Here is a 56,212-nt window from a genome sequence, read left to right as displayed (position 1 = left end):
AAATACGGTGGGCCTTGGCTATGAATGACTCTCCTTGGTTGCAAGTCAAAATTACTCTCCACTGTAACTATATCTGGCCATCAAATGAACTGACACACACACACACACACACACACACACACACACGCACAGATGTGAGTGAGGGGGTCAGGGGTGAAGGTAAAAGTATACACGACTGAAGGCTGGGTACGATGAATGGCGAATGAAAGTTAAAGCCTAAAAAGTCAACCTCTGAACCATTATCATCACTGTTCTCCTTCTCTTCTTCCTTCTCATCATCAAAGTTCTCCTCCTCCCCGTCCTCCTCTTCATCTCCATCAGAATCAACATCATTATCGTTATTGTCGTCCTCCTCCTCCTCATCATCATCATCCTTCACCTATTCCTCCTCCTCTTCAGCATCCTTCAACTCTTCCTCCTCCTCCTAATCATTATCCTTCAACTCTTCCTCCTCCTCCTCCTCATCATCATCATCCTTCAATTCTTCCTCGTCCTCCTCCTCATCTCCTACCTACCCCTCCCCACCCAAACTTCCAGTTCTTCGTTACGAATGTGACAAATGAGTTGCTTGTACTTCCTCTACGGAGAGAGAGAGAGAGAGAGAGAGAGAGAGAGAGAGAGAGAGAGAGAGAGAGAGAGAGAGATCCCTCATCAATAGTACCACTGAAAACGAAAAAACAGTACGACTGAGTATGCGCATTTGGAGACAGTACCACAACCAAGATGGCCAACATTTGTTTACAAGCGCGGCGAGACATGTGACCAGTCTTAGATAACTGATGGGAAACTGTTTTTGCACGCTGGGTGGATGATGATTATGATGATGTCGATAGTACACAGGGATTTTGCATTTCCCCTTCCATCCAAGACACTTCTTCGTGACTAGCATACGAGATGGTAAGAGTATTAAAACAACGTAGAGATGTGACCCCGATAGAGGTTGGCCAAGTGAAAGAATAGGTGGGATTGCAGGGGATGGAGAGGACGGGGAACATGCCAAGGATACACACACACACACACATATTAGGTAAGACGTACACAATCAAACGTACATACTGTTGTTACCCCCCCCCCACACGGATAAGAACACATACATTCACCATCACATCTTCATACTGTCGTTACCACACACACACACACACACAGGAGCCATAACACAGCTCTTCAGGGAAAGAACTTCAAACAGAACTATACAGCCTTAGCTACCTTATATACTGGAACTCAAATAGCATAAGGAAGATTAAATTCCATCAATAAATATGACTGTGGTAAAGGTGGTGATGGTGATATAGTGATGGTGGTGATACAGTGGTGGTGGTAGTGCGATATAGTGTGGTGGTGATGGTACTGGTGATGGTGGCGGTGGTGATAAATGGTGGTAATATATGGTGATGGTAGTGTGTGGTGATAACATTAACGAAGATAAGTTATGCGAATCGAGTAACGCACGTTAACCCCTATCAATGTAACATGTAAAGCAAAAATAATAAAATACAGGACAGTGAATGAGTAAAGATACCTCAATATTTAGCTTATGCCCTGGCTACCACATAATACACAGTAGTTATAGTTGAAATATATAGTGACTGGGTAAGGCAACACATTATGTATATACGTGTATGAACATGCAAAACAGTAATCCAAGACATACGATAAAACTGGCATGTGAATAATAATAATAACAAGTAATAATAATAATAATAATAACAGTGATGACAGGGGCTGAGTAGGAGTCACATGAGGTCCTACAGCATAACTTTTGTCTCCATATCCTGACATTACATAAAACAATAACTTTTCTATACAACAGTCCAGGTGCTAACACATTCTGACTAAACAGTGTTGCTAAGTGACTGAATATAAACAGAAATCGCGTCAACACATCTTTAACACTGTGACAGGTAAATTTAGGAGGGTGAGGGGCGCAGCTGCCCTATCTGCCCACCCCTAAGGCCACCACTGACTAATAATAATAATAATAACAACAAGGTACTCACCCAGGGAACGCAGTAGCCATGGATGGCAGAGGTGGCGGCATAGGTGGTTAGGTAGGGCTGACGGTCCAAGCAACAGGTCACCCTCCAGGTCACTGCGCGGTGGAAGAACGGCTGCGCGAAGACATCTGTTAACGGAGCAGCACCCAAGGACTCACACTCCCCCGCCCCAACGGTCGAGACAAGTCTAGCCACTGCTCTAGGCGCCCCAGCCCACAACAGCAGCCTCCTAAGCTTTCTAAGTCCGAAGGATGAGACCAGGGCGTTGCGAGTTAGAAGCAACAACGGCGCCGGGCTTCTGCTGATGTTAGTTTCGGCTTCCCCGTCGCTACGGGCTCGCCGGAAAGGGTGGTACGTATGGAAGGTGCCCCCCAGCTGCTGCAGGAGGGTCTGGACGGCCGCAGGCAAGCCCAGCGCCGCCGCAGCCGCAGGGCGCCAGGGTGCGGGAGCCCGCGGCAGGAGGGAGTTGGGTCTGGGGGCGGGGGCAACCACCGTCATTGTCAACACACTATTAGGCGCTTCTTAAAACCACTCCCTTGGCAACTTATTTTTCATATTACTGTACAGTTCACCTTATAGTTTCCAATTATTATGGGATCTATAACGCACTTGTCAGCTTACCAGTTTCTTAACACTTCTTACTAAACGACTTATTCTTCATATTGTACATCGAAGTTTCGGATTATTGCATACAACACTGCCGTAACTTAACACCTTTTCCTTAGCGACTTTTTCCATGGACTACCCGGCCTACTGTTGCCTTGTTATGCATTTATTTTCACTTCATTCACTCATGACACATTCTTCACTAATAAATCGAAGTCTGATGTCCTATTATTATTATTATTATTATTTTTTTTGGGGGGAGTGAATCTAACAATTTTCCATTAGGCTAATCGAAATTTGCCAAAATCCTCATTTTTTCCTATACAAAGTTACAAAAGTACTTCCATTTTATGTTTAGTTTGGATTTCTTCAATTTTTTTCAATTTATCATTGTTATCTGTACTTTTTAAATACATATTTTTGTAGTCGACTAATTTCCGTACTCTTTTTCTGTTACTAATGTCTTTTCTGTACTACGACACTTCCACATAATGTTCTATTGTTGTTCGTATGGCTGGTTAACACCTTCCACTGGGCGATTTATTTTTTTATCGTAAAGCCTGTATGAGAAAACATTAGTGCATGATGACACAATAAAAGTTTAATTTCTCCTTAGTTGGCAGTTCTTCGTGATTAGCGATATATTCAAGATTGACAGCTGGTAATCTTAGGCAAAGTTTGAGAGAGAGAGAGAGAGAGAGAGAGAGAGAGAGAGAGAGAGTAAATCCTATCAATGGAATAACCAAAAGAAAATCAAGTTCTTTCACCTTAACCTGGCCCAAGTTTTCGTCCTTTTGCAGGTTGCTTAATTCATTGGCAGAAAGGCAATGGTTTTACATCCTTTCCACAGAACTTCTTCGTGACTAGCATTATACTCAATACATTTTCACTCGACAGTCAAGAGGGTAGGAAGGAAATTTTAGGCCAAGTTAAAGAAGAAAGGTAGTTTTTATTCTTATATTACCCTCACAATACCGTGCACTGTTCAGACAGGAGGAAGCACGGCAGTTCAGAGTCCAAGCACCGTATGTCACCGAGTCCAAGCACAATATTATAGTCACCAGAGTCCAAACACCGTATGATAGTGAGTCCAAACACCACAGTCAGTACCTAATAAGTCCAAGCACAGTATCAATGCATCTAAAAGTTACCAAGATTTCTAGCACAGTAGGAAAGTAGTTGAAGTCTACGCAACGTACCGAGTCCATGCACAGTACCTGAGGAAGACCATACACAGTAGCCTACCATGCATCGTATCATAGTAACTATACGCGAGTCAAGAGCACAGTAACGCCCTAACGTTATGTACAGTATCACAGTAGCTTCACCAAGGAGTTCAAGCACCCAAACACCATCATAGTAGCATGAGTCCAAGCACAATATCAGATGAGTTCAAGCAGCACCTAGAGTCCAAGCACAGTACCTAAAGGATCCAATCACAGTTCTGTTCAAGCCGGTCTTGGATTTGCTGCTCCTCTTCGTAAACCCGTCTCACTTTGTTGCTCCCACTACAGATACGTAATACCTTTTTATCCACAGTTTATTCCTGTTTTTTCAAGGATTAGTGGCTACCTCACGTCCTCCTCACAAAAAATTTAAAACAAAACTTACACTCATACACGGCAAGAGACTAGAAACTTTCAATACCCAACCCCCATCAGCGTTTCACGTGGATTGTTCTGCTACGACGCGATGCCCAGCTATATACGTCTCTGCCTGACCCATGTGCCCAACTGATCGTACAGACACATGGCTACAGTATTTTTCTTTTGCATATACCTTTTTTTTAAATATATCTACCATCTAATCAGACTTCTATAATTTTACATCGTTATTACATTTCTTACATGCGCTTTTCTTTATGTATCTTCCATTAAATATGACTTTTAGAATATTTTTTAAGCTAGTCCTTTAACCTCAATTAACATGGCCCACAACTTCGTACTTTTTCAACTTCGTCAATGTAACTCGTTGGAAAATAAGACAATGCAACGTTCTGCAACCATTCCATTGCACTTCTTCGTTATTAGCATTATATTCAAGTGTTAATCTTTTACATCTCAGCATTCAAGATGGAGTGACGGCAATTTTAAGGCCAAGCTAAGGTGAAAAGACTTTAACTATATTTCTACGCTTATATGTAAAAAGACATTACTTCCTACCTACACAGGGCTGGAGAGAGACGCCCTCAAGTGGTGGGACCGGTATGATCGGGTGGTGGAGCTGCCAACATCTTTCAGTTCCCTGCCTTATCTCCCAAAAGAACTTTCGACTGCAGGAAACTGGCAGCTTCGGTCTGTAGTCCACCTGCGTCCAGATAAGCCTGGGCTGCTGCTACAACTAATGCTATGATTCTATTACTACTGCTGCTGCTACTATTAATTCTTGTTGCTGTGCTGCTGCTACTACTACGATCTCCAGCACCATCACCACTTCTGATGCCGCCACTACTACACAGTTTATATACAAAATATAATTTATGATTTGAAGGTATAGTTAGGAGCAATGTCCAGAGAATGTAGCAGGGAGAACACGGCATAGGCGAAGGTTATGGGCTTGGTGCGACATTGGTGTATGGAACAGGTTAATGTCAATGGGAAGTACTGAACTATTCACGTCATGAAACCAACTGTCTAGCCTGATAGAAGTAGAGAGAAGATAAAGGCCGGAAGAAACACGGAAAATTTCAGGAAGAGAGGTGGGACACTGAAGGAGAGGAGAGCACGGAGGTAAAGACTGAAGACAAAATAGCCCCATTTAGTCACCTCTTCCGACAAGCAGGGATACTGGGGAAATATTTCCCCCCCCCCTTTCCCCAAGGAGATACCATATTTAAATACCACATAATTTACTATGTTCCCACAGCATATAATTCTGTAACTTAAAATTATATAGAAATCTCAAGATTGTCGCTGTAGTTATACGTCTGACAGCGCGTCAGAGTTGGCTCCTGTATGTTTGTTTTGACGGTAGCCAATGATATTTATAAATTTTCTTTTCAGCTCAAAACGCTATATAACATCGCTTACCTTTCCATACACCTTTACCCATACACTAGCCCTACACCACATAACCAGACTAGAATTAATGAACTGACAAACTGGGGTTACGGGAGTCTCTACGATCAGTAAACTGCCGCAAACCCGAGTTCCGGAATCTTTTGACAAAAATTCTAAGTAACTATGACCCAATGGCTTTTGTGTTGCGACCACCTTTTCCTATACATTTACGTCTTAAGCCTGGTGCTGAAGGGTGAAACCTTCTCGTGGTGGTACCATTGTAACCAGGCGGCTTATCTGCTTGGTTATACTGACTTCAGGTTTATCCCTATTCCTAGCTTTGAGGGGGACGGTGGACTGCCTCAGAAGGACTAATTCAACCTGCAGTCCTCTCGGTTCACGTTCCGATGAGCCAAGATAACTACTACTACCACCACCACTACTAGTACTGCTGCTAACTACTACTACTGCATCTGTACCTATAGTAGCGTTTATACAACGTAAAAACCTTTGTTACACATTTAGCTTCTGATAATATTTTCATGACCTCGAAGTCCATCATTTTAGAAAAACTGGGATGCTTTGTTCCTTTGTCTTCTTACCCTTACTAAAATAAAATCGTTCCCTGCTCCTTGTCTACCGTGTGTGTGTGTGTGTGTGTGTGTGTGTGTGTGTGTGTGTGTGTGTGTTGTACAGGTGTAAATGTATATATGTATCTACATACTGCATAGGTATGTATACATGGACTGTACAGGCATGTATGTAATGTACAGGTGTTGAAGTACAGTAAGAATAATGTATGCACATTTTTGGTCTACATGTATGTACAGTACTGTATAGGTGTATATGCATGATGTAAGAGTATGTGTATGTATGCATATGTGCACATACCAAGATTTAAGGGTGCTCCAGAATATATACTGTACACTCTATTCTAAAACAGGAAACCTGAGTAAAGGAATGTAATTATCTAGCAGATCCAATCCCTAGTAAGCATCATCCAGTCCCGATATCTATGCTATCAGTCATCCCAGCCTTCCTTGCCCCACCAGGAGGGTAGGGGTCTGGGGCTAGGCTACTCAGTGCAGATCACAGTACACGGAACTCCTTTTCTGATGTAAACCTACTTGCTACCACACTACCATCCAACATTATTAGGTTATATGGTTACCACTCAGCATACTAAATGGCTTCCTGGGCTACAGGAAACCATGTGGCTTGTCACTCAGTGTAGAATCAACTGAAGGTTTCACTACATCCAATGAGTGGATGATGGACACCCCATGGTCCCACCTACCACAAAGAACTAATTCCTACAACACATTTACTCTCACCTGTCAGATTGGTGTTGCTTTGACTAGTAACCAAGGAGACTCATTCCTACCTCACAACTATGGCACTGAATTTTGCACAAGCCCACTTCCCTCTGATGAAAAACTGACCAAAATCCTCAAACTGCAAGTAAAAAAATATTGCTTTTGTGAAATTTATTACAAATTTGTACATAATTATCATATAAATCATCAGTTTTTAAAGCTACAGTAGACTAAACTAACTCTTTTTAAATTATCGGAAAAAATGAAAATGCTTCTTTTAATAAATTTTATAACTGAATGAAGTTTTTTTTTCTTTTCATTTTTTACCTCTTGACTCCATTATTCCCTTCAATTATTATCTGAAAAACTTACCATGAAAATCAATTACTTTCTCACTGCAATTACTACACATTAGTGAACTGGCTATTTTGTTTCATTTTAAAAAAGTCACTTTGACGTCATTAATCCTTTCAAACTGATAAATACATTTTCTATGCTTGCTATCTTGTGCTGGGGAAGGAAGCCTATATGTGGTGGCACTGATAAAACCAGGCAGCGGAGCTGCCCAATTATACGAACGTCCCTCAATCCCCTCTCTATCTCCTGAGGGGAGAGGATGGTGACTACACGAGGACAGTAACTTCAGCCAGCAGCCCAAAGGGATCACATTTACATATACTTTTTGTACACTAACTTGGCCTGCAACTGCCATATCTCCATCTTCAGTGCTGGGTTGTAACACCTGTTTACAGCCCGATGCCTTAATCCCATAAGGCGTGGCCTGTCACAAACAAATTGCCTCCATGCCGCCCTGACCCCTGCCACATCCTTGCCCTCCCCCCGGTACCACCAACAAGCCTCATTCTTACACCATAAATAAAGCTCACTGAATTTCATGCAACGAATAATCAGTATACAAGCTGTAGAAATGGCCCAGTTGTATTAATAAAATAAAATAATAATAATAATAAAAAATGCCCACTGAAACAACCTAAATCACTTTCTTTAATCATCATCATCATCTAGATCTCCTTTCCCACTCTAGGGCAGAGTGAGATGCAGCAACATCCAGACAGCCCAAGTCTGCCCAATCCAATGGGCCATACTTCCATTCACTCATCATTCAAGCCACTGGAATCCTGGCTCTATCTGATACACCAAAAAGCTTTCACCAGATTCTGTAGCGTCACATAAATGTATCCAATACAGTCAATCCAGATGCTGCCACATTTAAAAGGGATGCCAAATCCCTTATCATGCGCTTCTCCTAAATTTCATCTAGCCAGCTCAATCTCGTCAGTCCCCAAGCCTCACCGACTTCCATGCCTCTCTTCCTCACACACCCATCCACCACATCCCAGCACCTTCTCCTTGGCCTACCTCACCTCCTCCCTTCTTCAAATTCGCTCAGATATACCTTTTTCACCACTCTATTGTTATCCTTTCTCCCCACATGGCCGTACCATCTCAGTACACTCTCTTTGGTTCTGGTGTCCACAGACTTCCTCACTCCACATCTTTCACGAATCACATTATTTCGTATCCTAACCACTCTCTGCACTCCACATACATTCCTCAGCAGTCCCATCTCCACTGCTCTCACTCTTGACTTTACATTTTCATGCCACACCATAGTCTCACACTCCTATGTTAAAGGTGGCACTAACACTCCTTCATGTAAGCCTTGTGCAGCTGCAACACTCAAGCCTCTGTTTAACCGCTACTTTCCTTCCCTGTGTCACTCTACTTGCCACTTCTTTTGCACATTTTCCTCTCTTTTCTATCACTGTACCCAGGTATGTGAACTCTCTCACCAATTCCAGTCTCTCTTTAATTAACAAAAATAATCTTGTACCAGCAAGAATGAAATAAAAAATACCTCATTATCTACAGCTGTTTTTACTCTAACATGGCCCTGATTTCTGTCCTTTTGCAGCTTCTCACAATCTGACAGTACGATAAGACAAAGCTATGGGACTACAGCCTTTGCACAGCACTTCTTCATGATTAGCACCAACTTCTAGCATTAATCTATTATAACAACTCAGTACTGGATGTGTTGAGATGGCAAACTCAGGCCAGGTTAGAGTAAAAGCTCAATAGTAACCAAGGATACTCATTCCTACCTCATAACACATGGTCATCAAATTTCTTGGAATCATGGCTTAGAAATAAAGGTGACAGTGGCCCAGTTCCCTCAGATGACAACAAACCAACTAAAGTTCTTTCTAAAGCTGAGTAAAATGCCTGGAAGTATAAAAGAATAAGACAAAGGTGAATAATGTCAAAGAAAATGACCCTGAAAGTGTTAAATGAAATACACCAAGATGATTTGGCCACGTGGACATGACGAATGAGAGACTGACTTCGAGTGTACATGAGTGAAGTGAAGGGGGACAATACATGAGATGAAGGGATGGAGTGGAGAGAGATGTGAGACTGACTAGAGGAGTATGTGAGAGTGAGACGGAGGGAGAGGCATAGGATGAGATAGAGGGATGGAGTGAAGGTATGAGACTGACTAGAAAAGTGCATGTGAGTTGGAGGGGGAGACCAAGGATGACATGGAGGGATGGAGAGGAGAGAGATATGAGAAGGGGAGGGGGGGGGGTCTGAGTTGGAGGGATGGCAGCCACATGGCAGAAGACAGGGCAACATGGAATTTGTTTGTGGCCACTCCGTAAAGGATTAAGATGTCTGGAAGTAAACAGACAGACAGATGGACAGAGATAGATTGATAGCAGCAGCAATGGTAGTTGGTAGGTGACACCCCAGGCTAATCTGGATGTGAACCTGGTGGACTAAAGGCTTAAACTGCCTGTCTGTAGTGCACCATCCTCCCTTTGGGGATAGGGAAGTAGTTGAAGGCTGTGCGTATAACCAAGCACAAGTCACCTGGTTATACTGACGCCACACAACCAGGCAATGAAGCCGCTCGGTTATATTGGTGCCACCCCATGCGGCCGTCCCTCTCAAGCACCAGTGGCCAGAATTACACAGGGAAAACATCACCATAATCAATCCCATTTTGCCCAATATAAACAGGTGTGTACGAGCTGGGCTATAATGATAATAACATAAACTGCTAACATATACAGTGACCATCAATACTAAATAACATAAAAGCATAACTTCTGACAGCAAGAATGAAACAAACATATCAATTTTAGAGACGTAAAAAAAAGTGGCAAATAATGACAATAATAATCCATCCATCATCTAATCCTGTGTTGCCCCACGAGATGCATAGGAGCCCGGGGCTAGGCATAATAATAATAATAATAATAATAATAATAATAATAATAATAATAATAAAGTTCATACTGTGATCTCTGATGATGGGTGGAGGGGTGGGGGAATCTATAGCTTGCAATATTTTTAAGGTTGCAACAAGATATGGAAGGAAACAAAATTCATCAGCCTGCAAAACCTCTGACAGCAAGACTGAAACAAAAAATGCCTTACCAGCTTGTGAGTGATTTAATGATGTGGATTTTTGAGAAGTAAATAAACGTGTCTCAGAAATAATGACTAAAAAAAAAACACACACACACAAATAAAAATAATTGTGTCTGAATAGTGGCCAACAAAGAAAAAATGATTGAAAGAGAAAATTATCAAGCTACATCAACAATAATAATAATAACATCAAAATAAATAACAATAATAATATAAATAAAAATCCATCCATCATCCAATCTCACGTTGCGCTGTGAGAGGCATAGAAGCCCAGAGCTAGGCAAGTTGATCCAGACGTTTAAGATAAGAGTGACCAGCCTCATTCATCCCTGAGTGGCATTATGTGAGCAATAAACCCCAACCATCCCTTGGATATAAACCTACATAGGCTCAATCGGCCAGGAGTGCCATAATTACCCACTAAAACACCAAGTGCCATAATTTGGTTACAAGGTTACCACCCAGCATAGTGAATGGTTTCCTGGTGTACAGGAAACCATTTGGCTTGTCACTCAGTACAGAGTCACCCATAGGCAGAAGGAAGAAGAAAGAATGAAGGAAAGAGAGACAGAACAGGAAATGTAAAGTCACCCAGAGGCAGAAGAAAGAATGAATGGAGGAAAGAAAGACAGAAGGAGAAGGAAGAAAATGAGGAAAGGGCAGACACACAAAGTAGCATTACTTCAAGTGAGTGGATGGTAACCATCCCCACCTACCACCATTTAACAGTAAAAATAATAAACTCAGCTTGCATAGTGACCACTGACACAGCAATAATGATCAAAAGAGAAAGCTAGGGATATAATTATGGTGATATTTTACAATCTTTCCTAAAAAACAAACCAACAAAATGCTGCAAAGAAACAAATGTCATATTCCATCAGATGACAGCCTCAAAAAAATCTGAAAAAAAGAATTGCAAACATGTATCCTGGCCATGAATGCAACTAATGTGGGAAAAATGCATACTGTGTGAATCTAATACGATAATTACCAGGTACAAACTGTGCTTCTCTCCACCCTATTGCATTGATGTGACTGTGGGATGAATATTCTTGTTGGTATATGAGGCTTGTGATGACAGGAAACTGTAAAATAGACTGATAGATTGACATATGAACTAATTAACAGATAGATCAAAAGCTGAACTACAAAGGCCTATAAACTGGAGAGAGAGAGAGAGAGACAGAGAGAGAGAGGCTGAAAAAAATACTATCACGCAATACTGTGTACTTCAATAGGTAAGAAACAGAAGCCACCATGCATCCAAAACTGATAGACTGATAAAGCAAAGACAGACAAAGACTCAGACTGATAGAACATGTAGACAGCCCCCTATGCCAACCAGAATCCATCCCTTATTTATAAAGCACACCACTACAATTAAAAAAAAAAAAAAAGTTACTCTCTCTTGCACAGAAAATGGAAAATATATCCACATATGCACATTCTTTTATTAACAAAATCCATATATATGCCACTACACTATGTGCAGAAAAATTGTATATAATAACAGGTCCATGTTTTCTTCCACTTATTTTTCTTTTACCTTCCATACGAAAAATGTCTTGATATTAATTGTCTATGCTATGGGTGATTTACTCTCAACTGACAAAGATCCCTAACCCCCTTTCAGCTCAGTTGATAGCCAAGTGTAGTCAGACTGAATGGTGGATCTGATTAGCAACCAAGGAGACTCAACTATACCCTAACCCCCTCTTAGCCAGCTCAGCTGATAGCCATGTCTAGTCAGATTGCAGAATGGATCTGATTTTTAACCAAGGAGACTCCTTTCCTCCCTAATCTCTTTCTAGCCAGCACAATGAACAGCCAAGTGTAGTCAGAGTGAAAGGTGGATCTGACCTACCAAAGAGACTCAGGCATCAAGTAACAAGCAACCTCAACTTATTACAGAACAGGCATCCTATCTGTAAATGACTCGGTTCTGTCAGATGATAAAAAAACTGACTATAATGACTGTTTTAGACCATCCACTCGTATGACTGTTTCAGAGAATGTTTTGGTACCTCTCAGTGTCCCATTTTGAATACACATTACTGTCTGAGATACCTCAATGATTTCAGGGACCATTTCTGAGTTACATTTCAGAGACTGGTTCAGTGATATGTCCAGTTTCAAGCAGCCATTTCAGATGGCTACACAAATGACTGTTTCTTTGACTGTCCAGTTCAGCGACTGTTTTTCAAGGTACATTCTCAAGCAACAGTTTTGACATAGCCACCTGAATAATGTTTTTAGAGACTATCCATTATTACTGTTATTATTTTACTATTTTTCTCCTTCTGTGCTTTTCCTTGCATTATGTTTTTATGTATCTATCGATAGGCAGATGAGAGTAATGTCTTAAACCATAGATAGACAGATAGTTTATATACCTATTCTGTAATGATGCATAGTACTGTACTCTTGTCTTTCATGTACAGTACTTCACAAGAATGGGTCACTTGTTACCAGTTATGAACAATGTAGATTTTGTTCTTCATCTGTTACTGTCATGTTTGTAATTCATATATTTCATGAAAAAGATGACTTATTTTGCCTGTCATTCACTCTGTATTCATTGTATTTCATTCTTTTCACCCATTATTCACTCCTGTGTTTGTATTTCATGCTTTTCACCTATTACTCACTCTGTACTTTTGAATTTCCCAAGAACAGATCACTCATTCACCTGCTATTCATTCTGTAGTCTCAGTATTCATGTAATTTGTAACAACCGGCTACTTATTCACTCAAATATTCACTATACAACTGTTTATGCACCTTCACTGGCAGATATTTTCATCCCTTTCCATTCACTATAGTCCATTCATTTCAACCTATCAAGGACTTTTTTTTGCAGCTTCCCATAGCATGGCAGCAGAACACTACAATGACCCTACATGCTATCCATACCTGTTCAGTTCTCCATCTTCTCTGCTCTCTCAGTCCTTTAGTTCTTTCCATCTCTCCTTGTTTCTTGAATGCTGTTGGAAGTTTTCCGTTTTTTGTGCGTCTCCTCGTTTAGGGAATGCTGTGGATCTCTCTCCATCTGTGGTGCTCTCTCATTCCTTTAGTTCCATACTCTTTTTCTCTTTCTTTTTTTAAGGAAGAATGCTGTTGACAGTTCTCAACTTTCTTCACTATCAGTCCTTATCTCTCTCTATCTTTCTTTCACTTAGGTATTAGGTTTTAAATGAGATAGTTCCCTCCCTTAGCATTTGCTGTAACTGCTCCTGTGATACTAATGTCAGTCGACCATCCGCCAGTTGCAAGCCCAACTGTTCACCCTGTGTTGTTCTTACAATCACAATTCTTGCCTGTTGCTGCACCACTGTTTGCTGGCTCTGTTGCGGCTGTATTTGCTGGCCTTGCTGTGACTGTACTTGCTGCTGTTGTTGCTGCAGTAGCTGAACAAACTGTCGTGTGGTTAATGTCTGCTGCTGCGGGCCCTCTGTTGTCTGTTGCGGTTGCGCAATGTTTTGGTTCTGTTGCACAATTTGCTGCTGAGATACTGGATTCTGTTGTACCTGTTGCTGATTAACTTGTTGTTGTATTTGCTGCTGCTGAACTACTAACTGCTGTTGCTGTTGCTTTTGCTGAAGAATTTGCTGTTGTCCTGTTAACTGTTGCTGTAGTATTGTGGGCTGCTGTGTGACCACCTGTTGTTGCTGTTGTTGTTGCTGTTGTGGTATTTTTTGCTGCTGTTGCACAATTTGTTGTGTTTGTGTCTGCTGTTGAGTCTTCTGTTGCTGAATTATCTGAGGTGTTTGTGTTTGCTGCTGTATCTTCTGCTGCTGGGTTACAAGTTGATGTGTTTGTACCTGCGTCTGTGTCTGCGTTTGTAGCTTTTGTTGCTGCTGCTGAGGCACGACTTGCTGTGTTTGAGTTTGCTGTGTCGACTGTATGTGATGTATGGTTCCTGGTGTGTTTTTGTGGTGAATGACTTGGCCACTGCCTTGTACATAGATTAAACCTTGATGTGTGGTTCCAGCTTGTCCCTGAACCATTTGAACAACCTGCCTGCCTCCTCCGGGCTGGACGATTTGTACCAATTTCTGTGGTGTTCCAGGCTGACCACTTCCTGCAACCGCATGCAGCCTCACTACCTGCTGCTGCTGTTGATTTGGTTGCATGACAGAAGCCTGTGCAACATGAACCACTTGCTGTGCTACCTGCTGAGTTGCTGCTACTTGTTGTTGCTGCGCAGGCTGAGTCACAACGACTGGCTTGTACGTGGCATTGCTTGGGTGAACAAGACCCTGACTTGTTACTTGAGTTGAGGCAAGTTGAGATCCTCCCCCAGCTACTCGCTGCTGAACTAACACTTGACCTTGCGTTCCTTGACCCTGTTGGACCAAAACCTGACCCTGTGTCCCCTGATTCACCACATGAGTCTGTTGGACCAAAACCTGACCTTGCTGCGTTCCTTGTTGACTGGTTACCTGACCTTGCTGAACCAAAACTTGACCCTGTTGGGCTCCTTGATTTGCCACTTGAGTCTGCTGGACTAAGACTTGACTTTGCTGTGTTCCCTGCTGATTTGCTACTTGACCTTGCTGAACCAAAACTTGGCCTTGCGTTCCTTGACTTGTTACCTGACTAACAGAATTGATCGAACTGTTTTTCTGCACCACACCGGCACTGGAACCGATTAAATTTCCTCTCTGCTGAGTTGCTACTCCTGTGGAGGAAGATACAGACACGTTTCTCCCCCCTTGGGGTGAATTTACCAGCTGGCTGTACGTCCTTTGCTGGCCACTGAGCCTGGTCACGTTCGTACTTTGCGTCTGGGAGCTTGAAACTTGTCTCATGCCTTGCTGAACTGGGGTTACTGTTTGAGGAATACTTGCTGTCTGTTGGGGCATATTCACCGTTTGATGAGGTATGCTTGCTCCTTGAGCCATGCCTTGAGATATAACATGCGTTTGAGGATGGACAATTTGCGTTTGTTGCGTCATTTGTGTTTGCTGTGTCACCTGTGTTTGTTGTCCCACACTTGTCGTTTGGGGAGCCTCCTCCAGCAAGGCAGTGGTCCCAGCTACAACCTGGACTCGAGCCGCTGTGTTTGGTGTGATCTGTGCATTTCTCTGTCCCGTTTGGCCTGGTGTCACTGCGCCGGGTGTCAGAGATAAGGTGTAGCCTCCTCTGTCATTTGGCAAAGCTACGATCTTACTTCCCGTTCTCTGCATCAGTTGGGCCAAAGACTCGGACTCAAAATTCAGCTGTACCTGAGTCTGTCCTCCAGGGCCAGCCACAGCAACAGGGGTGGCAGTTACTGTCTGAGTGGCAGGCTGACTGTGGGTGACAGTCACAGCTGACTGGGCCTGGACTGCTACTCCCTGTGACTGCTGTTGCTGTTTAATCGGCTGCTGACGTTGTGTCGTTGCAGTTCCAGCTTGCACAGATACAGACTGGTTAACTGGCACCCCCCCTCCTTGTGCCATAATGACCCTGCTGACCACTGGCGTAGTCTGTGGTCTGGGAGAAGCAATGATGTTTGGCGCAGTCTGTCTGCTTCCTGGATGACTTAATAGATTATGTTTACCGGGAAGGCTGCCAGTACTACCAGGTGTTCTAACAGTGGGAGGAACGACTGATGAAACTACAGATGGGGATGCAGAAACAAGTCTTGTGGATGATGTGAGGCGGTTAGCATCTTGTACACTGCTCCCGGTTGCAACCTGCGATCGAACAGAAGCATTGACCGTCATCGGCTTGGTCTGTTTCCCGACCCCCCTGTACGCCAACGCGAGTGTGTTCGGGGACGACGAAGCACTTACGACGGAGGAAATTGGGGCAACTCTTGGAACACTTGGAGAATTGCTGGTGGCCAAGCTATCAAGTCCAGAGGGCCGGGCGGGGTATGAGGTAGGTCTTGGTGCAGCCGAGCTCGACTGGGCAGTGTTTGTGCCCGTTTTCATCGAGAATTCACCGTCGGGGAGTCCTGGAATGTTTTGTGTAATCATGTGCGCATTGGTGTTCACCGTGTATGTCTGACCGTGATGCTGCAATTTAATCTGCGACACTGGGCCCTTAGTGGTAGGTCTCATGTACTTTGCTAACTGTAATGCCTGCTCGCCAACGACCCTAATGTACACTGGCGACCCCTGGCTGTTTATGGCTGCTACGACAAGGGTGGAGACGCCAGGTTTTAGGGTTGAGTATTGCACTGCCTTCTTGGGGAACATCTGACTGGTGGTTTTTGCAGAAGGCTGTGCATTTTGTCCCTCCTTCTTGGCACTGCTAACTAACTGACTAGCCAAACTGCGCACAGTCGATATGTCAACTTTCTCCTTGTCTAACCGAGAGTCTTTCAGAGCACTGCCAGAACGAACGTGTCCCTCATTATCAATATATCCCATCACTCTCCCCGTCTGTGACAGCAGGTAGCGTCTCACGCCAGAAGGTTGGGAGGTTGGAGTCCCTTCTTCCTCTTCTCCTTTCTCCTCCTCCTCCTCCTCCTCCTCTTTTTCCTTCTCCTCCTCCTCCCTCTTCCTCTTCTTCCTGGCCCTCTCCTGCTCAGCCTCCTGCGATGCCTGCAAAGCCAGTTTCTCAAAGTCCAGGCCATCATAATTTACAATCTTTTTGACCTTCCGAATCCGGCCTCTTGATGACACCGCATACCCCTCTGCATTTACTTCCGAGGACGCTGGAGTGGACTCGATGGGCGGAGGTGTATTTTCCATCAGCTGGGCTACTGCTTGCCGCTTGGCCTTGCGTTTGCGCAGTTTTCGCTTGGGATTCCCCTCCTCTGCAAATATAGGGAATTTTTGTGGGTTTGGCCTCTCTCTCTCTCTCTCTCATTACTCTGCTCCCTCTCAATACTCTTACTCTCCATCTCTCTGTTATTCTATTCCTTCTCAATAACTCTCTCTTTCTCTCTCTCTCTCCATACTTATAAAACTACACACCCGCTGGTACAAATTTTGAAATGTTTTTGGCCTCTAATGTCAATAAAAACAATCATCATCCTCTCCACTTTCCTCCCCATCCCAAGGTGGGGTGAGGTAGGGTCCACAGTAGTATAAAAATTCAACAGAAAGGGTTACTGACTAATGTTTGTACAACTGAATGAGCCATACTCCCATTCACTCACCATTCACACCTGTGAGATCAAAATACCAGTAAATGCATTGAGAATATCAAATAAAATGACACATCCAGGATAACAAGAAAACAGGGCAACACTTTATATACTAATACTAATTATAACACAAATGCCACCATAACAATAATTCACCCATCCATCATCCAATCCAATGTCGTCCCACGAGGAGCACAGAAGCCTGAGGCGAGGCAAGTTGGTCCTGACATTTAAGATGGGAGTGACAAGCCTCACTCATCCCTGAGTGGCATTACATGAGCAATAAACCCCAACCATCCCTTGGATACAAACCCATGCAGGCTTAATCAAATGGAGCATCTTAATTACCCACTAAACCACCAGATGACATAATTTGGATATATGGTTACCACCCTGCGTAGTAAATGGTTGGCTTGTCACTCAGTGTAGTCACCCATAGGCAGAGGGAAGAGGAAAGAAGGAAGGAAACAAAGACAGAAGTGGGAGTGTAATGTCACACATAGATAGAAGGAAAAGGAAAGAATGATGGAAAGAAAGAAGAGGAAGGAAGGAAGAGAGGAAAGGGCAGACACCCACAGCAGCACTACACTGAGTGAGCTGATTGTAGAGCACCCCACCTACCACGACAATAATATATACAGTAGGCCCTCAATATAACGAACTAATCTGGGGGACGGGTGGTTTGCTATTTCCAAATGTTCACTATATACGAGGGTTCAGTATTTCCGAGGGATTACCAAACTCGGTTCGCTATATAAGGGGAGACATTTGGTCCTACGTGCTCAGACACACTCTAAACTAACTCTGTGAAGTTTTACATGGAGAATTCAATGGCCTATGAAGTTGTACATGTAAATACATTACTGTATGAAGTTGTACATATAAATACAATACCTATAATAAGAATACAGTATAATGTAGTGCTGTTGAAGTACACTTACTGTGCCAGGAAGGGATGCTGTTGTCACTGTGGACTGAGTCCTAAACTTTCCCCTCATTTACTGACCCTTGTTCACAAAATACGGGAGAAGTTTGGTCGCGATTTGGCTGTTTGTTAAATCCAAAATTCACGGTACCAGGATTTGATATATCGGGGGTTTACTGTATATATATTTTTTATGCCACGTTCCCTTTTTTCAATACGGGCTAATTGTTGCCCCTGGGTAGAGGACTTTGGTTTTGACGCCTGTAGCACATTATGACCGGACGCCCTTCCTGATGTCTACCGATGACTCTTGGGTGGACTCGAACCTCTGACCCTTTGGTCAGAGCGCTCTAACCCTCTGAGCCACAGCTGCTAAAACCAGGTAGGTGGCAGGAGGGTGCTACCTCTCCCAACAAGGAAGCTACCTGGGCGTGGCGGGAACTTACGACTTTGGTCTTGAGTCAGGCCCTCCACCACTGAGCCACCATGCCCCCAATAATAATAAAAATAATAATAATAATAATAATCTATCTATCCACCTACTGCCAGACGCCTTCATCCCGTATGGAGTGGCCACAAACAAATAGCCTCCATGTTGCCCTGTCCCCCGCCATTTCACTGCCCTGCTCCCAGCTCACACCCCCTTCTCATATATCTCTCCACTCCAACCCTCCATCTTATCCATGGCCTCCCCCTCCCTCTCCCCCCCTCCACCTCTCACATACACTCTCCTTGTCATTCTCTCACTCTCCATATAATAATAATAATAATAATAATAATAATATTTAATAACATTTTAATACCTTATATACTGTACTTTGAATACCTGTAATAATAATAATAATAATAATAATAACAATAATTCAACATCTTAAATACTATTACTAATAATGCCTAACAACAACAACAACAGCAATAATAATAATAATAATAATAATAATAAACAGTCCGATCCTAAACTGCAGATTCATAACGCATGGCAACATCATGCAACAGTTTGCAATATCAGTAACTCACGGAAATTACACAATATTCGCGAACGCGGCCTCGAAAGTGACGAATTTTCTGATGCCTAGTGTAATACGCACCACCATTACCTCACGCCCACACACCCAGCCGGGCGTAAACCAATCGCAGTCAAACATGGCAATTACTAAACCAATCATATTTAAGCACAGCACTTACTATACGCCAATCACGGCACTTCCCTCCCATGCCAAGCACTGAGGACGTACAGGCTTGATGCCTTGGCGGCACGCTCAATGCGTTGTCTCCTCTCCGTAGTTAACATGTGATTTGTTACAAGAGGATTACCCCCCCCCCCTTTGCTTCCTCTGCCTGCCTAGTGTTGCCATGGCTGATCGTAATCCTTCTCAACCTACAACTTCTTTGAGGGGAAAGAAGAAGAAGCTAATGTTAACTTACACCTCAACGTCAGATGTAATGAGGAGGATTGACTGTGGTGAGAAGCAAGCCAAAGTTGCCCACCATTACAGGCTCTATGGGGTACTTCTCTAACAAACAGGTGCAGCGATTCCACCTGTATTATTACAAACTTACGATCTCAAGTAATTTTGGTACACATGCAACACAGATACCTAACTGCTGAATTGTGACTGCAAGAAGTGAGTGGAAAAACACGATGTATACCTATTTTGGGGTATATAGGGAAGCACGCACGTCACCCGCAGCAATGTTTACTGATCATCTCTCCAACTGGTGCACTGCTTGCCAACCACCGCCCCAACTGGATGCGTCAGTGTATCACGCCTTCTAGATCCTCATTAATAGCTTTCAGAGGTAAGTTTATAAACATGCCCAGTGGCTATGGTAATCCAGGAATAACAACAAGTAAGCTGTGAAAGACTCACTTTAATAGAAAATATGGAAAGGCCGCACCCGTTTGGTAAAGAATTAATCTCAATGAATCGATGACTCACAACGACACAGAGGCAGCTAAGGGTGACAACACCCCTTTTGTTGTCTCCACACTGGACTCTGAGGGGTTCCTGAGGCAGGCCGAGGAGGAGGAAGTGGCGCAGAGGCGACAGCACGAGGCAGCACCACTCTCGCCTTGTGCTGTGAGGCCGTAGTCTGCCTCAGGCCTGGGAACCCCTCCCCCCTCCCCTGCCCATTCAAGCAATGTCATTGGTCAGAGTCAGGCAAGAATCTTACTGTACTGTTCATTCCCATTAAATAGGCTTTACTAATTTGTTTTCCAAGTTGCTAGTGTTCACTGGTCACCAGTTTAATGTAGGTCTGGGGGTAAGGGGGGGCAACTTTTTCCCAGACGACAGACCCATAAGTACGTTTCCCCATAAGATTATTTCTAACTCGCAGAATTCTCAAATCGCGGTGTGTGCGCAGTCTCAAAAAAGTGCAATTTAGGAATTCCACTGAAAATAGTAGAAATCCACCCAACTTTATTTCCCACCTAAGAATTTGGTGAGGCAGGGTCCAGAGACCAGGATAAAAACATTACAGAAGGACAACCTAACCAAAAGACTGCCCAATTAAAAGGGCCACACTCTAATTCACACATCATTAAGCCACTGGAACCCTGACTCCATCTCACAGGCAAAAACATCCACACTTGGGCATTTCATACAACCAATCATTTACCTGCAATCTTACCAATACAACACAAGGGTAAAGCCTGCCAACACTGCCAAGGGACGGTGGGCTGGTCTCTACACCTACAATATACTCACATACTTCTGTACAAATTGATGGATGGTTGAGTGAGCAGACAAGAACATATGAGAGTGTGGAGGTGTGAGGTTTGGTTCCTGGTGGATGCTACATCTGCATTTCTCCACCCAGTTAACAGGGGCACCATAGCTGGCTGCATATCACCCCATTCACTGATTATATGATTACCACTCAGCATTGTAAATGGTTTCCTGGGATGCAGGAAACCATTAGACATTGTCACTCAGTGCAGAGTTGCACGAAGGAAGCACTACACAGAGCAAGTGGATGATAAGCACCATCAACAACCCCTAAATCCTTTACGAATTTTTTTAGGGGGACTAAATAACAACAAAGAAAGAAAAGAAGCACATCTCAATGGGTATAATTTGGCCATAGAACAATAATGTGAAGTTTCAAATAAACTGGTGATGGAATAAACAAACGGCACCAAATTGAAAAGTAAAAATCTATAGAAAAAAAGAAAAAGAGCCACATTTCAAGCAAGCTGGTGAAAACTCTTTCTCTCTCTCTCTCTATATGTATAGTACAGAGAGAGAGAGAGAGAGAGAGAGAGAGAGGGGGGGGGGATTAACATCTACAGAGTAACTCCAAGGCCCACCATCAACAGACTCCTCGCTGGACGATGACGATGATGATGACTCCTGTGGTGGTGGCGGGGGAGGCTCTGGCTCTGGCTCAGGGTCGCTCATCCACGCCTCTTCTGCCGGGTCAACATAATCTGGATCTCTGGAATGATGATGATGATGATGATGATGATAGTAGTTGTAGTACAATATCATAATTAATACTATTCCTTCCCCTTCTGTCTTTCTTTCCTTCATTCTTTCCTCTTCCTTCTGCCCATGGCTGGCTCTACACTGAAAGACAAGCCAAATGGTTCCCTGTACACCAGGAAACCATTTACTATGCTGGGTGGTAACCATATAACCAAATGATGGCATCTGGTGGTTTAGTGGGCAATTAATCCATGGACAGCAAACCACAGCTCCGGCTGTGCTGGCCGTGCATCACCGTAAACAACTCAACCCCTATGCAACTTACCTGTGGCGCTCCACAAAGACAAAGAAAGAGATTTTTTTCTTTTCACCAGATGATGCCCTGGATGTTTATCTTCACACACACACACACACACACACACACACACACACACACACACACACACACACACAAAAACTTCATTTTTTGGCACCACGGGGTGGGATAAAATAAAGGTAATTCCACAATCCATGGGTTAAGGCGCTCCAGTCAGATCCAGCCTGTGCAGGTTTCTATCCATGGGGTGGTTGGGGTCTACTGCTCACATAATACCACTCAGTAAGTGAGGCTGGTCACTCTCATCTTAAATGTCAGGACCAACTTGCCTAGCCCCAGGTTCCTACGCTCCTCATGGGACAACACAAGATTAGATGACGATGATGATGGTGATTAGTAGTAGCAGTAAATGTAGTATGAGTTGCTGTTGTAGTAGAAATGATATGGAAAACAGAGAAGAGAAAAGGCAGCTAGATGATATGAAAAAAGAAGATAAGAGAAGGGAAGAGAAGGGGTGTCTCTAATGAGAAGAGAAGAGAGGGTTAGAGGAGAAAAGAAGGAAAGAGAAAAGGGGATAAATGAGAAACCAGCAGCAGTAGTAGTAGTAGTAGTTGTAGTAGTAGTAGTAATAGTAACTGTAGTAGTAATAGTAGCAGCAGTAGATTACAACCTCGTTTTAGCTACAACTAGAATGCATTTATGAAAACCGATCATATAACAAATTCAGCCTGGTAGCAATTGTATAGGTGAGAAGAACCATCCTGCAACAAGGGATCAGAATGAAAGCAATCTCCTGTATCACTCAACTCCAACCTTTCATCTCATCCAGGGGTATGACAAGGTGAGAAAACTTTTACCTGGTTGTGGCACATGGGAAGGCTGCCTGGCTCTTGTCTGACGAGGCCGGGTTCGATTCCCAGCACTACTGGCAATATGTTATCTATTGTAAAACACCTGATGATTCCACCCAGTTTGTAAACCTGCTTTCATGACAGTCCATCATATTGCATGCTTGTGTTGCTACTGTAAAATATTCATAAGATAAAATACTGATCTTTGAGGGTTACCACGAGTAGTACTAGTCATTTTGGACATCACTGGAACCCTCGTGCAATACTCTTTGGAGCTTGTGTGCCCTCAGAAATATTAACCTTACAGAAATATGGCCGACAACAATAACGTTGAATGTGAAACCATCAACTGGGTAAGGAAAATTCTGACAAGAAAAACAACTCACCTCTTTTCAAAATCATTCCACTCATGCCTCAGTTTTGTGCGCAGCCTCTTGGTGGCAGAAAGAAGCTTGGACTCCCAGGGACCTAACTCATTCAGCAGGTTGCACAGCGCGTAGTGAAGCTTAACCTCGCAGGATGGACGCTTTTTACCATCTTCCTGTGCAGAAAAATTATCATCACCCAGACATCAAGTTTTACCTCATACAATCCAAGTTCAGCTTAGTTGCAGGTCAAGTGTGGTCAAGTTCCATTTATCTACCTATATACAACCAGATGCCTTACTCCCATATGGGGTGGCCACAAATTCACCTCCTAGCTGCCCTGTCCCCTGCCATTTTGCTGCCTTCCCTCCCAACTTACACCCCCTTCTCTCATAAACCTCTCTACTCCCTTTCGTCCCCCCCTCAAGTTAGAGGGCCAATTTCACTGGTAACAAAGAAGACTCTTTCCTACTCCAAGCTGATCAGAGTTCATGCAACCAGAACTTAGTATCATATTTAAGTTAGGAAAGTGGCCAAGTTCGACCAGATAAAAATAAAATTCCTACAGTACAAATCCTCATATTGGAAATTCTTCAAGGAACACCTTAGAAGGTAGAATCATAATTTGGGGAAAATTGGGTAAGAAATGGCCTACAGTACCATGAACTGTTACTGCACTGAATGACTATACCCACCCTGCCCTAGGGTGGTAAAGGAGGTCCAGATGATGATGGATTTGTAATATATCATTTGTTGTTATACTGGCCACAAATACTGTCTTCAAAAATGCATTCAATATGTAAGTCCAGGTATCAACACCTTATTCATTCATTCATTCATTGCCAGACGCCATGTATCCCAAACAGGGTGGCCAAGGACTTAGAGTTAATTGTTTTACAGGGAGGGGCACTAATCCTCCACCAACCCCACTTGACACGTAGGGAGAACGTTATGCCAACAGCATCTGGTGTTCCCAGGCGGTCACCCATCCAAGTACTAACCAGACCCAACTAACCAGACCCAACACCTTATTGCAAGACAAAAATAAAATACCAGTAATAAAAAGTAAGTGGAGGTTTTTGGAAATCTGATGTTAGGATTTGAGAGCTGTACAGTATTTGAGTTGTGGGAGTGGCCCAGTTCCATCAAATGAACAAAATATCCCAACAGTTGCCTTGGCTTTAACTCACCCCAACTTTTGGCTTCTTAGCAGGAGTTTTGTCTTCTTCCTCTCCACCATCACCAGCTCCGCCACCACCAGCGCCATTCGATGTCTCTGGCAGGTCCCCAAACCTCTTGATCAGCTCTCTAAGTTGCTCCACCGTCGTCACAACCAGCTCAAAATCCTCCAGGCGAGGCAGGTACGGTGAGGGATCATATATGGATGAGAGTTCCTTGGGAGGGGAAGGTGCGTGTTCTTTGGTTTCGTTCTTCGTTTTCTTCTCCCCCTCGCCCTCTTCTGCCTCGAAACCATTGAACGAGGGGGACTCTGGGTTTCGTTTAGTTTCGCCTTTCTCATCTGACAGTTTTGCCTCCGTTTTACATTTCCTTTCTGCTTGTTTTGCCTCCATTTCACTTTTGATGTCAGGTTTCTGCTCTGTTTTGGTTCTTCTATCAGGTTGTCTCTCATCCGTTTCACTTTTTATGTTGGGTTTCTGTTCTGTTTCACCTCTTTTGTTTGAATGTTTTTGTTCAGCTTCATCCCTCTCACACTTTCTTTGCCCTGACTCACTTTTCACATTCACCTCTTCCTTCACAGTCTCCTGGCATTCCATTTCCTCCACTTTCTCCTCACGCCACGCTATTTCCTTCACATCCCCTGTTTCCTGTTTCACATCGTCCGTATGCCAATCCACGTCCTGTTTGACATCCCCGGTAATCAACTCTGGTTCCTCTTTCACCACCTCCTTTAATTCAGTACTGACTAACAAGCTCTCTGGCTCCCCCTTCACCTCCTCTTTTCCTTCTGTATTAATTAACAAGTTTGCACCCCCTGGTTTTTTAACCCCATTTTCCACAATCAAACACTCTGCATCTTCCTCCTCCTCCTTAATCTTACCATTCATTAGAGATTCAACCTTCCCACTTTTTTCAGTCTTCTGGCAGCCACCTTTCACGTCATTATTCGTTTTATCAAGATCCCTCTTATCCTCTACACCACATACACCGTTTTGTAGTTTTTGGAGGGAATTTGTACCTTTTTCACTTACTCTATCAACCCCATTCAAAGTTCTCTCCTCGGATGTCTCTCGAGAGTTTTCGCTGATTTCTAGTCGCTTGTTTCTTGCTGAACTGTCTTCACCGTTTAAGGCTAGCCTTTGCTGTGTGGGGACAGAGAGAGAGAGAGAGAGAGAGAGAGAATGAGAAATAAATACTGGATAGATTAAAAAATATTTAGATAAAATATAGAAAGGGACTAACATCACTGCTTAAGGCTACTCTTTGCTGCATAGTGAATGGGTTTAATTCCTGATTTGACAAATACAGTATAATTATATATGAGTGTGTTGCTGAGTGAAGACGAAGGGGAGCTGCAAGGCTCGGTGGATGAGTTTGGGAGAGTGTGTAAGAAACGGAATCTAAAGGTGAATGTAGAGAAGAGTAAAGTGATGGTCTTTGAGAGAGGTGAAGTCAGTGAATGTACAGTGAGGCTGGATGGTGAGGAATTGGAAAATGTGAGTACGTTTAAGTACTTGGGGAGCGTGATGAGTAAGGATGGAAGTTTGGAGGGTGAAGTGCTTGAAAGGGTACAACAAGGAAGAAAGGTTGCTGGTTCCTTGAAAGCAGTGATAACAAACAAGGAAGTGAGCATGGAAGTGAAAAAGTTACTACATGACAGTATTGTGATACCAACTCTAACGTACGGAAGTGAAGCTTGGACATTGTTGGAAGGACACAAGTCAAGAGTGAGAGCAGTGGAAATGAGTTATTTAAGAGGAGCCTGTGGAGTCACATGGTGAGAGAGGCTGACAAATGAGGATATAAAGGAGCGTTGTGGTGAGGATGTGGATGTGATAGGAAGCATTATGAGGAACACACTGAGGTGGTTTGGCCATGTGGAGAGGATGGAGGGTGAGAGACTGTCGAGGAGAGTGTATGTAAGTGAGGTGGAGGGGGAGGCCGAGGATGAGATGGAGGGATGGGGTGGAGAGGTATATGAGAGGGGGGTGTGAGCTGGGAGAAGGGCAGTGAAATGGCGGGGGACAGGGCGATGTGGAGGCGATTTGTTTGTGGCCACCCCGCACGGGATTGCGGCGTCTGGCAATAGATAGATAGATAGATAGATAGTATATGTGTGTGTGTGTATCATCCATTACATCCATCCATCACCCAATCCTATCTTGCCCCATGAGGAGTGTAGGAGGCCGAGCCTAGACAAGTTGGTCCTGACATTTAAGATGAGAGTGACCAACCTCACTCATCCTGAGTGGCATTACGTGAGCAATAAACCCCAACCACCCCTTGGATATAAACCTTCACCGGCTCAATCTGACTGAAGCACCTTAATTACCCACTAAACCACCAGGCGCCATAATTTGGTTATATGGTTACCACCCAATGTAGTAAATGGTTTCCTGGTGTACAGGAAACCATTTGGCTTGTCATTCAGTGTAGAATCATCCACAGGAAGAAGGAAAAAGAAACAGAGAAGGAAAGAAAGACAGATGAGGGAGTGTAAAGTCACCTGTACGCAGAAGAAAGAGGAAAGAATGAAGGAATGAAAGACAGAAGAGGAAGGAAAGATGAAGAGAAAGGGCAAACACCTACAGCAGCACTACACTGAGTGAGTGGAAGAAGTGTCCCCACCTATCACTATAGTGAGAGAGAGAGAGAGAGAGAGAGAGAGAGAGAGACCGTATCCACAAAGAGAAGACAGTAAACTGAAGAGTGTGAAAGTCTTCTAATGAAATATATGCATGGGTGGTTGTGTTTTTGCAGGTTCCTGGCCTTTGGTTCCTTCTTCCATGCATTAAAAAAATAAAAAAAGTAGGGTGAACGGAGATTTGAGTGATGAGTGTTCCGTGAATGTTGGTGTGCATCAGGGATCAGTCTTGAGCCTCTTGTTATTCATCATGGTACCTGAAGCTCTCTCGTGTGACTTCAGAAATGGACTCCCATGGGAGATGCTGTATGGAGGTGATTTAGTGTTGGCTGCTGAGAATGAAAGGGAGGTGGAGGAAAAGATGGTATGGGGCACAAGGGCTTAAGAGTAAATGCAGATAAAACAAAAGTGATGATATCTAGGACTGGTGGTGGTACTGCCAAATAAGAGGGAGAGTGGCCATGTGCAGCCTGCCATAAGGGCATGTGAAGTAATTCTGTCTTGTGCAGTGTTTGTGATAAGTGGATGCATAAGAGATGTAGTGGTAGTAGAGGTAGATGTGTGTGAAAATGCTGAGTTCATGTGTGCGGCGTGTCTGAGAGAGCATGTCGAGACTGTCAGGCATGAAAGAAATAATCTGGCTGGTGAGTGCATGGGGGAGTTTTGTTACCTGGTAGACATGTTATGTGCTGGAGGTGGGAACGACATTAGCTCTGTGGCTAGGGTAAGGAGTATTTGGAAGTTCTGGAAGCTGTTGCCTCTCCAGACACAATAGGGCTCTCCCTCCGTGCAATGGGATCTTTGTATGCGGCACATGTTGAGTGTAATGCTGTATGGTAGTGAGACCTGGGTAGTAAAGGATATTCAAAGACTCAAACATATGATCAAACATACAGAGATGATAGTGATTAGATGGATGTGTCGTGTGTCCTTAAATGACAGGTCTAGAAGGACTGGGATTGTGAATGAAGAGTTGAGAGGAAGGATGGGATTTGAATGTATTAGTGTTGTGATAAGAAGGGGTAGACTGTGATGGTTTCGGAAGGCACAGAAGATGGAGGATGACAAGGGGTGTGGAGTGGGAATCGTGAACACTGAGTGTATGGCTATGCGAGGCAGAAGGAAAAAAACGAGATGGGATAAGGGACTGAACAAGGAGGCTTCAAGAGATTAAGCAGCATGGAGAGCCATCATCACTGACCAAAACTGATGCATGCAAGCATACTGGAGCTTTTATAAACCAAGTCAAATGAAACAATAAACAGACTAACCTTCTCCTTGGTGTGAACAGCACGATGCCCTTTCAGCGCAGCAATATTCTGAAACGCTTTGCCACATAACTCACAAGTGGGTTTCTGTGGACAATATAACCATCAGACATTTTTATCCTATGTTACCAAATTGTTATTATTATTGTATTATTAATTATTAGTAACCATTATTATTATCATTACTATTCTTATTACTCTGTTACTACTACTACTACTATTATCACTATTATAATCATCACAATGATTTCACTGTTTTCTCAACCATGCTGTTCATATACTGCTACAATACTCCAAATACCTGATTACAAATACAAAAAATAACACAAAAAAAGGATTAATAATAATAATAATAACAAAAAAAATTTCAAACTCGATTAGATATTAGTACTGTAAATACTGAGACAGGACTACACAAGATTAGTCTAATTCTTGTATGCTACTAAAACTTTTTTTTTTCTAAATAACAGAACAGAGGAGGGAAAATAAATAAATAAATAATAATCCATACACCAGATTACTGGCGTCCTCCACTCATAAAATATCTATAACAACTGGACCTGAACAGCTGCAGGTTGAAGTTTGGGGAGAAACAACTCTGGGAAAGCGAGTTCCAGAGAGATGCAGTTTGGGGAACTGTAAAATACAACTACAGTAAGTTGCTGATATTGTTGCTGAGCTTCCCTAGTCTTCTGAATCAAGTCAACCCATCAACCACAAGCACAGAAAGTTATCGCTTCACTTAATATCGCACACTGAACTATTTGTTATGCGCTTTCACATAATTGGTGATGAGAATAATGTGTCAATGGCCTTGCATGCATGAAATGTCTCATTTAATGCTTGTAAAACCATCATCATCATCATTCATCATCATCCAATCCTACGTTGCCCCATGAGGAACCAAATACTTGTATCTACAATTTACTAATAGACATATTGCCAGATTCGTATATTACCTTCAATGCTACTAATATTCCTGTCTCCAAAAGTATTGAAATTCTTGGTGTTTCACTTAAGTGCCCTCAGCTGGACCTCTCATGTCAGATCACTTGCTAAAACTGCCTCCAAGAAACTTGGATTATTGTAAAGAGTCCGTGACTTCTTCACTGACGAGCGGTTAGCTGTAATTTATGAGTCATGTGCGCTCTCAGCTTGAATATTGCTCACCCTTGTGGAAAGGATGTGGAGAGGTTGCATTAAAACAACTAGACAAAATTCAGAACAAAGCTAAAGGAATTATTAATAACCCTGCCATTATAAATAACTACCTCCCCTACAAATAAGAAGGAATGTTGCCTCCCTTGCATTATTTTACAGATAGTTTTATGGCAAATGTTCAGACGAGGTTGCGTCCGTTGTGCCACCTCTCCATGCCTTCCCTCGTGCTACACGGGCATCTGGCAGCGCTCATGACGAATGTCACTCAGCCATATTGCAGAACTTCTGCCTATCAGAATTCTTTCATTCCCCGAACTGCATCTCTCTGGTACTCGCTTCCCCAGAGTTGTTTCCCTCCAAACTTCAACCCACAGCTGTTCAAGTCTAACTGTTACAGATATTTGATGAATGGAAGACACCAGTAATCTGGTGTATGGAGTATTTTTTTTTATTCATTTGTTTTTCCTTCCTTTGTTCCGTTATTTAAAAAAAAAAAAAAGTGTAATGTTAATATAATGGAGAAAACGCACAAAAACGGAAAAGAAAACGCACAAAAACTGAACAGAAAAATGCACATGAATAAAACTAAAAGAAGCCTAAACCTGAAAAAAAAAAATAATAATAATAAAATAAATTAAAAAACTGTACATAATGGAGACAATGACGAAAAACTGAAAAAAAAACGTAAATGACTAAAACTAAAACACAAACAGGAAAAAAAACGTGGAGAAAAAGAAAAACTCCTGAAAAACAAACAAAAATGATTAAATGTATTAAAAAAATAATAAAACACAGAGAGTCCGATGAGAAGGCTAGAATAACACACACGACACTTCATCCAACTCGTGTTAGTATACGATGGTCTTCTGTGCACATGCATTTCCCATCTCAGCCTCCTCTTCCTCTCTCACCTTCATTCCTTCAGATCCAACTCCATGATGTGGCTGGTACTGCATTTCTTTTCTTAGTCCTCCCCCTACAAAAAAGATACAATTTTTTTTTCGCGCACATGCATTTCCCTCCTCAGCCTCCTCTTCCTTTCTCACCTTCCCTTCTTCAAGTCCTATTCCATGATGTGGCTGGAGTTGGTTTACTGTGTGTTCCATTCTTCCACATTCATCCATGGAAAATTTACAAGTTTTTTCCTCTGCATATGCCTTTTCCTTCTCAATTTCCTCTCTCTTTCTTATTTTCTTTCCTTTGAGTTCAGTTCCGTGATGCTGCTGGTCTTGGCTTGGTGCGTCTTCCTCTACTTTTCTTGTTCCTCTGCAAACCACACATGCAACATGCTGTGCACATGCATTATTATTTGCACAAGCATTGACTGCTTTCACCTCCTCCCCTTCTCCTTCCCTCACCTTCTTTCCTCCTCGTCTAATCCTAGGGTTCTTCTGCTGTGCTCGGCTGGGGGCGTCGGGCTGCTGTGGCACAGGGCTATTCCTTGGCTCCCCTTCCTCCTCCTCCTCACCCTCCCCTTCCCCTTCCGTGGCTGCTGCCGAGAGAGTACCTGGACAGAAACAGCATTATAATTATTAACACTGACCTGGAAAACATGTAAATAAATCACCCAGACCGCCTTTCCCACTCCAAGGTGGAGCGAGAAGCCAGAAAAAATTGAGGGAATGAAATACTAACCAAAGTTTGCCCAAGTGAATGAGCCAAACTCCCATTCAGTCATCATTCAAGCCCTTGGAATCCTGGCTCCATCAGTAAAAAAATGCAAGTAGCTTCAACTCCCCTATCTGAATTACTACTGTACTGCCTGAGAAAAGCATGTGGAGTTCCAGGGAAAGAGACAGAAGAGGAACTGAAGGAGAAATGTGGTGTTGATGGTGACATGGTGGAAAGCATTATGAGAAATATCTTGAGATGTTTTGGTATGTGAAGTGTATGGGGAGCAAGACTACTAGGAAAATGTATGTGAGGTGAAGGGGGGGGGGGGGAGATGAAATAAGATGAAGGGAAGGGTTGGAGGGCTGGAGAGAGGAGAGACTGACAGCAGAGGACAGGGTGACAAGGAGCTGACTCATCTGTGGGCATCCCTTAAGGGATTAAAACATTTGGCAACAGACAAATACAAAAACAGCCAGACAGACAAGCAGACAGGAATAGAGAGACAGACAGACAGATGGACAGATCAACAAACAGGTAAACAGACAGAATGATAAGAGGGACAGGCACAGGGACTGAGATGGATAAATACCTGACTCAGCAATGGTACTGGCAGGTGGGTCTTCAGTCTGGGCTGAAGGTGCTTTGGGTTGGTCACTCTCCGCCTCACTCTCCTCAGACAGCTCTGCCGCCCAGGATCTCCGCCCTCTAGACCGCGACTTTGGAGGTTCATCATCCGAGCTTATACCCAGCCCATCTAACTGGTCACTGTTAAGAGAATGAAGGGCCAATTATATAAGCACACCTTCATCATACAATCACTTGGTATAAGATCACTCACGAGTTCCATTAACAAGACTTTAGGATCTTTTTCTACTGAAGAGTATTTTTTTCCCTATGTAACTGCTGTGATGATCAATTTTTCATCATACTGTCAATCTTCTTGCTTCTTTGAACATTACGATACTTAACTTGTTGTATAACCATTTTTCAAAAATGCATATTGCAAGACAAAGGCCTGCTGATAGCCAGACAGACAGACGGATCTACCTGTCTAGAGCCTGATGCCATAATCCCATAAGGGGTGGCCATTTGTCTTTGAGTTACAGTAGTTGTTTTATGGGGAGAGGCACTGACCCTCCACCAGCCCACTTGCTGACACGTAGGCAACACGTGTGGGTTGGTTGTATGGTTACCACCCAGCACTTTAAACTGTTTCCTGGCTTACAAGAAACCACTAGGCTTGTCACTCACTGTAAAGCCATCTGAAAAGGAAAGAAGACTAATAACAAGTGACAGGAATGATGGAAGAAATAGGAAGAAAGGTGGGCAGACAGAAAAAGAATGATAAATGTGAAGGATATTAGATGATGATGAAGTACTAGGCAGCACTACATCAGGTGAGTAGATGACACTTGCCACCACGTGATGGAATACACAGTACCTGTATCTAGCCCTGGGTTTCTGCCTCAAGTGGCCTGGTCTGCTTCTGCTACACAAACCAACCTCTTCCTCAGGGTCAACTATTCTACTACGGCCTCGACCTTTTCTCCGTTTCCTCTTCTTTCCTCTCGAACCCTCCCACTCCGCCTCCTCTTCGTACTTCTGAGAGGGAAGAGAATTGCATCATCATCAAATACTATTTTGCCCACAAGGAGTGCAGAAGCCTAGGCCTAGGCAAGTGGGTCCTGACATTTAAGATGAGAGTGACCAGCCTCACATATCCCTGAATAGCATTATGTGAGCAATAAACCCCAACCACTCCTTGGATATAAACCTGCACAGGCTCAATCTGACTGGAGCACCTTAATTACCCACTAAAACACCAGATGCCATGATTTGGTTATATGGTTACCACCCGACATAGTAAATGGTTTCCTGTTGTACAGGAAACCATTTGGCTTATCACTCAGTATAGAGTCACCAAGAGGCAGAAGGAAGTGGAAAGAATGAAGGAAAGAAAAACAGAAGAGGAAGTATAAAGTCACCCACAGGCATAAGGAAGAGGGAAGAATGAAGGAAAAAATACAGAAGAGGATGGAAGGAAAGAAGGATGGACGAGAGGATAGGGCAGTCACTTGAAAGCAGCACAACATTAAGTACGTGGATTGCATCTATCTATATAAATACTGGTAACAATCAATCTACATCAAGTATCTGTCTATCAACTGGTATCTACCTATCTACTGCCAGATGCCTGAATCTTGAAAGGAGTGGCCACAAACAAATTGCCTCCATGCTGCCATGTGCTTTGCTATCTGCCTGCCTTCCCTCCAACTCATACCCACCTCTCTCATATTTTTGTATTCCATCCCTCCATGTTACCCTTGGTCTTCCACTCTGTCTTTCTCCCTCCACCTCAGTCACATGTATTCTTCTACTTAGCCATGCAATTTGGAAGGATGGAGGGGCAACCACCTCTCTTAAGAACTAATCAAAAGCATCATCATCATCTGGATCTCCTTTCCCATCCTAGGGGAGGGTGAGAAACTAATTAATAGCCTATCAAATGAAATGGGCCACACACTCATTCACTCACCAATCAAGCTCATTGAATCCTGCCTCAATTCACAATACCTCCATGCAACTCACATGTCTAAACTTCCTCATTAACTTGCGATGCTCCTTGACCTTTTCTGAGGGAAGGATTGACCCCGGAACAACTTCGTCCTCCAGCGGGGACACTTCAGGGGACGGCACACGGGCCCTGCGGTAGATGCGGAGGTCCTGCCCACAGAACTGAGGGAAGTGGAGGTAGTCGTTGCCATGGCGATCCTGGCCAAGGTAGTACTCCCGCTGGTCTTGTTCTGGATGATCAACAATGACTTCTTGGACAGTTTTGTGGTTGTGCTATAAATAAATAATAAATAAATACATAAATAAAAAAATACGCCAAAAAAACATTAATTATACGAACATACATTCATAAAAATAATGCCACATTTCCTCTTAACCTAAGTCACTTTTTGTATGATAGTGGTTGTGCAGAAAAAACACACACACACACACACACACACTATGAGACAGGCAAGTGACCCTATCCTTAACTGCCAGGACTGGGTAGCCTAGCCCTTGGCCCATATGCTCCAGATGGGAAAGAAAGACTGGTTAATGACTGAACGAATACGTACCAGGAGGAAGTCACACAGGGTCTTTATAAGCCACACACGCTGGTGGTAGGTCATCTCATGGAAGAGCTGACGGTCAAATGGATTCGTAGGACCACACACCTTCCAGAACTGCGGCTCAATGCCCATCTGGTCAAAAACCTGACGACAAACAATTTTTAATCACTCTCTACATTACTTCATTATCTGTCTCCTAATTTCCATCCCTGACGATAATAGTGATGATAAAACTAAGGTCAATCTGGTCAAAAAGCTGATGAAGAAGAGGAACACAAGACATTTTTCGTCATCCAATGTTCCTTAACAAATTTACTAAACTACTTATCAATATCCCCTGGCTTGCTTCTTATGTCTTTTCAATACCGACACAGATTGCATGAATAACACAAACGAATATAGTAATGAAGTAGAATTAGAAATAAATTGGTAAGGAAGAGGTGCTAGTAAGCTTCCTAACTGTACTAGAATACCACTCCACATCTGTCCACTTTCTTGGCCTACCGTGCCTCCTATTAACAACGTCACAATCTGTATATAAGTCATCATGTATCCTACCTTCTGTGAGTCTTTGTTTTCCCTGTAGAAACACCTGTACCAGAGCAGCGTCTTGTGTGCTAACTTTCGTGCCCACACCTTATAGGGCATATAAGGCTTCTCGCTCAGCTTCAATCTCTGCTGCGGTGATGACAGTAGGGATGTGAGGAGCATGGCAAGGGTGCGAGAGGCCCGGGGCATGAGTAGGGTGCGTTCAATCTCGTACTGGGGCACCTCGTAGATGTTGAGGGTCTTCATCGTTAAAAAGACAAACTGACCAATTTGAGGAAGCTGAAATGACAGGAAAAAAAGGAGTTATAATTTCAAGGGCTGGGCTGGTGAGTGAATAAGAGGAGTGCATCTGGTCTCATCCTGGAACACCTCATAGATATTGAGAATTTTTAGGGTTCAGAAAACAATCTGAAAGATTTGTGGTTCCTGCAAGGAGACAAAACTAAAGACTGGAAGAAAATGAGAGAATGATTTATTGTAGTTACCCTACCCTGGTCTGTCTATGAAAGCAGACCCATCAACCACATGCAACCAGTTCCCTTCCTGTGGAAGACATGCCCTCTCCAAGGGTGGAACAGAGTCCTTTCACATGGGAAAATGCACAAAAACAGGAGGAGGTGTTGCCCTCAAAAAGATTAGCTGTGTACAGGAGATATGTAGGCGTAGCAGTCTCAGCCCAGACTTTGACTGCTGGTAAATGTCGTTGAGTTCCCCGCCTGGGAGGGTTATGCAAAACCATTATGGTGCCCCTGCCATCACTGTGCCTCCCAGGTCAATGGTATCCATCCACCTACTATCTTTTGGCAGACTAACAGGTGCTAAACCTTGCCCATGGGTGACCCAGGACAAAGTGGGGCAGGGGTGGCCATCCTCCCAGAGCCACATACATGCTCTGGCCACATACCACATCAACGAAGTGATGAAAACTGAAGTGAATGAGGTCTGAGTAAAGGTTAATCTTAATCATCATCATCATCATCATCTGGGTTGGGAATATGAAGTATCCAAACTGTGGAATCTTAGGGAGAAATTAACGCACATTAAAGACTTTCAACACTGCCAAGAGAATGTAAGATAAATTCAACACAGCAACAGTACACTGACATACTCCTGTTAAACTGTCATGATGATTAATATACAAAAACACCAAAGATCCCACAATGTGTGTGTGTTTGTGTGGTCTGACCTTTCACACACACACACACACACACACACACACACACACACACACACACACACACACACACACACAATGCCTTATCAATTTCCAAACCTTTCAGAGTTACCCTGTCAAATCAACCCTCCAATATGATGACCATTGGCAATCAAAAGGGATGTTTGCCAGGTTAAAATGAACAGAATACATGCCCACCTTCCTCCAACATGGCCCCCACCTCTCTCTTTATTCACATACCATATTTATATCTTTGTCTGTTGCGTTATTTATATATTCACTTTTGACTTCCTTCATGCTCTCTCTCTCTAATTATACAGACTCTGGCACACTTACCTCCCACATGGCTTTCATCTGTGAGTTAATAGGATCTTTCATAAGGTTTTTCTCCCACTCTATGACCTCCTGTTCTCTGTCTCTCTTCGCCTGTCTCATTGCCTCCATCCTCCGCCTCTTCATCTCCTTCTCGCGCTGGACTCGACATCCCCGCACGCGGTACATCACATATGAGAAGAAGTTATCACCTGGAAAAACAGATGGGAATATATGTATAGATCAGACACATTCACTCATCATTCAAGCCCCTGGAATTCTGGCTTCATCTTCTATCTTTTGCTATATGACTTAATCCCACAAACAAATCATCTCCACATCACCCTGTCCTCTGCCATTTGCCTGACCTCCCTCCAACTGACACACCCCCATCCTCATATCCCTCCACTCCATCCACCCATTTCATTCTTGGTCTCCTGCTCCTGCCCTCCCCCTCCACCTTACTCACATACACTCTTCTGCTTAGCCACTCACTTTCCATCCTCTCCATAAGGCCACACCATCTCACAGTATTTCTCTTTACATTTTCAAGCACATCCACATCAACACCACAATGTTCATTCACGTCCTCATTGCCTATCTATGTAAACAAATTAAGAGATAGATAGATAGAGAGAGACACACAGATAGGCCAGAATAAAGACAGGTACAAACTGATAAATAAATGAGGGAAGGACAGGATGAAAGACAGATAGATAGACACCTCGGCACTACCACTAATCTTACCGTTGACAGATATCTTTGCAGTTTTGTTCCTGTGTGTTTGTGTAATATCTTCGGGTGGCTGGCCGGATGTTTTCTCCAAACTGCACAACTCCCTCATCTCTCTGTGGATGGAACAGGATGATTTAGAATTGTGATGAACAGGATGATTTAGAATTGTGCTATACAGGTGGCCGTCCACATTCGTGGGGGTTAGGCGACACAGACCCCCGCGAATGTGGAATTTCCGCGAATGTTTGGTGCGCCCTCCAGTAAATGCCTCTACAGCTGCAAATCACCCCCTGTGAGCAAGTGTGCACATCCTGTACCTAATAAACCATATCTGGGACTTGAAAGCAGCATAAAATATGACAAATAGTAGCAGACTAATTGTATAAAAAAAGTTTAATAACAAATAAGTTTTGACTGAGTATGGCTGTACTAAGTTAGGGTAAATATGTGCCTGGTGACTTCCACAGACTCCCACAACTGAGTGCGTCTCACGCACATCCATGTCAGTGCGGGCAAATCATCAGCTACATATTTACCCCAACTTCTTACAACCAAACCACCATGTTCCTGTGCCGTGGTTTGGTGTGGGCCTGGTTTGGCCCGATATGACCTGCAAGCATCCACACACTACATTCTGCAGCCGCAAACAGAATCTTGGCTCCACAGAGGGGTAATCCGCGAATCTGTGAGACCAGTGAAAGTTGAATCCGCGAATGTGGAGGGCTGCCTGTACTCCATTTTCTTTAGCATAGCCAATACACAAAATTCAACAGCTAACAGATATCTTACTTGGGCAGGAGTGCAATCTTCTGTTCCATCATGTGCTCGAGTCTAAGTCCCTTCTTGGCGGTGGCGTTAACTGGACCGTAGTAACGATAGGTGTTCTCCAGCATCGTTCGCAGGTCACCGATTAGTTCTGTAAGTCCACTGTACCGTCCCACAAGCAGATCTTCTTTGACTGGGGGATAAATCATCATCATCATCATCATCATCACCACTCCTATCGTCATAATAATCATGGGAAAGAATCATCATCATCATCATTATCATCACCAACATAATCATGGGAGAGAATCATCATCATCATCATCATTCAAACGTCTACCTATGCATGGGGTGAGGTAGGGTCCAGAGGGTCATAAAAAGGCCAGACAGGAGAAACTAACCAAGAGTCTATTCAGTTATAAGGGCGAAACACTCATTCACTTACCACTGAAGTTCCTGGATGCCTGACTCAACCACACAAGCACATCTTCTACATATTGCCTCATAACCATTTATCAGTGAGTTAATCCAGTGACTCAAGTTAAAACCAGTGCCAAACCACACTCATGCTCCAGCAGACAGAATTACCAAGCTGCTTGATCCATATACCGTACTGTACTGTTTCCCTTACAAACGCTCCAACAGTTTGTATGCATCAGTCTTGGTTACCATATGGCAGTTCTCCATATTCCTCAATTTCTAGATGCCTCCCTCTTTAGTCCCTTCATTCTGTGACCTCATCCCAGGTTGTTTTCAGTCCACCTCTCTCAACTCCACCCTCAACATTCACATTTCTCACCCTCTGTGCCCAGTTGTTCTCATCCTCCATCCTCTCTACATACCTAAACCATTCCAATATACCCCTTCTCATCACAACACTACTGCATACTCTTAACTTGGCTCAGATTTTCACCCGTTTGCAACTTATTTCATCCTTACTGCAGCTTATTTATTACATTTCTTTAAAATTCTGAAGCAAACTGCACAGCCCCTGTTGACTAGCCAAGGATCACATTATTATACTGTTCCCTGAGACAAAATCTAACAAGGAGCCAAGAAATCTTGAGTTACGGTTAATCAAGTCACGATGCTTCCTCTAAACACTTTCCCATTTGTTGGACATAGCCAGACACCTTGATCCCATAAAGGGTGGCTACAAACAAATCGCCTACATGTTGCCCTGTCCCCTGCCATTTCGCTGCCCTCTCCCCAGCTTACACTCCCCTCTCTCATATGGCCATGGCACAGCAGCTATTTTTTACAGACATGAAGCTAAACCAAGTGCAAAACCAGCTAATTACTACCCAACTGCTGGGGTGTTAGTACATAGAGAAATAAATCTTCCTGAGACAAAACAACATGCAGACAGATAACCATTACCCCTTACTGTTGAAAGGATTTCCCTGCAAAGAATGAAAAAATAACTTACTCTTTTTTAGCCACAATGGTTTCTTGACAACCTCCAGATAGTCTTTGTTCTTCTCTGCCTCCAGGTCCACTGGGTCCATGAAAGGAGCATTACTGCCTTTGTGATAGTCTGACATCAGCTCCATCAATATCCTGCCAACATAAGCCAAATAAGAGTCAGGTAAATGTTATCATCATCATTTAAATCTCTCTCTCTGATTTCAAAAAGGACTTAGGAATACTGATAAGCATGACCTAGAATTTTCCAAACAGTTCATCAAAGCAGAGAAAAATGTCTTGAAATTGCTAGAATACATTCAGGGGCAGTTGCATCACAGGAACAAAGACATTGTCTGTACATTCTACAACTCCTTAATACGGCTGTTTCTGGAGTATGCTGTGCAGTCCTGATCACCTACACTTAGGAAAAACATTTACCAACTTGAAAGAGTCTAAGCTAGAGATACAAAGCTTATTCTATCCAAGAGGAAACTGAGTTCTAAGGATCACTTGAGGGCTCTGGGGCTGTTTTCATTAGAAACTCGTAGACTACAAGTTTAGCTTACTAAAGTGTTTAAAATACTGAATCAGTCTGACAATACTGACCAAAGAAAATTGTTTGGTATCAATGTGAACTCTACACAAATGCTGCTGGAAGCTGGAACTGAAAATATTTAACACCAGCGTATGTGAAAACTTTTTCACAAACAAATCTGCATTACCTAGAACAGACCCCCCATGGCTGCTGTTAAGAGCAATACTGTAGGGCAGTTTGAAAGAAGCCTGGATAAACTCTTACTCACAAAAGAACGACTGCAAATTGGACATGCGTTAACAGCAAATACTGTACAAAGTGTCTCCTCGGTATGGATTGGAAAGTCTCTGAGATACTATGAACTTTTCCTTGTAACTCTCTCTGAGATGAGCATTGCTTCCTCTGTGGTAGCTGGACATCAACTCAACCAATATTCTGCAAACGTTACCAAACACTTGTCACTCACACATCACTTAAATATGATGCTTGGTGCCTGATGGTCAAGTGGGTTAAGCAGCTCCATCTGGATAGGGTTTCCACATTTAATTTGTACTGGCGTATAGTGACATGTTTCAAACACCATCCTTAGCTATGAGAACATGTGCAAAGATGGTTATTTACCCTAGCTTCAATCTGTACAGAACTGCTGAGTACTTTCACATTTTCACATCGTATATGGTGTTTTTGGCATTTGTGGATCTGGAAAAAGCCTACAACAAAGCAGACAGAGAAGGATTGCGGAAATTTTTGTGCATGTACAGTGTAGAAGGTAAGCTGCTAGGTACCGTCAAGAGATTTTATGATGGTATTGAGGCATGTGTAAGGGTAAATGGGCATCTAAGTGACTGGTTCACAATCAATGTGGGTGTGTGATACGGTTGTGTGATGTCCCCATGGTTGTTCAACGTATATATATAGACGGGGTGATGAGAGAAGTAAACACACAAATAATGGAGAGAGGGATGACATTGGTAATGAATGGTGATGGATGGAATATCTCAGATTTGTTGTATGCTAATGATGCAGTACTACTGTACTTGTAAATACTGAACAAGAACTTGGTAGGCTAGTGTAGAATTTTGCTGATGTCTGTGATCATCGTACCTTGAGAGTAAATGTAAAAAAGAGTAAAGTGATGGTTATTGGAAGAGAAGGGGACTCCCAGTGTGATGCTACAGTGAATGGAGAGAGACTGGAATTGGTGGGAGAGTTCAAATACCTGGGTACATTGATAGAAAAGAGAGGCGAATGTGCAAAAGAAGTGGAAAGCAGAGTGAAACAAGAAAGGAAAGTAACTAAAGCTATGATGGCCTTGATAAAAAACAGAGGCTTGAGTGTTGCAGCTGCACCAGGCATACATGAAGGAGTGTTAGTGCCAACTTTAACATACGGATGTGAGACTATGGCAGTAGAGATGAGACTCCTGAGGAATGTAAGCTTTGTGGAGCACAGAGTGTGGAAGGGATAAGGAATAATGTGATTCACGAAAGATGTGGAGTGAGGAAGTCAGTGGACACCAGAATCAAAGAGAGTGTACTGAAATAGTTTGGTCACAAGGAGAGAATGAATAACAACAGAGTGGTGAAAAAGGTATATCTGGCCGAATCTGAACAAGGAAAGAGGCGAGGTAGGCCAAGAAGAAGGTGGAGGGATATGATGGATGAGTGTGTCAGGAAAAGAGGTATGGAAGTTGGTGAGGCTAAGGGACTGACAAGAGACTGAGGTGGCTGGATGAATTTTGTGTAGAAGCACATAACCAGGGATTTGGCAACCCTTTTTAATGTGACAGCATTCGCAATGACTCTATCAGATAGGTATACATGAAGCTACAGAATGTGCTGAGATTTTTTTGGCCTATCTGATGGAGCCAGGATTCTGTGGGCTTGAATAATTAGTGAAAGGAAGTGTGGGCCATTGAACTGGGTAAACTTGGGCTGTCTGAACGATGCTACTCCTCACCCTGCCTTAGGGTGGGAACGGAGGTATGGATGATGATGATGATGACGATGATAACATGGTTGTGTTTCCACCACCACAATTGTCTTACAACACATGCACACACTGTGTACTTGTGGCTGGACTGTTATGCTGCATACTTTTTCGCACCGCTGCACTAATCAGCAAAGCTAGGACACCTTCTTGAAGCCACAACTACAGTGAAATCCGAATATGTAAAAACTAAACAAAAGAATAATGAGCTTCTTCACCACAAGGAGGAAAGGAAACTTTTATCATAGGTGACCAAACGCTTTACAGTTGGTCATCATTATCAGATAAGTGTAGCTATCAGTTTAAGATGCAAGAGTCTACTGGCATTTGTGACCTAATTTTCGGATATAAAAATGACGCATTTTGTAAATTATCATATTCGAACTTTAGACATTTGAATTTTTGAGGTTGCAATGCAGTACTATTAAAACAACTACTACAACTTCTACTGTTTCACTTCCTCTCTTATTACCGTACCTATAACCATGATTAAGTTCTTCACTGAGGTGGTCTGTGTTCTCCTTGGTCACTATTCGTTTCTTGGGCGTGACAGGATGGTGAACAAGTAAGCCACCACCACTACTCTTGAACCCCAGGCTGGATGAAAGTGACGTTACGCCAGGAGAGGGGGTGTTTCCTCCTGAGCCTGTGGAGTATTTAAAGTATTAGTAATCTCAGCCTCTTATGACACACATTATGTATTTATCTATGGTGCTATGTGGATGTGATCTTATTGCCAGATGCACTCACTGAGGTGGTTTGGCCATGTGGGGTGGAGGGTGAACAAACAAATCGCCTCCAAGTCGTGAGGTCCCCCGCCATCTCACTGCCCTGCTCCCAACTCACACCCCCTCTCTCATATGGGACCTCTCCGGGGACCCCATCCCTCCATCTCATCCTCGGCCTCCCACCCCAAACGGGATTCCCCCTCCACCTCAGTACATACACTAGACAGATCTAATCTCAGCCTCTTTGACACCCTTCTGTATCCTCTCCAGATCCCTAAATCTCATAAGGGATGACCACAAAAAATCATCTCCATATTGCCTTGTCCTCTACCATTTGGCTGCCCTCCCTCCAACTCAGACCCCCCTTTCACATATCGGTATATATACCTCCACTTCATCCCTTCATCTAATCCTTGCTTTTCTCTCCCTTCCCCTCCACCTCACTTACTTACACTCTCCTAGTCAATCTCGCATAGTCCATCCACTCTGCATGACCAAACCATCTCAAAGTATTTCTCTTAACATTTCTATTACATCCAAATCAACACAGCAATGTTCCTTTACTTCCTTATTTGTTTGTCCTTTCAACACTAAATTAAAGAAGCATATATATATAAATAGGTTATGACAAAAAACAATTCAGTGCATTTAATATCCCTTCAATTGGTAGAAAATCATTCACAGGGGCAGTACAGACCTGTTGGCAGCTTGTGTTGGAGATGGATTTTCACTCCCCCAAATTGCAAAGACAATACTTATTACTTGTCTTTTCAACACTACAGGAGCATATACAGTGTATAAATAAATAAATAAAGACAAAAAAACAAAAAAAAAATTCAGTGCAGCTAATTTACCTTTCGTTAGAGGTAGTACAGACCCGTCGGCAGCTTGTGTTGGAGACGGAGGTGGTGGTGTTCACAATTTAACGTAACATTCTAAACAGTACCAAGTATTTATTACACTGAACATTAAGGATTAAACTTAAATGTACTCACTATAACAGACTGCAATGTAACACTTGCAGTAATAATAACACTGAACTTTAATCATAATCACTTAACAGTACACTAAATCACACGCACACATTTTTTTTTCATTTGGTCAAATTACAGTTTTCATAAACATACACACAGACACTATTTGGTGTCCGTGCCAACGGTTCTTGAAGTGCTGGCTATCTGAAGAGCTGTAGAAGCAGAATCACAGCTGGAATCAGGAGGAGGGATAGGCTGACACCTTGGCATAGGCTTAAAGAAGTCATGAATCTTCATCTGCTTCTGCTGCAAATACTGGCAATGAATAACCAAGCCTCGCAACTCCCTTACATGCATATAAAAATTTTGTGCTTCTGCATCATCAACATAATCCAGGCAAGGTATTGCAACATCCATTGCTTCACGAACTTGGGATAATTTGTATGGATTCTTGCGTCCAACATCACTGCTCTCTTGCTCGTTGTCATCATCGTCATTGTCTTCATCCTTCTTCCCAGCCACGGACTCAGCAATTTCTTCTTCTGTTTGGTGATGATACTCAGGATCATCTGCATCCATTTCAAGCCACTGGATGACATCATCTTCATTAATATTCTTCTCACTGACTTTTTGCATAACTTCAAGATAATCTGAGACTTCAAAGCCAGTGAAATCAGGTAAGCAGCAGACTGGCGGCCACATGTCGGCCTGGCGCCACCTTTGTCCCCCTACCTCTGCATTTGGCCTACTTACATACGTGGTCTTGGCCTAAAAGTTCTTCTAAAAGTTCGACTGATGAAGGGTTTATTGTATTAGGGGGGATTTAAATGGTCATGTAGGTGAAGAAGCTCAAGGATATGAAGGAGTACATGGGGATGTGCATCCGGTACAAGACATGAGGAAGGGGTAAGGATACTGGAGTCTGGGGAGGCAATGAACACGAAGGTGTGCAACATGCATTATAGGAAAGGATAGAGCAGGCTGATTACGTACGAGTCTGGGGGAAATAGCAGCCAGACAGACTATTTCCTGGTCAGGAGGGCTGATGGAAGGTTAGTGAGGGATGTTAAAGTTATAGGGAGCATGGAGTGTGTGCAGCAACACAAGTTATTGATATATGACATGGTGCTTAGGGAGCGTGTGATGAAAAAGAGGACCTATGCATCTAGGAGGAAAATATGGAAGTTGAAAAACCAAGCAGTATGGAATGCCTTCTACAGCATGATGAGCTCAACAGGGAGATGTGGATTTAAGTGTTAACGAACAGTACAGAGCCCTCAAGACCAACCTCTTGACAGTTACTGATGCAGTATATGGACGGACAAGAGACCCACCAAAACATAATATGACTTGGTGGTGGGATGAGGGTGCAGGAGCTGCAGTTAAGGAGAAAAGAAGGCTTTTCCAGGAATGGAAGAAGGGTGGTAACAAAGAGGAACACTTGGCTGCCAAGCATAGGGCTAGGAAAGAAGTTTACAGGACGAAGTCAGAGTCACAGAGACTTTTAATTCATAACCTACATCGTGTGGAAGGCAAGAATATGATTTTTAAGGTGGCAAATCAGATGAAGAGGGAGAATAGGGATATCATAGGTGAGCAGTGTGTGAAGAATGATGAAGGAAGGGTAGTGGTGAACAGTGGGGATATTAAAGACGCATGGAGAAAGCATTACAACCAATTGTTGAATGAGGAGTTTGACTGGGAGAGGGAAGGTTTGGAGCCAGCATATCCAGTGTTTGGCCATTGGCCTTTGATTGATGCTACTACTGTGACCAGAGCAACGGGCAGGATGCAGGTGGGGAAGGCATCGGGTGAGTCTGAGTTGACTGCTGAAAAGTTAAGCCTCAGGATATATAAGAGTGATGTTGGTCACTGACCTGATAAATACGATTACCGGTATATATGAGTGTGTTGTCCCAAATGATTGGCTGAAGGGCATAACCCTAAATGTGTACAAGGGAAAGGGTAATGCCCTGGAAAAAGGAAATTATAGAGGCATAAAGTTTTTAGACCAGATAATGAAGGTAATGGTGAGTTCTAGGAGGTATGCTTAGAGAAAGAGTGAATATTGATGAGATGCAGTTTGGGTTTATGCCAGACAAAGGGACCACTGATGCCATATTCACTGTTCAACAGCTTCAGGATGATTTGGAGAAGGCCTTTGATAGAGTCCCTAGAGAGGTAGTGAGGTGGGCAATGAGAAAGCTTGGGACCGAGGAGTGGCTGGTTAGGGTCGTTTTGGCAATAAGCGTGCTCGCACCCAGGCAAGGGTGAGTGGAGATCTGAGCAATGAGTTTTCCGTGAATGTTGGTGTGCACCAGGGGTCAGTCTTGGGCCCCTTGTTGTTTATCAAAGTACTGGAAGCTCTCACTTTACTTCAGAAAAGAACTCCCATGGGAGATGTTGTATGCTGATGATTTGGTGTTGGTTGCAAAGAATGAAAGGGAGTCTAAGGAGAGATTCAGGAGGTGGAGAGATGGTATAGGGCACAAGGGCTTAACAGTAAATGCAGATAAAACAGAACTGAAGGGGGTACTGTCAAAGATGAGGGAGAGTGGCCATGTGCGATTTGTTACAAAGGCGTGGGAAGTAATTCCATCTTGTGCGGTGCTTGTGATAAGTGAGTGCATACAAAATGTAGTGGTATTAGAGGTAACCTATTACAGGTAGACTGCGAGATAAGGCTGAGTTCATGTATGCAGTGTGTCGGGGATAGCATGCAGAGATTGCCAGGCGTTAAAGGACTGATCTTGCTGGTGAGTCTCTTGAGTGTGTGGAAGAGTTCTGTTTGTGCTGGAGGTGGGGCAGGAGCTAGCTCTGTCGCTAGAGTGAGGAGTGGTTGGAAGAAGTTCAGCAAGCTGTTGCCTCTCCTGACATTGAAAGGGCTCTCCCTCCATGTTAAGAAATCTTTGTATACAGCATGTGTTAGGAGTGTAATACTGTATGGTAGTGAGACCTGGGCAGTATAGGAAGAGGACATTCGCAGGCTCAAACACACAGAAATGGCAATGATTAAGTTAATGTGCAGAGCGTCCTTGAGTGCAAGGCCTGGGGGGACTAGGTTTACAATGGAAAAGTTGAGAGGTAGGGTGGGACTGGAGTGTATTGGTGTTGTGATGAGATGAGGTAGATTGAGACGGTTTGGGCATGTGGAGAGGATGGGGGATGATAACAGGTACAGAAAGTGAGAAGTGTTAATGTAGGGGGTAGGGTAGAGAGAGGCAGACTGAAAACTACTTAGGACAAGGTCAATGAGTATGGCCACTGGGTTAAGGAACTAAATAGGGAAGCTGCCAGATATCGATCTGCATGAAGAGCCGCCATTAAGTGACCAAGGCTGATGCATGCAACATTGGAGCCTAAGAAAATGAAAACGAGACACTAACCAAAATATGGTCAAATGAATGAGCCACACTCCCAGTCACTCACCATTCAAGCCCCTGCAAACCTGGCTCCACCTGAGAAGTCTAAACACATTCTGCATATAGTTTAACACTCACCTATCTGATGGACTTAATCCAATGTTTATCAAATTCAAATGGGGTTGTGTCTCCCGTCTTCCCCACATTTTAAATCACTTTTCAAAATACAGTATGATGGTGAAGAGAGGTGTGAACCTTGAGGGTAGAGAAGCAAGAGGGAGATCAAAAAAAGACCTTGGATCAGGTCATGCAATGTGACCTCAGGGATAAGGGACTGAAGAAAGAGGCTGCTTGAGACTGAGAAGTGTAGAAAGCCACCACCTGGTGACCACAGCTGATGCATGGAAAAGTGATGGAGCCTTATAAATGAAGGTACAAAGAAAATTTAGAGAACAAGAACTATTACTACAATAAACAAACACACAAAAACAATACCTGGTGCTGCTGGTCCTAATGCTGGTGTTTTGGCCGGGGATGACAGTGATGGGGTGGAGCATCCTGAGGAGGACGGGGACGGGGAAGACCCGCTCTGGATGCCTTCATTGATGATGTCACTCATTCCGGAGTACAATGAGAAGGATGATTTATTACTACCATCACCAGCCTGAAAAATATAAACAAACAGTGGAGTGGCGACCGAGTGGGAGATACGTAGGAAGGCATGGATGAGTGAAACTGTGCCTGCAGAGTGGAAAAAGGCAGTGACTGTAACCCTGTACAAAATAAAGGGGGTGAGCAAAGTGAGTGCAAGAATTATCATGGCATAAGTCTACAGAGTGTGGTAGGGAAGGTATAGGGAAGAATTATTAGTGAGAAATTAAGGGAGATACTGAAGTCCTAGTAAGTGATGAACAGGGTGGCTTTAGGAGTGGCAGAGGATGTGTGGATCACATATTTGCAGTGAGACAGATACTGGAGAAGGCATGCGAGAAGGACTATAGTGTTTATGGCATTTATGGATTTGCAAAAAGCATACAACAAAGTAGACTGGGAAGGATTGTGGAAGGTTTTGCGCATGTGTGGTATAAATGGTACGCTGCTAGGTGCCGTCAAGAGGTTTTATGATGGCAGTGAGGCATGTGTAAGGGTAAATGTGCATGTGAGTGACTGGTTCATGATCAATGTGGGCGTGTAATAAGGTTGTGTGATGTCTCCATGGTTGTTCAATATATATATGTATATATAGATGGCGTGATGAGAGAAGTAAAAACACGAATAATGGAGAGAGGGATGACATTGGTAATGAATGGTGATGGATGGAATATCTTGAATTTTTTGTATTCTGATGATGCAATGCTACTGGCAAATACCAAATGAAAGCTTGGTAGACTAGTGCAAAGTTCTGTGGATGTCTGTAAGTGCTGTGCCTTGAAAGTAAATGTACAAAATAGGTAAGTGATGGTTAATGAAAGGTGACTCCCAATGTGATGTCATGGTGATAGGAGAGACTGGAACTGGTGAGAGTTCAAATACCTGGGTATGGTGATAGAAAAGAGGAAAATGTGTAAAAGAAGTGGAAAGTAAAGTGACACAAGGAAGGAAAGTAGCAGGTACTATGGAGGCCTTGATTTAAAACAGAAGCTTGAATGTTGCAGTTGCACGAGGCTTACATGAAGGAGAGTTTGTGCCAACTTTAACATATGGATGTGAGACTATGGTGTGGCATGAAAGTGAAAAGTCAAGAGTAAAAGCAGTAGAGATGGGACTGCTGAGGAATGCATGTGGAGTACAGAGGGTGGACAGGATACGGAATACCTGAAATGTGCTTCATGAAAGATGTGGAGTGAGGAAGTCTGTGGACACCAGAACTGAAGAGAGTGTACTGAGATGGTATGGTCATGTGGAGAGAATGGATAACAATAGTGGTGAAAAAGGTATATCTGAGCAAATCTCAAGGAGGGAGGAGGTGAGGTAGGTCAAGAAGAAGGTGGGGGGATATGGTGGATAAGGATGTGAGGAAGAGATGTATGGAAGTTGGTGAGACTAAGGGACTGACAAGAGACCGGGCGGGCTGGATGAATTTTGTGCGGAGAAGAGCATAACCGGGGATTTGGCACCCCTTTTAACGTGGCAGCATTCAGACTGACTATCAGATAGGTACAATATATGTGAACCTGCAGAACATGGTGAAATTCTTTTGGCCTATCAGATGGAGCCAGGATTTTCTGGGTTTGAAAGATGAGTGAATGGAAGCGTGGCCCATTGAAATAGGCAAACTTAGGCTGTCTGGACATTGCTACTCCTCACCCTGCACTAGGATGAGAAAGGAGGTTCAGATGATGATGATGATGATGATGATTAGTCTCCATCCACATTTGCCTTTGTAGAAGTATATAAAGCAATGTCACTGAAATGAGTATGTTTGATATGAAATTTTAACAACTTGGGTAATCAAAAATAGATGTGGCGCATTCACATAAAGGAAAATTTAACTGAAAGCTCAATGGTGTGGTTGTAAATGCACGCCCCCCTTCTCCACACACCCACAAAACCAGAGTAACACAGACGAACATCACACACACACACACACACACACACACATTTGCCTTTTACCTATGGCTGCGTTACGTGGAGGTTATGTTCCTACCTTGTCCTTATTCAGTGTAGTGGAAGAGTTGTCAACCTTGTTCCTCTTCTGTGGATTCTCTCTTTCCTCTTCTGACAGCATCTCCTCTTCCTCCCCCATCTCATCATTTGACTCTTCATCACTGTAACCACTTGATTCACCATCATTTATTCCACCACCAGCCTGGCAAATTAGTACTGTCGTCACTGATGTCATCAATAGTCCTGTCACAGTCATCATCATCACCATCACCATCACTGTCATTATAATTAGTCATTATCATCATCATCATCATCATCATAATTATTGCTACTGTCATTATCATGTGAGTACGTTTAAGTACTTGGGTAGTGTGATGAGTAAGGATGGAGGTTTGGAGGGTGAAGTGCTTGAAAGGGTACAGCAGGGAAGAAAGGTTGCTGGTTCCTTGAAAGCAGTGATAAGAAACAGGGAAGTGAGCATGGAAGTGAAAAAGTTACTACATGACAGTATTGTGATACCAACTCTAACGTATGGAAGTGAAGCTTGGACGTTGTTGGAAGGACACAAGTCAAGAGTGAGAGCAGTGGGAATGAGTTATTTAAGAGGAGCCTGTGGAGTCACATGGAGAGACAGGCTGACGAATGAGGATATAAAGGAGCGTTGTGGTGTGGATGTGATAGGAAGCATTATGAGGAACACACTGAGGTGGTTTGGCCATGTGGAGAGGATGGAGGGTGAAAGACTGACGAAGAGAGTGTATGTGAGTGAGGTGGAAGGGGGAAGAGGGAGGGGGAGGCCGAGGATGAGATGGAGAAATGGGGTGGAGAGGTATATGAGAGAGAGGGGTGTGTGAGTTGGGAGCAGGGCAGTGAAATGGCGGGGGACAGGGCGACTTGAAGGCAACTTGTTTGTGGCCACCCCAAACGGGATTGAGATGTCTGGCAATAGATAGATAGATTGTTGCTGTCATCATAAACAGTCACTGCTGTCAGCATTGTCATCATCAAACATACCTGTGGCTGCTTCATCTGTGTGGTGGAGTCAGTGTTTGGGGTGGTGGCAAGTTCATGTGTGGGTGTGTGTGGGGGCGGCGGTGCTGGTGCAGTGGGCCAGGTTGCTGTGGTTTGATTGCTGTCATCCATGCTGCCCTCTCCCACCCACATCAGACTAACAGCCTGCAGAGGAAATAATTATGATTTATCTATCTATTGCCAGATACATCAATCCTGTAAAGGGTGGCTACAAACTAAATACCTCCATGTCACCATCCTCTGCCATTTGGCTGACCTCCCTTCAACTCACACCCCTCTCTCTCATATACCTCCGCTCCATCCTTCTACCTCTTCCTTAGCCTCCTCCTTACCTCTGCCACATTCACATACACTCCTCTAGACTGTCTTTCAATCTTAAGAAAGTTAATTCATAGGCAATCCTGCAGCCTGCTTTAACTGCAGCATCACTGACGATGAGCGCTCTTAAATACTGACTGCAGTTTGTTCAATGACTGCTCCAACCCCTTAACTTTGTCTTCACATAACTATCCACTGTCCTGTATTCATTATACAGTACTTCGATGCATGGTTAGTTTCATAATGTCATTGAATGTTGTATTCTTTGGCCACAGCTACATGCTGCCTACATCAAACACGCTGGGTTAATACCAACAAAAAAGCAAAGTTTTTCCACTTTTCTTGTACCACCCAATGCTCTTCATTAACTATTCTTTTCTCTGACATGACCATGGCCACTAAAGGAAAAACACTGGCCACTGCTGTTTTGGAAATTAGGTACATTCCAACTGCACTGAGCAACTAAGCAGGACAAATATTCAGACTAAGCAAGACAAATACTGTACTCGAACTACACAGGACAAATACTCAAACGGCTGGCCAAGTGCGAGTCTGACACATCAGCATTTTCAGGTGTAATACCTCTATGCCAACAGTGTCGGCCTGTCTCAAAACATACAGTGGCATGCATACAACTCCAGTAAACCACTACAACCATATCTTGTCGTACTGTGCTTTCACTGGTGTTGCTGCACTAGTTATCATATTCTAGGAAACTGCAGACTACAGTATTTTGATCAGTTGTGGGCTACCCTCACTACTTAGGTCCTCAGAGTATGGCTGGAGCAGCAAGTGGGCTACGGGCTGCATGTCAGTGGGTGTCAGGCAGCATGTTTTATATCCTCAACTTTCACATTACAAACTAACCTAGCCTGATATCAAGACAAATCCAGCCTAACCAAACAGACTGACATAACTAAGGAAACAAAACTACTCTGGCCAAGATAAAGTGCAGAAAAAGGCAGCCTACACAGAACAGAAATCTGCTGTCTGGTCAACTTAAGTTCAAATCCATTTTTTTTTTTTTTCAAGTGTATGTAACTACAGTGCAGTACAAACCACCACACTGCCTTGTGTTTGCTTAAGTTCAAACTATCTATCTATCTATCTATTGCCAGACGCCTCAATCCTGTTTGGGGTGGCCACAAACAAATCGCCTCCAAGTCGCCCTGTCCCCCGCCATTTCACTGCCCTGCTCCCAACTCACACCCCCCTCTCTCATATACCTCTCCACCCCATCTCTCCATCTCATCCTCGGCCTCCCCCTCCCTCTTTCCCCCTCCACCTCCCTCACATACACTCTCTTCGTCAGTCTTTCACCCTCCATCCTCTCCACATGGCCAAACACTAATGCTTGAAATAAGGACAACAGCAGTTTATTATGAGAGAAGGAGCCTGGACATCCATTTTACTATATAGTCAGGTTTATATCAATTACTTCTTATGTCTGTCTAACTAGTAGTTAAAATAAATTATACACTTGCAGTTACTGTTTGCTAATTCTTATATACGGAATATATATATATATAATATATATATATATATATATATATATATAATATATATATATATATATATATATATATATATAATTATCATCAGGATAATGGCAATTTACCTGACAGTCAGAAAAGGAATTTGGTCAACCATCCTAGCAGAGGACCATGTTTAAATCAATTTCTCCTTTTTATTTACCTGGTACTAAATAATGACAAATTTCAGAGTCTGCTTTATTGACAAAAATGTGTGAAATAAGGAAAGGTAGCTTATCATGAGGAGGACTTTGGTCACCCATGATGGCACACCAGGTCATGTTTAAGTCACTTTCTTGTCCTGTTTGTTTAGCCAGTAATAAAGGCAAGTTACACCCTTCCATTTATTGTTTACAAAAGTTCCAGAAAACGTTTGTAATTAGGGTAATGGCAATCTATTTAACAAATCCGACAAGGAATATGCTCACCTGTCCTGTCAAACAAGATCAATGTAATTCAGTTTCCTTAACCTTTCCTTCTGCTAAAACTTTAAGCAAATTACGTTACTGTTCACTTAAGTTCTAAAAAACGTTTGATATAAGGACAATGGCAGTTTATTATATAGCGAGAGAGGGAGCCTGGTCTATGGTCCTGCCCTACGGGGTCATGGGGCTCCTATGACCCAACACGCGGTCAGCTGCCATCGTTACGTCATTCATTCATGCCAGTCAGCTGTTTCTTGTTTACACTCCTTCGCTAACTTCAAAATGAGTCGAGTTTACAGAGGCCCTTGCAAGCTTTCACATACAGCCCACTCACCAATTACGCGTTTTTTTGGCGGCTACAGGCAGTCCATCACTCCGCCGGTGTCCTTGGGGTCCCCAGCAGCACCTTCAGCGTCCCAAATAGCCACTAAAGGCCCCCAAATGCCCAAAACTCGGGTTACTTTGAGCGAGGACCTCCACAGGACGAAAACGGTGGGCTTGTTTGGTTGCTCCACTTTCCTCCGCCGCACCAAACATTGACTCATGTAGACAATTTTTCCATTTCGGTCTTTAAAATCCTCAAACTCGCCATTTGGATACAATTTCGTGTCTAAATAAAATATTATAAGGTTAATTATACCAATTTTGTTAATATTTCGATCGCCTTTGGAACTACTTTGCAAAGTGTATGGAGGCCTTGCGGGCAGCTTTGCCATAGCCACTGCCACAAATACCGCTAAATATGCTGTCAAAAACCGCTAGAATAGAGTAAAAAAATAAAAAATCGTTGGGAAATGGACTGTTGTTGCTTTAATATTGCTAGGAAAGGTTGTATGGCTACTAAAATATCGCAAACGTTTAGTAAAATTATCTAGAATATAACTAGACTTCCTGTCGCTAAACAGAGGTTAATATACTTACATGTAGCAGAAAATTGGTACCTTGGCAATACTGCTTATTGGTCAGCAAAGTTGTCAGGCGCCAGTGACAGGAGCGGGAGATTTAATTTCCCTTTAAACTATGTATATTACGTATACTTTGATGACAACCATATTTCTAAAATCTAGATTAGTGTGTTAGTCATGCATTACCAGCAACGTATGATCAATTTTAAGCGAATTAGTTAAAATACAACATATCTATGTACAACGTCGTCAGGTGCCATGACAAAAGCGGAGATTTAATTGCCCAATCCGAGCCTTTTAAATTTCCGTAGACCGTATTTTCTGAGGGCAACATTTTCGTAGCTATATTAATCTGTTCGCTATGCAATAACTGCAATTTGATATCAATCTGAGACGAATTCGTTAAAATAAATTGCACATATCTTAAATTGCACTCGCTGGTAGCATTTATAAGGACAAAAAAACAGTTGCAACCGCGGTATTCTGAAGAAAATGACCCGCTGACTCCATTACTTAACTGGGCAAAACCCGCAAATAGCAAGAATTAATTTGCATATTCTCACACCAATACTTATGACACATACACGTACTTCATCAGATTCATCGCAATATACAGTCATTACACACCAAGTACTTCCTCTCGATTTCAACTAATAATATCACTACTAGTTATGTGCATGGGGTCCTATGTAAACAGATGGAGGGATGGAGTAGAGGGGCATATTAGTGAGAGGGGGTGGTGGAAGCTGAGGGAAGGGCAGAGGCATGGCAGGGGACAGGGCGACATGGAAGCGATTTGTTTGTGGGCACCTCTTGCAGGATGAAGGCGTCTGGTTATAGGACATAGACAGATAGTCTTACATTCACTAAACATAATGGTTTACGGTATACTCAGTTTACAAATACACCTAATGAGCTCACATATGAAAGGGTCGGGATCAGATAAGGCTCGACAGCATCAGTAATTGACTCAGCCTCCTTCAGATGTATATACTGCTTCTTTCTGAATATCAGCAGTAGACGTGCTCTCCAACTCTACGCCAGCGTCCGTCTGTCACGCCTTCGGGGGAGTTGTGGGTTTGTCTGCACATCTGGCTTGGATAAAGGGTGACCAAGTTCACTGCCTCTGTTCTCATCTCACAGCCAATGCCTATTCTCATCTCACAGCCACTGCCCCTGTTCTCATCTTACAGCCACTGCCTCTGTTCTCATCTCACAGCCACTGCCCCTGTTCTCATCTCACAGCCACTGCCTCTGTTCTCATCTCACAGCCACTGCCTCTGTTCTCATCTCACAGCCACTGCCTCTGTTCTCATCTCACAGCCACTGCCTCGGTTCTCATCTCACAGCCACTGCCTCTGTTCTCATCTCACAGCCACTGCCTCTGTTCTCATCTCACAGCCACTGCCTCTGTTCTCATCTCACAGCCACTGCCTCTGTTCTCATCTCACAGCCACTGTCTCTGTTCTCATCTCACAGCCACTGCCTCTGTTCTCATCTCACAGCCACTGCCTCTGTTCTCATCTCACAGCCACTGTCTCTGTTCTCATCTCACAGCCACTGCATCTGTTCTCATCTCACAGCCACTGCCTCTGTTCTCATCTCACAGCCACTGCCTTCCCTCACTATATGTCCTGATCGCTACACTGCGCCTTGCACACCGAAGGGAAAGAAAGGTGGGGTGTAGTGGCAGATGGGGTGTAGTGGCAGGTGGGGTGTAGGGGCAGGTGGGGTGTAGGGCAGATGGGGTGTAGGGGCAGGTGGGGTGTAGGGGCAGGTGGGGTGTAGGGCAGATGGGGTGTAGGGGCAGGTGGGGTGTAGGGGCAGGTCGGGTGTAGAGACAGGTGGGGTGTAGGGGCAGGTGGGGTGTAGGGGCAGGTGGGATGTAGGGACAGGTGGGGTGTGGGGACAGGTGGGGTGTAGGGGCAGGTGGGGTGTAGGGGCAGGTGGGGTGTAGGGGCAGGTGGGGTGTAGGGGCAGGTGGGGTGTGGGGGCAGGTGGGGTGTGGGGGCAGGTGGGGTGTAGGGGCAGGTGGGGTGTAGGAACAGGCTCTCTCCCTCTGTATGAAGCACATTTTGTATAATCTGTCGTTGTATTCGGGACAAACATGAATATATTACATACACATGCTTTAAAATGCACAAAAGAAGCAGATCATTTTTGTACATAATTACTTATAATTACACTATGAAACCATCAAGTTTCGTATCGCTAATTTAGGTCGAAAGGAAGGATGGGACTGGAGTGTATTGGTGTTGTGATGAGGAGGGGTAGATTGATATGGTTTGGGAGGAAGGATGGGACTGGAGTGTATTGGTGTTGTGATGAGGAGGGGTAGATTGAGATGGTTTGGGAGGAAGGATGGGACTGGAGTGTATTGGTGTTGTGATGAGGAGGGGTAGACTGAGATGGGCTGGGCATATGGAGAGGATGGGGGATGACAAACGTGTACGGAAAGTGAGAACTGTGAACGTCGTGGGTTGGGTTGCGAGAGGCAGACCGAAAATGACCTGGGATGAGGTCACT

The 56,212-nt window shown here is 43.5% G+C and overlaps 2 protein-coding genes across 3 annotated transcripts in view; both read right to left on the bottom strand.

Annotated features, from left to right (window-relative positions):
* The window catches only part of LOC145418402 (uncharacterized), a 29,150-nt gene extending 24,887 nt beyond the window's left edge, over positions 1 to 4,263 (bottom strand). The window contains exons 1-2 of one of the 2 annotated variants that reach the window (XM_080286806.1): positions 4,212 to 4,263; positions 1,998 to 3,160 (exon numbers count right to left, since the gene is read on the bottom strand). In XM_080286806.1, coding sequence (XP_080142932.1) covers positions 1,998 to 2,492 — 495 coding nt within the window. In that variant the 5' untranslated portion in view covers positions 2,493 to 3,160; positions 4,212 to 4,263. Of the gene's footprint in view, positions 1 to 1,997; positions 3,161 to 4,023; positions 4,058 to 4,211 lie in introns of those variants that run through there. The other variant, XM_080286807.1, reaches the window with a different exon arrangement.
* A 9,296-nt stretch (positions 4,264 to 13,559) lies between these two features.
* LOC145418433 (uncharacterized) lies at positions 13,560 to 50,568 on the bottom strand. The gene is made up of 21 exons (XM_080286851.1): positions 50,489 to 50,568; positions 49,515 to 49,676; positions 47,408 to 47,531; positions 42,281 to 42,458; positions 39,302 to 39,432; positions 37,897 to 38,065; positions 37,120 to 37,220; positions 36,397 to 36,584; positions 34,896 to 35,165; positions 34,344 to 34,481; positions 33,805 to 34,062; positions 32,657 to 32,817; positions 31,827 to 31,980; positions 30,960 to 31,064; positions 28,444 to 28,527; positions 25,330 to 25,670; positions 24,546 to 24,960; positions 23,371 to 23,525; positions 21,700 to 21,827; positions 14,930 to 17,128; positions 13,560 to 14,701 (listed from the first exon to the last, which is right to left on the bottom strand). The coding sequence occupies exons 1-21, from the start codon at positions 50,501 to 50,503 to the stop codon at positions 13,560 to 13,562; spliced, it is 6,618 nt and encodes a 2,205-aa protein (XP_080142977.1). The 5' UTR covers positions 50,504 to 50,568.
* Positions 50,569 to 56,212: the final 5,644 nt, after the last annotated feature.

The sequence above is a fragment of the Coenobita brevimanus genome, chromosome 114 (genome assembly GCF_032717465.1).
Source record: "Coenobita brevimanus isolate Jiangsu-jjx chromosome 114, ASM3271746v2, whole genome shotgun sequence".
NCBI classification, from domain to species: Eukaryota; Metazoa; Arthropoda; class Malacostraca; order Decapoda; family Coenobitidae; genus Coenobita; species Coenobita brevimanus.
Note: the sequence above shows the minus strand (reverse complement) of the source record. Positions and strands in the feature narration are given on the sequence as shown.

Bases quoted from the DNA above. Each gene is read 5' to 3' on its own strand.
- LOC145418433 (XM_080286851.1), bottom strand. The intron at 38,066-39,301 runs GTAAGTTATTTT...TTTATCCCCCAG, and splicing joins ACCATTGTGGCTAAAAAAGA to TCAAAGAAGATCTGCTTGTG. The intron at 28,528-30,959 runs GTGAGGGAAGGA...TATTGTCCACAG, and splicing joins TTAGACGAGGAGGAAAGAAG to AAACCCACTTGTGAGTTATG.